The 72089-nt window shown below is 45.1% G+C and overlaps 1 protein-coding gene across 1 annotated transcript; it reads left to right on the forward strand.

Moving 5' to 3' along the window:
* Positions 1 to 10693: 10693 nt before the first annotated feature.
* zbtb37 (zinc finger and BTB domain containing 37) lies at positions 10694 to 49668 on the forward strand. The gene is made up of 6 exons (XM_072439391.1): positions 10694 to 11128; positions 21405 to 21644; positions 39920 to 40121; positions 40367 to 40466; positions 43400 to 43696; positions 49397 to 49668. Exons 1-6 carry the CDS (start codon positions 10696 to 10698, stop codon positions 49610 to 49612), a joined length of 1488 nt encoding a protein of 495 aa, XP_072295492.1. The 5' UTR covers positions 10694 to 10695; the 3' UTR covers positions 49613 to 49668.
* Positions 49669 to 72089: the final 22421 nt, after the last annotated feature.

The raw sequence follows: 72089 nt of genomic DNA on the forward strand, positions 1-72089 counted from the left end.
GCACCGAATCACCAGGACAAGTTCCTATGTCTGTGAATTTTGTCAAATGGCAATAAACCTTATTCTGATTCTAATTCTAATTCTGACGCCAATTTATGGAGCTACATCTAGAACGATTCGCCTATCAGGGGTGTGTAAGCAGTGGCAGGGGCGCGCCTGCAGGCTATACCACCACATATGGATAGTTTGAAACCTGCGGCTCGTTCACATCACCTACACGCACTGATTGGTCTGGACATTTGCCGTTCCGACCAATCAGTGCGTGAGCTGCGCGCTAGAGCGGTGCGCTAGAGCGTAGCCGAAGCTAACAGCTTAAAATGCATTTTAAAGACAAATGAAGAACATTAAACTGAGAAAAATTCAATGACCCAAAAATAGGTAAGAATTGCAGTTACATCTGACATTTCTGAAAGCGCTAGGTCCCTGTCAGCTGTAGGCCCCTGTCAGCTGTAGGCCCCTGTCAGCCGAACACAAGCAGTTTTTACATTGCGCAGTACCAATGGAGTGGCATGTCAGCAACATGCTGCGGCGAGCCACACCCTCTCCGGAAAATAGAAGAGAATCCGGCCGCCCAAATCACATGCAAGCTAATTTTCCTGTCTCGCAGCAGAAATCATTCATTTGTTGGTCCAGCAATTGGAAACACAGCGCGTGGTCCTGGGGGTCCTGGGGGTCCGGGGTTCGACACCCGCCCTGACACAACGTTTACTTTGGGTTTACACTTTTTTAATTTATGTATTGCACAGTCTAGTTTGTTTTGGGACGGGTTAGCTACACTCTCGCTAATGCAGAGCCACGACATAAACTAGTTTTAACCAAAGAAAACCTCATTGTCATTATTCAACTTGTAAAAATAATGTCTGGATCAGATGAACAGGTGACAAACATTCTCATTGATTCCTCGTCTCCTTAACTACAACAAGTGTCTGATCTGGTGCTGACCATCGACCTGCGGTTCTCACGTCCCTGGTCTAAACTCCAAGAGCCAGGATGCACCGCTGCTCCGCATTGCATTGTGGGTAATGCGAGCTTTAACTTGGCCGTGTCTCCTTTTCTTTGCGGCCACTGTAACTCCTCTGAACTACACTTCCCATCATGCCTCTGCGTTTCCTCCCTTCCTCCTCGCTTCCTTCAGTCTGGGCCCTGCCGTGTGAACCGACGGGACACAGACTCCGAACCGAGCCCGCAGCTGCCACCGAGGCCCCCTCACCGGCATGTGGCTCCGCAGCCGCCCCGCGGAAGCCCCCACGGTGTCCTGAAGAGTGCCGAGCCGGAGAGGAGCGCTGTCACACGGACTACACCTCTGGGCCTGTCCCGCCGGCGATGCTCCGACTGTAGAGCCGGGATCCAGAGTCACAGCAGCCGTGTCCCCGCGTCCCCGCGTCCCAGCGCCGTGTCTCCGGACGTGTCCCCGCGCCTTCCGCTGCAGGTGAGAGCCGCTCATGCCGTCACCTGGGCCCCCGGTGCCGCAGTGGGACAGAGCTGGAGCTGGAGCCTGAGCTGCCTCTTTGTTTGGGGGAAACTACTGCCAAAGACCCTGGACATGCGAGCAAAGCCTCCATGGCACAAACATGACACAAACATGACACAAACATGGCACAAACATGACACAAACATGGCACAAACATGGCACAAACATGACACAAACATGACACAAACATGACACAAACATGGCACAAACGTGACACAAACGTGACACAAACGTGACACAAACATGGCACAAACATGGCACAAACATGACACAAACATGGCACAAACATGGCACAAACGTGACACAAACGTGACACAAACGTGACACAAACATGACACAAACGTGACACAAACATGGCACAAACGTGGCACAAACGTGACACAAACGTGACACAAACATGGCACAAACATGGCACAAACATGGCACAAACATGGCACAAACATGGCACAAACATGGCACAAACAGAACGTGTAGAACTTTGTGCGGCTTTTGGGTGTACCTGCTGATAGGGGCCCCTCAGTGTGGCCCTAGTGGCCCTTTGCTCTGCAGGAGAAAGAGTCAGTTGTACTGTAATAACTAATTTTAGGCCATGTCTGTAATAAACATATTTTCAGTGATGGACGAATAAAAGTCATTCTGATTTTGAAATATATTTACTCAAGCATTTCTGCAAGTTTTTCTTTTCTTCTCCTGCATTTGATTAAACTTTGATTTACTTTTATCCGTAGGTTACAGTAGTTTACTAATTCAGTTTTATTTTAAGCTAAACATGCTATAATATTAATGTTAGGGTTGACTAATACATTGCAGAAATATAGTGCAATAATAGATGACGTAAAAACACCGTGTTTGACGTCTGACACAAATGTACAGTTTAAAAAAAATAAAATGTTCATGTTTTTCCTGCGAGTGCTTTTGACAGGTCGGGCTACTAATTCTGTAAAAAACAAACGGTTATGATTAAAAATTGTACATATGTTGTGCTCCTGCAACGTCACGTTCTTTTGAAGTTGAGCTGGTGGTGATTGGATCGTGGGATTGGCTGTTTGAACTGTCGAGTCAGATTGTTGACCTCTATAATTCTATCCACATGAAACAAAAACTGGCACAAACACCTAAACGTGAAATAGAGTATTTAAGCCTCAAACATTGTGGTGTGATTGTAACTCATGAGATGAAATTTGCAGGTTTGTGAAATGTCAATGTTTGTGGATTTCATTTATTTTGAAAACAGTAAATAGGCCCCGCCCACCATCTGAGATTATGATGTATTCAAATTCAATAACATGAACAAAACATTCAGGGTTTCAGCCAAATGATTTCCCCTTTTAAAAATATGTAATAATTTGATTTGAATTGCACTATTGCTGTTGTAAAACCTTTGCCATTTCATATCAGTCCATTTGGAAAGTGTCACATGGAAACCATGTTGTGCACCAGGCCAAAATGATTAAACAAATAAAAATGTATAAAACAACTTTTACTGTGTCGAATTGGGGCTGCAACTAACAACCATTTAGCTAATCTATTAGTTTAGCAATTATTCTTTCCATGAATCAATTATAGAATGCAGAGTTCTTATGATGAAAATATTGTCACTCTGTTTGACGCAGATGAAGCTCAAGTGACGAGTTGGCTACTGTCCAGGGTGTACCCCTCCTAAGGCCCGAAGTCTCCCGCAACCCCGAAAGGGAACAAGCGGGAGAAAATGGATGGATGGATGGATGGAAGCTCAAGTGAAGCTGTTTGAGGACGTTTATGGACAAAAGATCGTTTTCATCAAATACATTAAATGTACATTTTAATGTTTTTCCCCCCCAAAATAAACAAACACAAAAAACGACATGACCCGTGAGCAAAATACATTCAAAAGTCAAACGGACATCAACTACACATTTAAACATGTATAAAAACAGTCCCAGCGAGTCCCAGAGTTGGTCAAATTAACCAAAATAAGATTCCATTAGTCTAGTTCCTGTTTTTATGTCCAGTTCTTGGTCGTCGGGGGTTTTGCGTCATCCTTTTCTTTGTTATGGCCTTTTTCTCTGCCGCCAAAAGCACAATCTAAAGGTATCAGTCACTGTGTCCATGGCAGGAGACTTTAGGCCCCAAGGACTGTATTTTCCGGACTTTAAGTCGCACCCTTTTTCATAGTTTTGCCCGGGGTGTGACTTCACTTAAATAATATCACATATAAGTGATATATATGTTATTTTCACACTTGTAACTACATTTCATACTCCAGTGTGACATATATGTTTTTTTCTTCTCTGTTATGCATTTTTTGGCTGGTGCGACTTATAGTCCGGAAAATATGGTACATAGTTCCAAAATCGAGAAGAATGGCAATGTCAAAAACTGTCATCAGACCACATGACATCGTTTGCCTCCTGCTGCCACAGTTTCTCCAACAGTCTGCATTTCCCTGTGAATACTGAGCACTTTGACATGGGCTTAGACAGAAACGTGACCTCCCAACCTCCTCTGAATGTACATGGTTTCCACTCTTCATCTGTCAAAACATGATGACCTTCTCTTTCTTATTTGTGTTTAATATATTTAGTAGAGTTGCTGTCCAGATTAGAAATGCATTGCTATGATTAAGATATCATTCCCCTTGAAAGTTTGGATTTATAAGCCTTGACACACATCTCAGTCAAAGGTTTGTAATGATGATATCACGCTGTTTAATTTCTTGGTTATAATAACTCTATAAAAGCTATAAAAGTCCTGTTTCTCCAAGTCAAAGGATTCTTTCAACATATCAAAGCTTTTCTGATCAGCTCCTTCCATGTTGTAAGCGCAGATTTGACCCAGGGATTCTTCACTTCCTCCGTCAAACTCAAGCGTCTATCATCTGCAGTGAGATCTGTACAGGAACCTCCGGCACCACATTACTCTCAGTATAAGGCCTGTACAGGAACCCCTGGCACCACATTACTCTCAGTATATGGCCTGTACAGGAACCCCCGGCACCACATTACTCTCAGTATAAGACCTGTACAGGAACCCCCGGCACCACATTACTCTCAGTATAAGACCTGTACAGGAACCCCTGGCACCACATTACTCTCAGTATAAGACCTGTACAGGAACCCCTGGCACCACATTACTCTCAGTATAAGGCCTGTACAGGAACCCCTGGCACCACATTACTCTCAGTATAAGGCCTGTACAGGAACCCCTGGCACCACATTACTCTCAGTATAAGGCCTGTACAGGAACCACCGGCACCAGATTACTCTCAGTATATGGCCTGTACAGGAACCCCCGGCACCACATTACTCTCAGTATAAGACCTGTACAGGAACCTCCGGCACCACATTACTCTCAGTATAAGAACTGTACAGGAACCTACGGCACCAGATTACTACAGAGCGCAAGAGCGCAGCCGCAGGCGGCGCTCAAGCGCAAGAGCACAGCCGCAGGCGGCGCCTCAGGCAGGGCGCCCGAGCGCGCCGCCTCAGGCGGGGCCCGAGCGCGCAGCCCATGAGCGTGGCGCCCCTGACCCCGACACGGAAAATCCGGTCCGAGCGAACGGTGCGCGAGGGGGCGTGTCTCATACCTAGCGGACGCATGAAGCATAAACTTACCTTAGGTGTAGGGATGCATACCTAAACCCACGTTCAGGTTCAAGTCCGGATTCGAATCCAGAGGTTTAGGTTCAGGTCCTGACCTAATGAGTCCGGCCATTTTTGCATAGTGTTATAAGAGCATAACACAAGCTACTTGGCTAAATTAAGTTGAAGACACATGAACAAGGACGACTATCAAACACAAGGCTTAACTGCAGATTGAAATAAACTCAATTTATCTGGTTTATTCACAGTTTATTAACAGAAGTTACAACTTACAAATCACAAGCTACTAGCTAGCTAACACACATTCATGTGTTTTACTAGAGGAACAACTTCTGAACAAGAGCAAGTTGAGTATTGGTATTAGGGCAGCTGTTTCAGCTGATACTATGTTTGTCAAGTGTATTACTGGTTTGACAGGGCTTTTCCCCACACCTGAAGTTTAATGCCTTTAGATACATTTCCACTCTTTAATTTTGCAGATCCATTGGCATCAAAGTCAGGTAAAAACCTTCAAAAACTAGCACAACAGTCAAATAGAACCACTATAAAACAATCAACTTAGCAGTATCACAAATAGAATATGAAAATATTTTACACTACACAAAATACATCATATTAACAGCATTAAACACAAGACCATATTTAACAACTGTAGAATACAAATACTATTACAAAATATAAGCTCCAATTAATGAATCCAGCAATTAAACAATATTACCTTGACTTAGTATTTACTTAGATGTATAAATATGTATATTGCACATTAACCCACCTAAATAAATGCTACATCACACCACAACATAACAGTTATTTTATTCATATTGTAGCGACCCTAGTCTCTAGTGCGCGTGCGTGCGGTCTCTGGAGCGGAGCTAAGAGCGGGCTCAGGAGACGGTGGTTTTTGATGTTCCTGTTCCATCACCATGGTTAGTGACAACAGTGACAACTTGTGAGCACTAAACCAGCATTACTGACCTGAGCGAGAAGCAGGGCCGGCCCAGCCTATAAGCGAACTAAGCAGCCGCGTAAGGCCCCGAGGCGTTAATAGGGCCCCCAATCTGGCAACCCGTCTTATGCGAAGTGCAAGCGCAGCGTGTGCCACTAGTGTAGTAGCGCTGCTGGCGCGGCAGCGCACACAGCGGTAACATATAAAGCACAAACCGCATTTATTTGTAATGACAATCTGGCAACCAATACACCAAACCTGCGCTGATTGTGCAACTTCATTGTGCGCGAGCAGAAGAGCAAAACATAAACACAACACAACGTGGTCCCTGCGTGGTCCTCATGTCCAGAGGAATATATCTCCTGGTGCCGAAAAACGAAAGAAGAAACTTCTTGACGATGTAAAGAAACTGCAACACTCTCCAGGTATTGAATTTATCTTACAAAGAGACGGTTAATGCTGCTGTTTGAAACAACACGATTCTGTCACGTTAGTTCGCTCAGACTGGAAGCGACGAGAGCTCTGCCCCGTGCACAATATGTCTGAATGAAAGATAATGAGCTTAACATTTACACCAGCCCGGTAGTGTCAGCTGCAGGTGAGGCCGGTGAGGGGCGTCTATGCCCCGGGTCACTAAGAGGCGGAGATCCGGTCCGAACGAGCGCCGTCTCGTCCAGAACCTCTGACGTGAAACTTTGGAGTGAACAGTGTGCGGCCCCTGTCCCGGGCCCCTGTCCCGGGCCCCTGTGCAGCCTCAGTTAGAGATGAGCGGTTTGAGTTTGCGTCCCCTCTCTCTCACATCACCATGTGTGAGATCAATCGTGACTCGTGATGTCTGTTTGACTTTGACTTCTTAACGTGCAATAAGAGGAACGTAAAGGTTTATGCATGTAAGGTCCATCAGCCAATCACATCGCAGCATTGTTTCATGCAGGAGTCCAGTGTTTGATGTTCTGATCAGAACAAACATTTATATTGTAATTAACTTTTAATAGAGCAATAAAACATTTCAATTTATTTAAAAAGCATCATTAGACTATTTGTTATAAATTATAATAAATTGATAGTGAAAAATAACGGGACATATTATGATTACGTCTGTTATAGAATAATACTATATATTTTTATATAAGTGGCAAAGTTGCAGAAACGCAGTCTCTTCACTATAGCTAAGCTTGGACCTTCACTTCTAGTTCTGTTCATTCTCTGGGAATAACATGTTTGCACTGTTTTATCAGTGTTAATTGTTAATCAAGCAATGCTTATGCCATTTGTTTAATTTAATATAACTTGTTTTGTCACTTTAGCAAGAAGGAACAGTTGGGAGCTGTAAAGGATAAATTAGTAAGGATAACTATTAATTTTACATTTTCAGTTAAAATGAATCAATTTGATCATAATTTTCATAGCCAATATTGTATTGAGTAATTAAGTACACTAATGTATTAATAACTGGCTTTAATCATTTTCTCCTGGCACAGTTTCATCACATCATTTTATAGCATTACAACCTCAACATTTTACTCTTACTTTAGCCGGCTGGACCACATTAAAATGCAGGAGAAGACCCAAAAAAGGTCTGAAAATCTCTGGGGGAGAGCCCCCAGACCCCCCCTGTTCATTAATTTAAACTAATGTGCTAATGTGGCTGTAGACCCTTAACGCCCACAAATACGCCCAAAAACATATCTGGGACGTGTGTTATTTGTACAGGGAGTAGAGGTGATGTCAGCGGAATACCAAGTTGCATTGTGGGATTTAAGTTACCAATATTTGAGCTTGTGAGGTGTTGAGAATAAACTAACTGGCAAACAGATGCCCTGGAGTTTTGGTGCGCTTTGTTTGCATTGAAGAAAGTTCCCATATGTGAATTGTTTACTGACAATGGCAATAAAACTGATTCTGATGACGTGGTGAGGGGCCCCCAAAAATGTTTTCGCTTAGGGCCCCCTGAAGGCTTGGGCCGGCCCTGGCGAGAAGTTACAATATTTACACCCAAACCAAAGCACAAGCGGCTCCTTTAACAAGCGTCTTAAACTAACTCACGGAGCGGCACAAGCGGCGACGCACGCGGCGGCATAAAACGGTTCAATTAAGCCAGCGATCTTCCCGAATGTTCGGTCTCTCGCATCTTTAAACTCATTGCGCCGGCTTCAACTTCTGCCGCGCGGAAGACGCGTGCGTCGCTGATGGCTCCGGGCGCGCCATTGACAGTGATGTTGTTGTTGTTGTTGTTTTATGGCGGTTGGCATCCAAGTGTTGCATTACCGCCAGACTGTATTCCTCAGACTTTGTCGTAGTCCTCAGACTCTGTCGTAGTCCGTAAAAGTACTCCTTCCATTGCTTTGGTGTTACAAAGCCCATGAGGTCATGATATGTCTTTGTGACTAGAATAGTTGTTGTTGTTGTTGTTTTATGGCGGTTGGCATCCAAGTGTTGCATTACCGCCAGACTTTATTCCTCAGACTTTGTCGTAGTTGTTGTTGTTGTTGTTGTTTTATGGCGGTTGTTGTTTCAGAGACCAACCGGCTTTATTCCAGGGAGACTCTTCTTCATCTTCCTCTCCTTCTTTGACGTTCGGTGCTTCCACCGTACAGCTTTATTCTTTAGGCTTCATTCTATAGGCTTTAATATGTCCACTGATGTCGCTGCTTGGTAGCCGTGCGTCTACGAGACTGGGCGAGGACAGGAGACCACCCCCACCCCCATCTCGTCACTCTGATCACTCTGACTCCCCAAAAGCAGACCCCCATCACTCCGACTCCCATTTAGCGCCTTTAGCCTGTTTTCTATATCTGCCCAATCAAGCTCCTTTGTTCCAAGGAATCTCCCTGCAGCTTTAGCAATGATCCTGATCCTTTCAGTTCTGCTTTGAGTCTGAGCAGCACAGTTTACAACATCCACCATAAAGAGTACAAAATCCTCTCTATCCACAACCAGGGTATTCTCATTAATTCTGGAACCTGCACACTTGGGACCTCCACTCTTGAAACCTTCACACTTCTTGGGAGCCACGCTGGCCTTTCTCATTTCGCCCTGGCTGGGAGCAGCGCTGGCTCCCCTCTCTGTATTTACTCTAAACTCGTTACTTGAAACTTTCTTGACTGCATCTGCATAGGATATACCTTGAGAGACCTTTATTTTCTGCACCTCAGCAGCTCTTTTGCTAAACCTGCATCCCCCGAAGGCAGAGCTATGTTCTTCCCCACAGTTACAGCACTTCAGTTTTGCACCCACGTCACACTTCCCATACTCGTGGTCTCAGTGATGTCAGTGTTTACGTCTTTTCTAGCGCGAATTTCGCGATCTGTGGAAGATTTAAGATGGTTTGGATTCTAGAACGTAAAGGATATAGAATGTGAGTGGTAGATTTTTAATGAGTCCAGAACCGAATCACCGGGATTTCGGTTTTTTTGGACCTGAACCGAGACGTTTTTACAAGTCCAGATCCGGAGCGGTACGCATCCCTACTTAGGTGCAGCACTGCTAGCCTGATTCTCTGTGGAGTTTTTCTTCTTGTTTTTCTTTGATAGTGTTGCAACATTAAGATTATAATGTTAAAACATTATCTTGTTATTGTTATAAATGCAGTGTTATTTTGTGAAGTTCAGGTCATTACAGATTGGTTATAAGTTTTGGGGGGGGGGCCTGTGTTTGAGATGGGAGTAACTTGTTTTGTTTCGGTGTGTGGTCTCTGGGGCGGGGCTAAGAGCGGGCGGTGGGGACCGGGTTTTAACATTTCCTGTTCTATTGGCGTGGTTACGGCCGACAGTAACCAATTCTGTTCTAGAAATAAAGTGACAATTTGTGAGCACTAAACTTTCATTCATTACTAACCTGAGCGAGACTTTACAGTATGTTCACAAAGTGAGTGTCCCGTCTCTTCATCAGTCTCCTCCCACGTATGGGATCTCCCCAGGTGAACTCATAACCTCCGCACTACGGCGCCATCGCCTCGGAAGTCCCCCTGATGTCCCAGTTACAGAATTTTAAAACTGTTATATTGTTCACTGGTGTTCACTGGTTTAAATAGTGATTTAAGATTGGATTTTCAAAATATATGATTAATACACATAAATGCCCCAAATTGTGTTTAGTTCCTAAAGATATTTTTAGTTTGTTTTCCAGTGAAACTCTTGGATGGTCTTGTGGGGCTCTTTGGGTCAGTGGAATCACTCTCAGACTCTTGTGCCAGTTAGTTTGCCAGGTCCAATTAAAGGAAACAATACTTAAAAAGAAGGTTCCACATTATTAAGTTGACCACCATTTTCAAGCAATATGGGAAAGCAAAAGGATCTCTCTTGTGCTGAAAAGCGTATGAAAACCTTAGATATTTCATGAGAACTTTAAGAGATTTGTTGCTGATTCCGAGCACACAAGGATTCCTGCAAATAAAGCCACAATGAGGAAGGTTTCTGCCAGACAAATGCATCGATTAGGTGAGCAGCTGCTAAAATGACATTACAAAGCAGTTACAAAGCAGCATTTGTACAAACGGTATTTGAAGCTGCTGGTGACTTTTAAACGCAGTGTATAGTAATGGGAGGTACTGCAACTCCAGTACCAGATACAAGCTCCGGGGTCACCCTCTTCAGTAAGCCTTCAGGGGTGTTTTGTGCTCTCTTTTATATGTTTATTGGGGGGAAAAAGTCCTGAGAACTTCTGTTTTACTTCCCCTTCCTCTGTTTTCAGGTTAGATGATGGAGCGCTCAGGCAGCATCCAGGTGGACATCCCGGACTTCAGTAACTCAGTCCTGACCCACCTGAACCAGCTCCGGGTGCAGGGGAGGCTCTGTGACATCGTGGTTCATGTGCAGGGCCAGAGCTTCAGGGCGCACAAGGTGGTGTTAGCCGCTAGCTCCCCTTACTTCCGCGACCACATGTCTCTTAGTCAGATGAGCACAGTTTCCCTCACCGTCATCCGGAATCCATGTGTGTTTGAGCAACTGCTGTCCTTCTGCTACACCGGTCGGCTATGTCTACAGCTAGCTGACATTATTAGCTACTTAACCGCGGCTAGCTTCCTCCAAATGCAACACATCATAGACCGGTGCACTCAGATCCTGGAAGGGATCCACCTGAAGATCAGTTTGGCAGATCTGGAGGAGGAGCAGGACGGGCCTCGCACAGGTGAGAGTGCATTTTTTATTATTAATTATGGACACAACAAGAATGGGTCCACAGAGCGAGACGAGACAAGATTTTGACATAATTGATCATTAAATTGGACAATCCAATTAACAATTTTGGCCTCACCATACATAAAATATCCATAAGCTGTATACTTATTCCTGAACAGTCTTGGTTAGCGTTACTTTTAAAAGCCACGCGTTGTTACTGCGCTATTTTGTAATAAAACGCGTTACTCTTGCGTTACCACTAATTAACCTAATTGTATAACTTATATAATTTGCCTATAATCCCTTTGTGTTGCTGAACACAGTAAAATAATCATTAAAATATCAAATAAACAAGTAAAATAAATGCCGTTGTAGCATGTATCAAACAGTGACTGAAGTGACCAGAAGTGAAGAGTTAAAAACACAAACCAGGAGACCATATGGTGCAGGAGGTGTTGTATTGTGAATATGGGGATGACACACAGGGGATATTTACAATATGTACAATATATTTACATTCAAGGAAAAGGTCCATTGAAATTCACTGGCCGAAAGTGGTATAGTCCAAAGTTGTTCTTGTTTGTTTGTTGTCCGAGTGAATGTTCCAGAGTTCTTTTGTCCAGAATGAGGTGTGATGTGTGAGTGGAGCAGGCCACTGCGCATCCTACCGCACTGTAGAAAGGTGTGGACTTATGGTTTTTATTTGAATGTTTTAAAAAATCAGTCAGAGGGTTATAATGGTCCTTACTTTGTTTAATTTCTTGATTATAATAACTCCTGATTGTAATTTGTATTTACCTCGGCACCACATTACTGTCAGTATAAGACCTGTACAGGAACCCCCGACACCACATTACTCTCAGTATAAGACCTGTACAGGAACCACCGGCACCACATTACTCTCAGTATAAGACCTGTACAGGAACCCCCGGCACCACATTACTCTCAGTATAAGACCTGTACAGGAACCCCCGGCACCACATTACTCTCAGTATAAGACCTGTACAGGAACCCCCGGCACCACATTACTCTCAGTATAAGACCTGTACAGGAACCCCCGACACCACATTACTCTCAGTATAAGACCTGTACAGGAACCACCGGCACCACATTACTCTCAGTATAAGACCTGTACAGGAACCCCCGGCACCACATTACTCTCAGTATAAGACCCGTACAGGAACCCCCGACACCACATTACTCTCAGTATAAGACCTGTACAGGAACCACCGGCACCACATTACTCTCAGTATAAGACCTGTACAGGAACCCCCGGCACCACATTACTCTCAGTATAAGACCTGTACAGGAACCCTGGGCACAACATTACTCTCAGTATGTGACCATTAAGCTTCACATTCTGGGTCACACCAGCAAAGCTCTGATCTGATCTGCAATAAAGTCATTTTTTACACAGGGCAAACCCCAGCCTCCCTCCTCCTTAAACAACTGAAGAGTTTTCAATCAGAATTGAGGCCCCCCGCCCCACCACACTAATCTCGAGACCGTTTCACTCCACTCCACAGTGGAGAAAAGAGGAGTACAGCCCTTCTCCAACATCGCTGACAGCTCTCCAGAACCACACACAAACATACAAGGGATTGTGTGTTCAAATGGGCAAGTTCCTCCACAGGACAGAGGGTGTTGTCAGCAAGAGAGAACCCCTGCACACTCAATTTGCATTCAGACACCAGACCAACACCACAAACGAAATGCATCACACCGGGCACTGAAACCTCTGGCCTGGTTAGACACAGAAGGACACCATTTGTGCTGACGGCAATTCCTCGCTCAGACCCGTCAAATGAGATACCACACATTACTTCCGACTGCCCAACACACTGGGCCAAAGGCTCCAAGCACAAAGTATTTTATCTCATGTATTTTCATATTCAGTAGAGTGGCCAGGTTATTATTGTTTAATTTAGGTATTATTCCCCTTAGTAGAAATAATTGGAAAACTAAAATACCTGGTGAAATGTCAAGATGCTGTATATGTTTAAATATGTGAATATAGTATGAGTGTAGGTATATACAGCTGTGATTGTGTATGTATAAATATGTGCATAGGTGTAGGTATGTATGTATACCATCAGGTGGTGGTCAATGGTGGCAGGTGATGGCTCTGGCTGGTCTTGGACATGGGCCGCGGGTGCTGTTGTAGCTGCTGTTGGTGCGGACGGTGTGGTGTGGTGGTGCCAGACGTTATGATGGTTATTACATCATTGGGGTAAATTTGGGACATTTGCAGGAAGGAGAAATCATTGAACAGGGCCCATTGCTGCAATATCAAAAGCAAAAACAAAAGCTGTCTCTTAATCTCTTTAAGTCTACAGTAGGGCAGCAACGATTACTTGAGTTAATCGAATAATTCGATTACAAAAATGCTTTGATTATTATTTTATTGCCTCGATGCTTCGTTTAATTTACATATTTTATTAAAAACACGTGAATCTGTGGCGCGCGGAGCGACTTGTGGCACTTTTGTTTCCCACGGAGCTTCTACCTGAAGCGGCTGAAGCAAAACAGAGAGAGCGGCGTGTTTAAAACTCACGAGTGCGACACATGGATCTATTATAGGTGTGACCGGGAAGAGTTTTGTTGCGTGAAAGAGCACGATGCCGCTCCAACTGCCGCTCTAACTGCCGCTCTAAGCTGCCGCTCTAACCACCACAACTCGTTCTGCGCGCCGCCCGCCCCAGCCTCCGCGTCCTTACCGCGCCACCGCGTACCCCGCGCTCCCAACTCTGCTTCCCTGTCACACTCGTATGTTAAACATGCCACGCGCTCGTCTCCAGCGCCTTGAAACGGCCAATACATCTATGGAAACAGCAGGAGGACCACGACCGTGCTATAATAATCTGATGTGAAACAGAAAGTCCACGATGACACGGAGCCAACTCCGTAAAGTGACAAAATGCAAAATGTAGAGCCACCGCTCCAAACACCAGCATCACTGGACCACACACAATGTTTTACAAACTAATATGCAAATTAATTTCAAACTGTAACAGTCTGGTGACAACTTAATTAGCCCTTTATATATATTCTTTATATATTCTTTATTTACAACAGAACATTTTGGACTGGTGAAGTGAAATGTTGCTGTTTTGGGGACAAACTTATGTGAAATTAAGAATAAAATGTTTTGTTTTTTTTTTTAGGCAGAAACTTATTTATTACAATGAACTGTAACTGTTTATTTAAAAGACGATTTAATATGCTTTTAAATGGTTTATGGAATGTACAAAAAAATTAACCGATAGATTAATTGATTACTAAAAGAATCGATAGCTGCAGCCCTAGTCTACAGGCAGATCAATGACAGTCACAGCAGTGATAATCTGACCAGTCTCTGACCAGGGAGCATTACAACCATTCACCTTGAGACCGAAATGACCAATTACAAGTGGCTCATTACAAAATTATGCCATTATTGAGTTGATTTAACATGTCATGAGGTAAATGCTGGTTGTTGTCTGGTTGTGTGGTGGTCTGGTTGTGTGGTGGTCTGGTTGTCTGGTTGTGTGGTTGTCTGGTTGTGTGGTGGTGGTGGTGTGGTGGTGGTGGTGTGCTTGTGTGGCATGCTGCGTTTGGCACTGGCTGGGGCCAGGGCGCTGTGGCCTGTTGCTGCATGTCAACCATCATAGTACTAGAACTTTTGATAAAATGTACAACCATTAGAGCCTTTTTTCCTGGCAATTTATATAACATTAAGATCACATGTACATCAAATGTAACTTTGTTAAATTATTGCAACAACACAAAGCAAAGTGATGAACAATGGGGTAGGACTTACGATATGTTTTTCTTTCCACTCCATTTCGAGCTGTTATTGTCTATTATTAGTATTTTTCTCATTGACCTGAATCATGGACACATGGTAGACATTCTAATATTTATGTTATTCCATTTGAACGTGTTTGTACACCTGTATGTTGGGACGGGTATGTAATTATTGTAAACCATATGTGTTCTACACAATGCTATAAGCTTGGAATAAATTAATTAATCATCTACCATCATCCACCATCATCTGTCATTCATCCTTATCCATCATCCACCATCAGCAGTCATCATCCGTCATTCATAATTATCCACCATCACCCATCATTCGTCATTATCCATCATCCACCATCACCCGTCATTCATAGTTATCCATAATCCACCATCACCCATCATTCATAATTATCCATCATCCACCATCATTCATAATTATCCATCATCCACCATCATCCGTCATTCATCATTATCCATCATCCACCATCATTCATCATTATCCATCATCCACCATCATTCATCATCATCCATCATCCACCATCATCCGTCATTCATAATTATCCATCATCCACCATCACCCATCATTCATCATTATCCATCATCCACCATCACCCATCATTCATAATTATCCATCATCCACCATCATCCGTCATAATTATCCATCATCCACCATCACCTGTCATTCATCATTATCCATCATCCACCATCATCCGTCATTCATCATTATCCATCTTCCCACATCACCCATCATTCATAATTATCCATCATCCACCATCACCCATCATTCGTAATTATCCATCACCCGTCATTCATCATTATCCATCATCCACCATTCATCATTATCCATCATCCACCATCATCCGTCATTCATAATTATCCATCATCCACCATCATCCGTCATTCACCATTATCCATCATCCACCATCATCCGTCATTCATCATTCATCATTATCCATCATCCACCATCATCCGCCATTCATCATTATCCATCATCCACCATCATCCGTCATTCATCAGTATCCATCATCCACCATCATCCATCATTCATCATTATCCATCATCCACCATCATCCATCATTCATCATTATCCATCATCCGTCATTCATCATTATCCATCATCCACCATCATCCGTCATTCATCATTATCCATCATCCGTCATTCAGAATTATCCATCATCCGTCATTCAGAATTATCCATCATCCACCATCATTCATCATTATCCATCATCCACCATCATCCGTCATTCAGAATTATCCATCATCCGTCATTCATAATTAGCCATCATCCACCATCATCCGTCATTCATCATTATCCATCATCCATCATTCATCATCATCCATCATCCACCATCATTCATAATTATCCATCATCCGTCATTCATCATTATCCATCATCCACCATCATCCGTCATTCATCATTATCCGTCATCCGTCATTCATAATTATCCATCATCCGTCATTCATAATTAGCCATCATCCACCATCATCCGTCATTCATCATTATCCATCATCCATCATTCATCATCATCCATCATCCACCATCATTCATAATTATCCATCATCCGTCATTCATCATTATCCATCATCCACCATCATCCGTCATTCATCATTATCCGTCATCCGTCATTCATAATTATCCATCATCCATAATTATCCATCATCCACCATCATCCGTCATTCATAATTATCCATCATCCACATCATCCATCATTATCCATCATCCACCATCACCCATAATTCATCATTATCCATCATCCACCATCATTCGTCATTCATAATTATCCACCATCATTCATCATTATCCATCACCCATCATTCATAATTATCCATCATCCACCATCATCCGTCATAATTATCCATCATCCACCATCATCCGTCATTCATCATTATCCATCATCCACCATCACCCGTCATTCATCATTATCCATCATCCACCATCACCCGTCATTCATCATTATCCATCATCCACCATCATCCGTCATTCATCATTATCCATCATCCACCATCCACCATCACCCATCATTCATAATTATCCATCATCCACCATTATTCATAATTATCCATCATCCACCATCACCCGTCATTCATCATTATCTATCATCCACCATCATCCGTCATTCATCATTATCCATCAACCACCATCATCCGTCACTCATCATTATCCATCATCCGTCATTAATAATTATCCATCATCCGTCATTCATAATTATCCATCATCCACCATCACCCGTCATTCATCATTATCCATCATCCACCATCATTCGTCATTCATCATTATCCATCATCCACCATCATCCGTCATCCATCATTATCCATCATCCGTCATTCATAACTATCCATCATCCACCATCATCCGTCATTCATCATTATCCATCATCCACCATCATCCGTCATTCATCATTATCCATCATCCACCATCATCCATCATTCATCATTATCCATCATCCACCATCATTGGTTATTCATAATTATCCATCATCCGTCATTCATAATTATCTATCATCCACCATCATCCGTCATTCATCATTATCCATCATCCACCATCATCCGTCATCCATCATTATCCATCATCCGTCATTCATAATTATCCATCATTCATAATTATCCATCATCATTCGTCATCATTCATCATCATCCATCATTCATAATTATCCATCATCATTCGTCATCAGCCTTTTAGATAGGATTTGAAAACACCGGTACGGGGGCCGACTAGGTAAAAAAACGAGTAGCTTCGGCATTTTACGGACCACGCCTCTGCAGCCAATCAGAGCCCTGCACTCAAATTTCGTCGACCAGTTAGCGCTCAGCATGCAAATTTTCACTTGTAAACATTAAACTGTAATGCCGGACTAATGTCAAATGCTTCCCGGCCCAATTTGATGATAATATTCCCTTTTTTTCTAAGATTTATTAATAAAATGGCCGTCCCTGCACTCGAAAATGCCTGTCCACATTTTAAAATACCCCGCCCAAAATATGGGAAGACCGGTCTCTATCTAAAAGCCTGTTCGTCATTCATAATCATCCATCATCCACCATCACCCATCATTCATCTTTATCCATCATTCATCTTTATCCATCATCCACCATCACCCATCATTCATCTTTATCCATCATCTACCATCACCCATCATTCATCATTATCCATCATCCACCATTATTCGTCATTCATAATTATCCATCACCCCTCATTGCCCACATGGGCGTTGAAGTACCCCAGTAGAACAACGGAGTCCCCGGTCGGTGCACTGTCCAGTACCCCTCCCAAGGACTCCAAGAAGACCGGGTACTCTGCACTGCTGTTCGGCCCGTAGGCCGACACAACAGTGAGAGACCTGTCCCCCACCCGAAGGCGGAGGGACGCGACCCTCTCGTCCACCGGGATGAACTCCAACACGTGGCGGCTGAGCTGAGGGGCTATAAGCAAGCCCACACCAGCCCGCCGCCTCGCCCCGCGGGCAACACCAATGAAGTGGAGCATCCAGTCCCTCTCGAGGAGATGGGTTCCAGAGCCCAAACTGTGCGTGGAGGTGAGGCCAACTATATATAGTCGAAACCGCTCAACCTCCCGCACAAGCTCAGGCTCTTCCTCCCTCAGCGAGGTGACATTCCATGTCCCCAGAGTTAGTCTCTGTGTCCGGAGATCTGGTTGCCGAGGCCCCTGCCGTCGACTGCCGCCCAGATCTCTCTGCACCAGCCCCTTATGGATCCTCCTGCGGGTGGTGGGCCCACGGGAGGGCGGCCCCACGTCGCTCTTTCGGGCTGTGCCCGGCAGGGACCTGTGGGGAAAGACCCGGCCACCAGGCGCTCGCCATCGAGCAACCATCCAAGGCCTGGCTCTATGATGGGGCCCCGGTGACGCCGATCCGGGCGACGTTAACGGCCTTGTTCTTAAACTCATTATAATGAGCTTCTGAACCAATCTTTGTCTGACCCGTCATCATTTTTATCCATCATCCACCATCACCCATCATTCATCTATATCCATCATTTATCTTTATCCATCATCCACCATCACCCATCATTCATCTTTATCCATCATCCACCATCATTCATCATTATCCACCATCACCCATCATTCATCTTTATCCATCATCCACCATCATCCATCATTCATCTTTATCCATCATCACCCATAATTCATCTTTATCCATCATCCACCATCACCCATCATTCATCTTTATCCATCATCACCCCATCATTCATCATTATCCACCATCACCCATCATTCATATTTATCCATCATCCACCATCATCCATCATTCATCTTTATCCATCATCCACCATCATCCATCATTCATCTTTATCCTTCATCCACCATCACCCATCATTCATCTTTATCCATCATCCACCATCACCCATCATTCATCTTTATCCATCATCCACCATCACCCATCATCCACCATCATTCATCTTTATCCATCATCCACCATCACCCATCATTCATCTTTATCCACCATCACCCATCATTCATCATTATCCATCACCCATCATTCATCATTGTCCATCATCCACCATCACCCATCATTCATCTTTATCCATCATCACCCATCACCCATCATCCACCATCATTCATCTTTATCCATCATCCACCATCACCCATCATTCATCTTTATCCATCATCCACCATCATCCATAATTCATCTTTATCCATCATCCACCATCACCCATCATTCATCTTTATCCATCATCCACCATCACCCATCATTCATCTTTATCCATCATCACCCATCATTCATCTTTATCCACCATCACCCATCATTCATCATTATCCATCACCCATCATTCATCATTGTCCATCATCCACCATCACCCATCATTCATCTTTATCCATCATCCACCATCACCCATCATTCATCTTTATCCATCATCCACCATCACCCATCATTCATCATTATCCATCACCCATCATTCATCATTATCCATCATCACCCATCATTCATCTTTATCCATCATCCACCATCACCCATCATTCATCATTATCCATCATCCACCATCACCCATCATTCATCTTTATCCATCATCCACCATCATCCATAATTCATCATTATCCATCATCCACCATCACCCATCATTCATCATTATCCATCATCACCCATCATTCATCTTTATCTATCATCCACCATCACTCATCATTATCCATCACCCATCATTCATCTTTATCCATCATCCACCATCACCCATCATTCATCATTATCCATCACCCATCATTCATCATTATCCATCACCCATCATTCATCATCATCCACCATCACCCATCATTCATCTTTATCCATCATCCAGCATCATCCATCATTCATCATTATCCATCACCCATCATTCATCATTATCCATCATCACCCATCATTCATCTTTAGCCACCATCACCCATCATTCATCATTATCCATCATCCACCATCACCCATCATTCATCTTTATCCATCATCACCCATCATTCATCTTTATCCATCATCCACCATCACCCATAATTCATCATTATCCATCATCCACCATCACCCATCATTCATATTTATCCATCATCCACCATCATTCACCATTATCCATCACCCATCATTCATCATTATCCATCATTACCCATCATTCATCATTATCCATCATCACCCATCATTCATCTTTATCCATCATCCACCATCATTCATCATTATCCATCATCACCCATCATTCATCTTTATCCATCATCCACCATCACCCATCATTATCCATCATCACCCGTCATTCATCTTTATCCATCATCCACCATCACCCATCATTCATCATTATCCATCACCCATCATTCATCATCATCCACCATCACCCATCATTCATCTTTATCCATTACCCATCATTCATCATTATCCATCATCACCCATCATTCATCTTTATCCATCACCCATCATTCATCATTATCCATCACCCATCATTCATCATTATCCATCACCCATCATTCATCATTATCCATCATCACCCATCATTCATCTTTATCCATCATCCACCATCACCCATCATTCATCATTATCCATCACCCATCATTCATATTTATCCATCATCCACCATCACCTATCATTCATCATTATCCATCACCCATCATTCATCTTTATCCACCATCACCCATCATTCATTATCCATCATCCACCATCACCCATCATTCATCATTATCCATCATCCACTATCACCCAACATTCATCATTATCCATCAACCACCATCACCCATCATTCGTCTTTGTCCATCATTTATCCGTGTTCCTGTGTATACTATTGCTCTGGGTCTTGAACACAGATAAACTGAATGCTTTTTCCTTTTACCGATTTTTCACCTCATGTGAATTGGAGAATTATTTTCTAAAAACACACTATTGCAACAGGCTTTGTTTTGACCCGTCCATTGAATCACAATTCTGATTCTGTTCAATTCCAACAGAATTAATTGTGCAGCTGTCAATATTAAACAAATCTTACTTTACAGAACATGTATCTATATCTCAATTGTTTGACGTCATCATCGTCATCCTTTGTGCTGTTCTCAGGCTCTTCGCGGGCTCGGTCTCTGGAGTCCGTAGTCCGTTCTGGGCACAGTTTGTGTCTGTTAGGGCCCCGAGCAGAGGAGGCAGAGACCCCACCTGAGGAGACTCCAAGCCCCCCTCCTACAGTGGAGCATAGCGGGGCCAAAGAACCGATCCTCCGCATCAACCGAGTGGGACAGTGGTACATGGAGACCAACAGCGAGCTGGAACGGAGCGCCAGTCTGGACGACTGCAGCCAAGACGGTGAGAAGCTCAACACCAACATCTTTTTATTCACAGGTGTTTTAACTGCATTTGTAGTAGTTTTGTTTTGCTTTTTGTAATGGCATTACAAAGTTAGGGTTAGGGTTACATTACAGTTCATTATTAGCTCAGTAAAATACACAATCCCATTTTTTCAAAATTAACATCATAAATAGAAAAAAAACAGTCTGAAATGCATAATGAAAAGGAGAAAAGTATACCAAAGAAAAAAAAACAAAAGTAAAATGTTATTGGCATATGTGTCCCTACAGTGCATAAGGAAAACATTCCATTTGTCTCCATATATATATTACAACCCAATTCCAAAATGGATTAGATTCATTATTACTTCATTATTACTTCCGGCGCTGGTGAGAGCCGGCTGCTCGTTGCAACGCTCCCTCTACTTTGTGTTGCAACACTGGAATTTCCCCATTGTGGGACAAATAAAGGCTTATCTTATCTTATTATTTGCCTCAAAATTCTACAAACAATATAGGTACAAAGTGAAAGAAGATTTTCTGGATTCTCTGCAAATGTATCAAAAGCATGCACGAGTATTCACATCTTTTGCCCAAAACTGTGTTGAAGCACCTTTGGCACTAATTACAGCCTCAATTCTTTGAGTCTTCATGCTAGAAACCTGCAACAACTATTTTTGGGCTTTATTCCATTCTTCTTTGCAGAACCTCTCAAGGTTGAATGGTGAGCGTCTGTTCACAGCTGACTTCAGGTCTCTCCAGATATGTTCAATTGGGTTCAAGTCTGGGCTTTGGCCAAGACGCTCAAGGACATTCACATAATGGTCCTGTAGCCATTCCTTTATCTTGAATGTGTGCTTAAGTCCACAGCTTAAAGTTTTCCGTTGCTATTACGGATTTTCATCAATTTGAGAAACTGGAAACATTTATCATCAGACCCTAATGTGTTTAAAGACTATATGATTAATGCCCCAACGTTAAATCCACATTCGAGTGTGGATTCTTGGCCCCCACAGTTTGGGTTCAGGGTGCAGGCTCAGCCTGTTTGCGCTCTGTCCCTCCATTGCCAGATTACCCATTTTGCCATTAGGATCACTCTTCCATTGCTTTGTAGATGACGTGCAAATGTACATTCGCTTACAGTCTCGGGAGGCAAGACAACTGCTCTTTGGCCTTTTAAACACGAACTGCTGAGTCATTATTGTTTTGTAACTTCATGTGTATGTTAATTGCTGGCGGTCAGGGACAGTGGCTCTGGCAGACCGGGGTGGTGGTCCCTCTGGTCAAGAAGGGGGACCAAAGGGTGTGTTCCAACCACAGAGGGATCACACAGCCTCCGCGGTAAGGTCTATTCCAGGTACTGGAGAGGAGAATCCACCCGATAGTCAAACCTCTGTTTTAGGAGGAGCAGAGAGCTTGCTACCGCTGCTTTAAATGTTTTATTTTGCTTTTTAATCTGTTTTTGTCTTCCAAACATTTTTGCATATGATTTTTTTCAGGTAAACCAAGGATTTTAAGAACATTTTAACAGTTTTAACAACATGTCTGACGAGCCAGCGGCATGTCCGGGAGAAGAAGGGAAACAGACTGAACACTATTGGAAATATCAACGAGAAATCCTTGATCTAAAAACACAGATATTTGCTTTAGAATCTGAAAAAGGACTCCAAGATACAATTCCAGTGTCATCCTGTGGTAATAGAGAAAAAACAGCTTTCAACCTAATACAGAGTGACTCTGTTTCGTTCCCCAAACTGTCTAAAGACCAGAAAGACCAGCATGTATCTTGGAACAAACTCGGTGTAAAGCCTAAACGATACAAAGATAACGTAAAGTCACCTAAAATACAGCTTACAGATTTTTACCACTTTTGTAACTGAAGTAAATGAACAAAGAAAAAATGTAAGCCATGACGTGGCCAAAAGGGGGCAGACAGAAGATCTGTGTCAAACGTCAAGGTCACTGATACATCTATCTTGATTGGAGATGCTGCAATACGTCATGTGACGCATGGAAAGATCCATACAAATTGTTTTCCCAGCACCACTGTTTCTGAAGTCCTCATTTCTTCATAATGTTTTTGCCAAACATGAGTTAAACCGCTGATTGTGCTTGTGGTGCAGTGGATATACGACGAGAACAGACTGAAGTTTTGAGGTGGAGTGAGGGTGGAGTGAGGGTGCAGTGAGGGTGCAGAGGTGGAGTGAGGGTGCAGAGGTGGAGTGAGGGTGCAGAGGTGGAGTGAGGGTGCAGAGGTGGAGTGAGGGTGCAGAGGTGGAGTGAGGGGTGGAGTGAGGGTGCAGAGGTGAAGTGAGGGGTGGGGTGAGGGTGCAGAGGTGGGGTGAGGGTGCAGAGGTGGGGTGAGAGTGAGGGTGCAGAGGTGGAGTGAGAGTGAGGGTGCAGAGGTGGAGTGAGGGTGTAGAGAGGGCGCAGAGGTAGAGTAGCGCAGAGGGAGGTGGAGCGAGGGCGCAGAGGGAGGTAGTTAGAGAAGAGAGGAATGAGAGAAAAATTCCTGCTCCATCAGCCAGAGACCGAGCCAAAGTTTCAGCATCAACAGCTCCACAATCACCACCTCCAGCGAAGGACTCATCAGCAACAGCACCACAACAATCTTTACCGCGGCCAGCGCAGGAGTCATTCAAATTATTCCCAGAGTCCTCATCAAAGGCCTTGGACCTAGGGATGCACACCTAAACCCACGTTCAGGTTCAACTCCGGATTCGAATCCAAAGGTTTAGGTTCAGGTCCGGACCTAATGAGTCCGGACCTAAACCATGCCATATTTGGATAATGTTATAACAGCATAACACAAGCTACTTGGCTAAATTAAGTTGAAGACACTTGAACAAGGACGACTATCAAACACAAGGCTTAACTGCAGTGAAATAAACTCAACTTGTCTGGTTTATTCACGTTTTTTTAACAGAAGTTACAACTTACAAATCACAAGCTACAAGCTAGCAGCTAAACTATTGCTTAACAGTTAACACACATCACTTGAGGAACAACTCAAGACTCAACTCAACAACAAGAGCATGTTGAGTATTGTTGACAGGGTCAGTCTGGGTCAAGGGTCAAAGCAGCTGTTTCATCTGATACAATGTTTCATCTTTAGACACATTTCCATCTTTAATGTTCAGATCCATTGGCATCAAAAGTCAGGTCAAAACCTTCAAACAGACAATACACCAGTGTAAATAATGATGTCAGTGTAAAATAACAGAGTTACAAAAAATAGCATAAAAGTCAACTTTAATCACTATAAAGCATCAACTTAGCAGTATCAAAAGTAGAATATGAAAATATTTTACACAACACATCAAAATAATACATCATATTAGCAGCATTAAACACCAGACCATTTTAACAACTGTAGAATACAAATACAAAATACTATCACCAAATATAAACTCGTGCAGCAATTAAGCAATATTACTTTGAATTTACTTTGTATTTACTTAATGCCAAATACATCACACCACAACATAACACTTAAGTTATTTCATTCATATTTACACCCAGACCAAAGACCCAGACAAGACCCCACGCTGACCCCGCCCCTTTAACGCGCAGCACTTAAACCATCACAACATCGCACAAGGCGGCCACAAATTAAAAAAGTTCAAAAAAGCCAGCGATCTTACCGGCTTCACTTCAACGTTCACATGTGGATACACGGTTCCGCACAGCTCGACACGTGCGAGGTGCTCCCGTCTCTCGCATCTTTAAACTTATTTCGCCGGCTTCAACTTATGCCCGTCACTAATTAGGGTCCGTGTGCGCTATTGACGGTGGCGCATGACAGTGTTTACGTCTTTTCCAGCACGAATTTCGCGATCAATGGAAGGTTTAAGATGGTCTAGATTCTAGAACAAAAAGGATATAGTATGTCTGTGCTATATTTTATGAGTCCAGAACCGAATCACCGGGGTTTCGGTTTTTTTGGACCTGAACCGAAACGTTTTTACAAGTCCAGACCCGGTTCGTCGTAGCGGTACGCATCCCTACTTGGACCCTTCTGTGACAGGCCCGACAGCATCCCTGCCATCCCTGCCTTCGGAGCAGTCATGGGTTCCCCCTACAACATCTACTCCCACTAAAGATTCCTCACTCTCTTTCTCATCTCCACCCTCACCCAGGGGCCTTCCCAGCCATCTTGAATGTCTGATGGCTCCTCTCACGCCCAATATAGCAAGATCAAGAATTATATAAACACTTATCAACTCTTTCCCGCACAAACTGTCTACACCAACAAAAGCCTCAGCACCCATCCCCCCTCGCCTTTCACCTGGTATCTCCCATAGATGGGATGCACTGGGTCCCAGCGTTGCCGGGACTTATAGTCAACCCCCCCCCCCCCCTCTAGTGCTATTTCTGTAGTCATATCACACAGATGGGAAAACAAAATGCGAGTCAAGCTGCTCAATCTGAGAAATTTGATTCATATTCCCTGTGAAAAGATGAGGCCCAGTCCCACTGAAAGTAGTCAGAAACTTGCTGTGCTAAATATCAGATCCTTATGAAACAAATAACTCTTAATTAAGTTTATTTCTTCTTATAATCTTGATTTTATGTTTTTAACTGAAACATGGCTTGACAGAAACACAGGAAATGTAGTTCTAATAGAATATGTTCCACCAAACTTTAAGTTTGAATCTGGAACACAAGAAAACAAAAAGGGGGGCGGAGTCTCTGCAATCATTAGAGATGAAATAATTACCCGCAGGTTGTCTTTTGGGGTGTATTCATCATTTGAGTATGTATCCTTTAAAATGGAACTAAAACGGCCTCCATCCATTCTATCCATTCTCTTTATTTGTTTTACACAAGCCTCTCCTGCACTGCCAACGTTTTACTGATGATTTTACTGAGATGTTTCAGTCGCACAGACTTTGATGGTTTGGTCATTACAGGTGATTTCAATGTGCATGTGGATAATATTTGTGACAGAAACGTTAAAGAGCTTGATGCTGTCCTTGAAACCTTCAGCCTTACTCAGCATGTGAGAGGCCCCACCCACAGCAGAGTGGCCCCACCCACAGCAGAGGGCACACTCTAGATCTCATAATTACAAAGGGGGTAAATATTTCAAGTGTCAATGTGGTCGATGCTGCTCTGTCTGATCATTTCTGTGTCTTCTTTGACATGTCTGTTTTTCCCAAACCACCGGCTGGTCCTGCAGCAGTTCAGAGGCTGGTTCTGCAGCAGTTCAGAGGCTGGTCCTGCAGCTGTTCAGAGGCTGGTCCTGCAGCTGTTCAAAGGCTGGTCCTGCAGCTGTTCAAAGGCTGGTCCTGCAGCTGTTCAAAGGCTGGTCCTGCAGCTGTTCAGAGGCGGCTCTTGCAGCTGTTCAGAGGCTGCTCCTGCAGTTGTTCAGAGGCTGCTCCTGCAGCTGTTCAGAGGAGATACATAAATGATGGCACAGATGCACTATTTATAGAAATGATAAACTTTGAGAATGTCTCATGTTCTAATGTAAATGATTTGTTAAACTCTGTTACATCTAGTGTTTTGAATGTTCTGGACACCATTGCCCCTATGAAGGCTTAAATGGTTAAAAATAAGCAGAAGTTGCCATGGAGACATGATGATGGGTCAGGGCACAGAAAAGGGAGTGCCACCGGGCCGAACGGAAACGGCGCAAGTCAAAGCTCCAGGTTCAAAAAGAGATTTACAAAGAGAAGCTGAACCTGTACAACCTCATTTTATGTAGAACTAGGGAAAGATATTTTTTCCGAAATAATTTGAAGCTGCAGTAACAACTGGCGTGTCCTGTTGCCACAGTAACAGATGAACAAACCCTCCAGCTCAGCTGCCGTTAGAACTCATTTCCACATCAATTGTCAGGAGTTTGTATTATTCTTTAATGACAAAGTTCAGGGCATTAAAAATTATATAAATCCCACAATGCAAATAACAACCCAAAAACCACCAAGACAGTTAGAGCTGACTCACTTTGCACCTGTAACTGACAAAACTGTCCAGGAGATCAGCACCAGTCTGAGTTCATCTACAGCTGCCTCGATGTGTGACCCACCAGATTTCTAAAGTCTGTGCTGAACAGTTTGTTAGCACCACTCACTCACATAGTTAACATGTCGCTTCAATCTGGAACATTCCCAATGTTGTTGTTGTTGTTGTTGTTGTTTTATGGCGGTTGGCATCCAAGTGTTGCATTACCGCCAGACTTTATTCCTCAGACTTTGTCGTAGTCCTCAGACTCTGTCGTAGTCCGTAAAAGTACTCCTTCCATTGCTTTGGTGTTACAAAGCCCATGAGGTCATGATATGTCTTTGTGACTAGAATAGTTGTTGTTTCAGAGACAACAACCGGCTTTATTCCAGGGAGACTCTTCTTCATCTTCCTCTCCTTCTTTGACGTTCGGTGCTTCCACCGTACAGCTTTATTCTTCAGGCTTCAGTCTATAGGCTTTAATATGTCCACTGCCTTTTCTGCCTGCACGTGCCCGGAAACGTAAAAAGTCCCTTAGCTCGTCCGAGGGTTCTGGGAATGAGCAGCAGGATGAGGCTGAAGCTATTGATGTCCGGGGTGAGAGCAGAGACTGTAAGGTGATCATAAAGCTTGCACAGGATAGTGCATCCTTTAAGGAGTGGAATTCAGTGGCATTGTCAAAGAGCCTAACTGTAGCTGTGGGAGTGATCAAGAGTGCGAGTGTCCTTAGAGATGGCTCGCTGCTGGTCGTGTGCAAGGACGCGGCTCAGCAACGGAAGGCGATTGGAACTAAACGTCTGGGTGGAAAGGACATTCTTGTGTCTAATGCTGAAAGAAACACGGTCAGAGGAGTTATCGTAGGTGTACCTATGGCGACGTCTGTGGATGAAGTTAAGGAGAATTTGACGGGAGTTACGGTGGTGGACGCTAGGCGTTTGAAGGTGACCCGGTTTGGGGTAAGATGTGACAGCTTGTCGGTAATGGTAACACTTGAAGGGAGGTGCCTGCCTAGTAAGGTGTTCATTGGGTACATGTGCTATAGCGTCAGGCCATATGTTCCGCCGCCCCTGCGTTGCTTTAAGTGCCAGCGCTTTGGGCATATTGCAGCGGTCTGTAGAGGGGAGGCAAAGGTGTGGTAAATGTGCAGGAGATCATGAGTATGGGAAGTGTGACGTGGGTGCAAAACTGAAGTGCTGTAACTGTGGGGAAGAACATAGCTCTGCCTACGGGGGATGCAGGTTTAGCAAAAGAGCTGCTGAGGTGCAGAAAATAAAGGTCTCTCAGGGTATATCCTATGCAGATGCAGTCAAGAAAGTTTCAAGTAACGAGTTTAGAGTAAATACAGAGAGAGGAGCCAGCGCTGCTCCCAGCCAGGGCGAAATGAGAGAGGCCAGCGTGGCTCCCAAGAAGTGTGAAGGTTTCAAGAGTGGAGGTCCCAAGTGTGCAGGTTCCAGAATTAATGAGAATACCCTGGTTGTGGATAGAGAGGATTTTGTACTCTTTATGGTGGATGTTGTAAACTGTGCTGCTCAGACTCAAAGCAGAACTGAAAGGATCAGGATCATTGCTAAAGCTGCAGGGAGATTCCTTGGAACAAAGGAGCTTGATTGGGCAGATATAGAAAACAGGCTAAAGGCGCTAAATGGGAGTCGGAGTGATGGGGGTCTGCTTGTGGGGAGTCAGAGTGATCAGAGTGACGAGATGGGGGTGGGGGTGGTCTCCTGTCCTCGCCCAGTCTCGTAGATGCACGGCTACCAAGCGGCGACATCAGTGGACATATTAAAGCCTATAGAATGAAGCCTGAAGAATAAAGCTGTACGGTGGAAGCACCGAACGTCAAAGAAGGAGAGGAAGATGAAGAAGAGTCTCCCTGGAATAAAGCCGGTCACAAAGACATATCATGACCTCATGGGCTTTGTAACACCAAAGCAATGGAAGGAGTACTTTTACGGACTACGACAGAGTCTGAGGACTACGACAAAGTCTGAGGAATAAAGTCTGGCGGTAATGCAACACTTGGATGCCAACCGCCATAAAACAACAACAACAACAACAACAACAACAACAACTATTCTAGTCACAAAAACACATCATGACCTCATGGGCTTTGTAACGCCAAAGCAATGGGAGGAGTACTTTTACGGACTACGACAAAGTCTGAGGACTACGAAACGTCTGAGGAATAAAGTCTGGCGGTAATGCAACACTCGGATGCCAACCGCCATAAAACAACAACAACAACAACCGGCTTTATGGAGCTGCCATAAAAAACAACAACGACAACAGTTTGGATATTACGGCAACATAGAGGAACGCCTCGGTCCGTATGACGGGGAAGAAGAAGAGGAAGCGTGACCTGGTCGGTGACGATATGAACAGCGGGGAGGACTCCCCTGGAGCCACTGATCCTGTGCAGCGTAGGGCGTCTTCTTGCTCGTCTATGGAGGGCTCTCTCAGTGAGGAGCAGGGCGGGGGGGTTGCAGATGTCGGGGATGTGAGTTCAGAGTGTAAGGTGTTCATAAAGCTCGCGCAGGATAATGCGTCCTTTAAGGGGTGGGATCCGATGGCGTTGACAAGGAGCCTGACTAGCTGTGGGAGTGGTCAAGCATGCAAGTGTCCTTAGGGATGGCTCGCTGCTGGTCGTGTGCAAGGACGTGGCTCAGCAAAGGAAGGCGATTGAAGCTAAGTGTCTGGGGGGGAAGGACATTCTTGTGTCTGATGCTGTAAGAGGCACGGTCAGGGGAGTTATAGTAGGCGTCCCTACGACGACATCTGTGGATGACGTAAAGGAGAATTTGACTGGAGCTAAGGTGGTGGATGCTAGGCGGTTGAAGATGACCCGGGATGGGGTAAGGTGTGACAGCCTGTCGATAATGATTAGATTTGAAGGTGGGATCCTGCCTCGTGTGGTGTGCGTTGGGTACATGCGCTATGGCGTACGCCCATATGTTCTGCCGCCCCTGCGTTGCTTCAAGTGCCAGCGCTTTGGGCATATTGCAGCGGTCTGTAGAAGGAAGCAGAAGTGTGGTAAATGTGCAGGAGACCACGAGTATGAGAAGTGTGACGACGGAGCAAAACTCAAGTGCTGTAACTGTGGGGGAGAGCATAGCTCTGCCTACGGGGGATGCGTGTTCAGCAAGAGGGCTGCTGAGGTGCAAAAAGTTAGAGCCTCTCAAGGCATATCCTACGCGGATGCGGTCAAGAAGGTGTCTGGTAGTCAGGTGACGGTGGATGCAGTGGGGGCTGCCAGTGCTGCTGGTGTCCTAGGCGACAGGGGAGGGGGCAGCGTTGCCCGCGGCCAGGGGGAGGTCCCCACTGGGATGCCTGTGAGTGTGGCTTCCACGGGCAGAGGCCCTGTGGGTGCGGAGGATGTACTGGTTGTGAAGAGGAAAGATTTCTTCCTCTTTATAGTGGAAGTGATTAACTGTACTGGGCAAACCAAGAAGAGATCCGAAAAGACTAAGATCATCGCTAAGGCTGCAGGGAAGTACTTTGGAGCTGGGGGCCCCGAGTGGACGGAGATAGAGGATGCGCTGCGGGAGGGCGCCCTGCCCCATTCTGGCAGTGGGAGTGGGGGGGCTCCCGATGCGCCGTCAGGTTCCGGGGGCTCATAATGGCGGTGGTTGTCTTGCAATGGAATGCGCGTAGTCTTCGTGCTAATGGCCAGGAATTTAAGCATTTTGTCTCTACCTTGTTGAACAAGCCTCACGTTATGTGCGTGCAGGAGACTTGGTTACGACCTAGGTGGGGTTTTGGGATACAAGGGTATGTGTGTGTTAGGAATGATAGGGAGCAGGGTAGAGGCGGAGGTGTGGCTGTGTTTGTCCGAGATGACCTAAATTAGGTTGTTGTCAGTGTGTGTAAAGCGCCGGAGGCCCTGGCGGTGAGGGTCTGGCTGGGTGGTGAAGCTGTTACTGTGGTTAACCTTTATAATCCGTGTGGTGAGTTAACGTTAGAGTCCTTACATAGTATCGGTAAGGATGTTCGGGGAAAGGCCGTGTGGTGTGGGGATTTTAATGCGCATAGCGCTTTGTGGGGCGGTAGTGGTACCGATAGGTATGGGCAGGTGGTAGAGGGTTTTATCAATCAAAGGGAATTGGTTTGTCTGAATGATGGGGGTGGGACCCGCTATGATATGGGGACCGGTGCGGAAAGTGCAATAGAGGTGGGGGGTGTTGGAGACTGAGCCGAGGATGAGGAGCAAGAGGATGTTCTAACGCGCTTGGACTTCATGGGCCTAGAAACGCCAAAGTGATGGAAGAAGGACTTCTAAAGGATAAAACGACAAAGACGTCCCATGACCTCATGGGCTTTGTAAAACAACAAAGACGTCCCATGATCTCATGGGCTTTGTACTTCCAAAGCACCGAACGTCAAAGAGGGCGAGGAAGGTGAAGAAGAGTCTCCCTGGAATAAAGCCGGTTGGTCTCTGACACGTTTATAGAGGTGGGGGGTGTTGGAGACTGAGCCGAGGATGAGGAGCAAGAGGATGTTCTAACGCGCTTGGACTTCATGGGCCTAGAAACGCCAAAGTGATGGAAGAAGGACTTCTAAAGGATAAAACGACAAAGACGTCCCATGACCTCATGGGCTTTGTAAAACAACAAAGACGTCCCATGATCTCATGGGCTTTGTACTTCCAAAGCACCGAACGTCAAAGAGGGCGAGGAAGGTGAAGAAGAGTCTCCCTGGAATAAAGCCGGTTGGTCTCTGACACAACAACTATTCTAGTCACAAAAACACATCATGACCTCATGGGCTTTGTAACGCCAAAGCGATGGGAGGAGTACTTTTACGGACTACGACAGAGTCTGAGGACTACGAAACGTCTGAGGAATAAAGTCTGGCGGTAATGCAACACTCGGATGCCAACCGCCATAAAACAACAACAACAACAACAACAACAACAACAACAACAACACAACAACTATTCTAGTCACGGAGACACATCATGACCTCATGGGCTTTGTGGCGCCAAAGCAATGGGAGGAGTACTTTTGCGGACTGCGACGGAGTCTGGGGACTGCGAGGCGTCTGAGGAGTGAAGTCTGGCGGTGGTGCAGCACTCGGATGCCAACCGCCATGGAACAGCAACAACAACAACAACAACAATGAGGTCTGGCGGTGATGCAACACTTGGATGCCAACCGCCATGGAACAACAACAACAACAACAACAACAACAACTATTCTAGTTACAAAGACATATCATGACCTCATGGGCTTTGTAACACCAAAGCAATGGAAGGAGTACTTTTACGGACTACGACAGTCTGAGGACTACGAAAAGTCTGGCGGTAATGCAACAATTGGATGCCAACCGCCATAAAACAACAACAACAACCGGCTTTATTCCAGGGAGACTCTTCTTCATCTTCCTCTCCTTCTTTGACGTTCGGTGCTTCCACCGTACAGCTTTATTCTTCAGGCTTCATTCTATAGGCTTTAATATGTCCACTGATGTCGCCGCTTGGTAGCCGTGCGTCTACGAGACTGGGCGAGGACAGGAGACCACCCCCACCCCCATCTCATCACTCTGATCACTCTGACTCCCCACAAGCAGACCCCCATCACTCCGACTCCCATTTAGCGCCTTTAGCCTGTTTTCTATATCTGCCCAATCAAGCTCCTTTGTTCCAAGGAATCTCCCTGCAGCTTTAGCAATGATCCTGATCCTTTCAGTTCTGCTTTGAGTCTGAGCAGCACAGTTTACAACATCCACCATAAAGAGTACAAAATCCTCTCTATCCACAACCAGGGTATTCTCATTAATTCTGGAACCTGCACACTTGGGACCTCCACTCTTGAAACCTTCACACTTCTTGGGAGCCACGCTGGCCTCTCTCATTTCGCCCTGGCTGGGAGCAGCGCTGGCTCCTCTCTCTGTATTTACTCTAAACTCGTTACTTGAAACTTTCTTGACTGCATCTTGATGCTGCAGTACTGAGTCATTACCGGCCCATCTCTAATCTGACATTTTGGGGCAAGGTCCTTGAAAACATACACAATTTTCTGCAAATGAACAAGCTTGTACTACTGTTCAATAAAATGGTGAAAAAGCATGAGAATCTTTATGCTTCTTATAGGTAAGAAGCTTTTCCCAAAACGTTTTATCGTATACCCTGCCTAAACCCAGGTAGAAGTTATTGAGAATGAGACCAAGTGGTAATGTCAATATAAATTAAAATGTGCATTATTTTGTTTATACCAACAACTTTCCTTACAAAATAAAATGTTATTCTCATTAGAATTAGAAAAGACCAGCTTCATACGTTTTAGATTTTGATTCCCAGAAATATTTAGAAAAAAATCTAAAATAATATTCTTTGTCTGCTTTCAGAACAGATCAGTTGAAACGTGGTCTCTCTGTAGACTATCCACAGATCACCTTCCAACGTCCACAACAGCAGAATATGAGTGACATAGTTTATGTAGAAGCCCTTTCTACACCTGATGTTGTTGAGATGATTCCTGGAGTATCAGAGACCGAGGGATTGACAACATCCACAGATACAGATGTGTCCTCTCCCAGTCCACTCAAAGGCGGTATGGACGATTTTTCGGCGATTTGAGAACGCAGGCGGAAGTGCGCATGCGCACTCCCCCGTGCGGACCGATACAACACACACGTGCGTTTGTTTATTAGCGCAACGGAGCACATCGCATTGCTCGTCTTCTGTAGATTTCTGTCCACTTCTTCGTCAGCTCGAACTGTCTTTCTCCGTCTTCATTTTGCCCCGTACACTGAGGGAACTATATTATGATAGATCAATGCGCTTAGGCACGTGGAAACGTTGGGACGAGCCTGACGCGGCTGTAGGTGAGCGGTAGGTGCGTTTTATGATTGATACGTGGCAGGACTAATGATTTATCCACGCCACGAGGAAATATGATAAAAAAAAATGCTGAAAAAAATCGTCCATACCACCTTTAAGCCAGGCATGTCCAAACTAGGGCCCGGGGGCCAAATGCGGCCCTCAAACCAATTTTTGTTGGCCCTCCAGCTCCCTGCTATGTTGGCCCAAATAACAAAAAGTAGTACTTTTTACTGTGAAATTGGGAAAATTCAGGCATATTGATGTTATACCAACCTAATATTAATATTCTAGGTCAAATTAAAGGTGTGGAGGCTCATCGCAATTACGTCAAATGCAAAATTTCAAATGATTCACTTTGTCATTCAACAAATTCGACATTGTCAAGTTGTTTGTGGCCCTCTGCCCCGATTAAGTTTCAAAATGCAGCCCAGAGCTTTTAACCTTCTTACATTGCTATTTGTGCTTCATATATGTACCCAGAGTGTTTTTTGATTGATTCCCGCAGTGTTTAGCTATATTACAGACTATCTCCTTTCCGCGAATCTCCAAACTGACGGGCGGTGGGAGCAAGACCGCGTCATAACCCCAGGCACGCGTCACCACCAAACACCAGATTTATTTAGTCTCAAAGTAGTGTTGATCTGAAGTTCTATCGTTTCTCACTCACTCGCGCGGAGCGGCGCATCGCGGAGCAGACAGCTGTGGGGCACACACTACGTCATGGGTGGGCGGGGCACACACGCGCTCTGAGACTACGTCACGGGTTGGGCGGGGGAGCCAGATCGCTCTTCGCAAGGATGGGAGCGAATATCAAACCAAGCCGTTAGCATTTCCGGGTTGGTGAGGGGGTGAGGTATGGGTGATATTTCTTAACTATTATGTTACAACCCTTATTATTATCAATTATACACTTAGGATAGACTACGAAACGTGAAAAAAAGCATGTTATGGCACCTTTAACTATATGCCTAATAGGGTAAAATGTCCATTTCCCCGCATTTTGGTCTACTTCAGGATCAATTATCTCATTAACTACAGGGAGTTGGTTTGTGGATTTTTTCTGTGAATACTTATTATTATTATAATTAATTAATTAATTAATTATTATTATGAAAATAGAAAAAGTATCTATTCCCCTGCTCAGTGGAACGAAACTCCTACAGATCTCAGCCATTGGCCTATTCTGAATTGCCTTCTGTATGAATTGTGTGCAAATAAACTTGCCTTGCCTTTATTAAGAATTAAAAAAAATATTTTTGTTATATATATGTCTATTTCTCTTTTCATTTTTGTTAAAAAATGTCTTCGTTTAATTGGGTTCATTATTCACAATGAAGGATACAGGGTTCAGAATAAGCGGCATCGCAAAATGCAACGCAATTTCTCTCAAATGCGATGCATTCCTCAGAAAAAAAGTCTTTTTGTATCGCAGCTTTTGCATGATGGACGCCACAGCAACATCAGAAGCTTAATACATATTTTTTGTGAGTGTAAAGACAATATGTAAACGAGACTCAACAAATAGTCATCTGATGATGATGTGGAAGAAAGTTGTAAATAAGGCCGTCTGACTTGGTGTTAATTCATTTAAAACTAAGTTTTCTGTTTTATTTTGGAAAAAAGTGTAAGCGTTTAACAGTTGAGTTTAATTTTTTTTTTAAATATTTACAAATACATTTGAAATAAATACATCAATGGAAAATATTGATTGTTAGTCATTTTCGTGTTTTGCTATGCAACTTATCAAATTGCTATGCAAATATTGAAAAAAATGTTTACAGATTGTTTATCAGCTGCTGCTATAAAAGAGAAAATCCTTCATCTGAGCCCTGAAGGATGCGACTTGTAACACTTCTGATGCCATTGGGATGATTGTATTGATTGATAACTCCTGAATGTTCTTAATCTCTCTGGTCTAAAACAACAAAAATGACTGAAAAGGTAAAAAAGAAAAAATGGTTCAAGCTGGAATCAGGCATCGAACCCAAAACCTCGTCGTAAAGAGAGGGAAGTCCAGTCCTAATGAAAAAACTCCCCAGTCACTCCTGACTCCAATCCTCAGAAAGAACTGTATATTTGACTCATTAACTCCCCACAACCCGCTGCATTCTGCAAGTATTTCCCCATTTCCCACAAATCTAATCTCCCACATTTGGCACATAGATGAGTAGATGTTTTTAGTCACAGAGTTTATGTACCAAAGCAGACGGCCAACATGGAGCTCAAAGTCTGATGTCAAAAACAAATAAATCATGTCATCAGTCTCTTTAAATGAACAGAAATGTTAATTCACATACCCCATGCAGGCGAGTTTTGCATCTTCCTTAAGAGCACCTCAGCTTCTCCTGGTGTTTTTTACCTTCAAATGTCTCCAGAAGAATCGCCGGGAAAGAAAACCCATGTCTCGGTTTTCGCTTCCTGAGCTCCTCACAGAAGTGGAGGAACCTTTGCCGTTGTTGATGAACCTCGTATGGAATATCCGGAGAAAAGAAAACGCACTTGCCTTCGTTCTGTAGGTCTCCTTTAACCCTGGAGGTCTCCTTTAACCCTGGAGGTCTCCTTTAACCCTGGAGATCTCCTTTAACCCTGGAGGTCTCCTTTAATCCTCGAGGTCTCCTTTAACTCTCGAGGTCTCCTTTAACCCTGGAGGTCTCCTTTAACCCTGGAGGTCTCCTTTAACCCTGGAGGTATCCTTTAACCCTGAAGATCTCCTTTAACCCTGGAGGTCTCCTTTAACTCTTGCAGCCTTCACGTTCCTTCACACGATCATTAAGAAACCTCATCATCAGACCTAGTAGTTCATCAGCTGCTGGTCTTGGTTGCCATGGCGATGTGCTTTTTCGATTGTGATGGGAGGGACTTCAACTCCTGAGCCATCAAGGAGCTCAGAATAATTCTCTCCAAAAAGCTTTCTGTTTCCTTTCCTTCTTCTCCTCCTTCGATTCCCACAAGTCTCAGGTCAGAACAACGTGATCTGACCTCCAAATCCAGCTTCTTATTTTTCAAATTATTGTTCTCCAACTCCAGCGTTGTCACTCTGGCCCTCAGCGCCTCCATCTGGCCCTCAGCGCCTCCATCTGGCCCTCAGCGCCTCCATCTGGCGCTCAGCGCCTCCATCTGGACCCTCAGCGCCTCCATCTGGACCCTCAGCGCCTCAATCTGGCCCTCAGCGCCTCCATCTGGCCCTCAGCGCCTCCATCTGGCCCCTCAGCGCCTCCATCTGGCCCTCAGCGCCTCCATCTGGCCCTCAGCGCCTCCATCTGGCTCTCAGCCCCTCCATCTGGCCCACAGCGCCTCCATCTGGCCCTCAGCGCCTCCATCTGGGCCCTTACTGTCTACAGATCGTTCGTATTATCTGAAACATGCTGCTTGACTTGGTCCCGCCTCCTTCAGCTCAGCGGCTGCAGCAGCAGATACTGCAGTAGATAAGGCCAGTGCAACGGCCGCCACCACCTCCACTCTGAGAAACACCAAGAGAATCTCCACCCGGGCCAGCGGAACCCCGCGTCCCTTGGTCCACTAGCCACGTTAGCCTCGTTAGCTTTGTTAGTTTAGGATGCGGGCTGTTTACCAATGGGACCGTGGGCTTTGTTTGCTTTGGTCCCATAGTGTTACCAGGCTTGTTTCTTCCTTTTTTACTCATCTTTTATGCTTCCTCTTTGGGATTTGGTGGATCAAACGATAATTCTAAAGCTGAGTTTTACAGCAGCGTGAGAGGTGCGTTTACTCAAAGCGCCACCACAACCAGAGGTCGGGAAGTCTATTCTTATTGAAGTGTGTCCGAAAGCTCCTCCCTGCTCTGCTCCAGGACAAGCTCTCCCAGCTCAACGTGTCTGACTCCACCCGCAGGGGGAGCACTGACTCCACTCGCAGGGGGAGAACTGACTCCACTCGCAGGGGGAGCACTGACTCCACTCGCAGGGGGAGCACTGACTCCACCCGCAGGGGGAGCACTGACTTCATCTGCAGGGGGAGCATTGACTCCACCCGCAGGGGGAGCACTGACTCCACCTGACTCCACCTGCAGGGGGAGCACTGACTCCACCTGCAGGGGGAGCGCTGACTCCACATGACTCCACCTGCAGGGGGAGCACTGACTCCACCTTACCTTCAGGGGGAGCACTGACTTCACCCACAGGGGGAGCACTGACTCCACCTTCAGGGGGAGCACTGACTTCCTGACGGATCTGAGGTGTGCGGCTGGGGAAGAATGTCTCAGACACTGGGACTATCAGCACAGGAGCTCCACAGGGCTGTGTACTTTCTCCTCTGCTTTTCTCCCGGTACACAAACTGCTGCACCTCCAGCCACAACGGACGACACCACCCTCATCAGGCTCATCTCTGAGATGATCGTGCGCTTCAGGAAAGTTCTAGCGTCCCAGTCCCCCCTCACCCCAACAGACTCCCTCTTCACCACCATACTGTATATGTGCAAAAACTTTTTATTTTTTAGCCAGCGAACAGTCTCTTTCCTTCCCCTCAGATGAGTAGACAAATGTGGGCTACTCACCATTGGTGCCGCAGCACGCTTCTCTGTTTCAGTCCATCCTCCAGGAAGCACTCTGTACCTGTAACATGCCCCCTCCCCCGCGCTCCAGAGGAACCGTGGCTATTTAGGCTCAGTTGCTTCAAACGCTACTTCTCTTGTTCCGATGCTGCTGCCGCTGTGTCTTGCGCTGACTTACAAAGCCATAAATGACATGGCCCCTCCCACCTCAAAGATGCTACAGAACCATATCATCCAAACACTCTTCACTCTCAAAATACTAGCCTTCTGGTGATCCCAAGAGTCTCTAAAAGCACAGTAGGAGGTAGAGCCTTCTGGTGGTCCCAAGAGTCTCTAAAAGCACAGTAGGAGGTAGAGCCTTCTGGTGGTCCCAAGAGTCTCTAAAAGCACAGTAGGAGGTAGAGCACCTGTCCATGTTAAAGAGGCCGACACAGTCTCTTCATTTAAGTCCAGGCTTAAAACCTCTTTGAAATGACTTATGGTCAGACCAGTTAGGAACAGAAATATAAAGCTACAGTTTCAGCTCTGCTGCCCTAGGAGCAACTCTGGGGGAAGTATGGCAGCTTTTCCTCTCAACAATACTTAATATTTCATTTCACTTGCAATCTATTCATTTCTTCTTTTTCTTTCTTCCTTCTTCTTTCTTCAATTTTCTTTCTTCCTTCTTCCTTCCTTCTTCCTCCTTCTTCTTTCTTCCTTCTTTCTTCCTTCTTCCTTCCTTCTTCTTCTTCCTTCCTTCTTCTGGTTCTTCCTTGCCAAGAAGGAGGGTCTAAGGACGAGGGACATTTGTCTAAGGACACGGGATGCTTGGACATTGCCAAGTTCCTATGAACATATTTAATCTATTTTTTCACTCTAGCCCCTCAAGGCAACTGCTGTTATTTCCAGCGGTACAAAAATAAATTGAATTGAATTCTGATTTTGATTCTAAAACATGTGAATCCTGCTGAGGGTGCATCATTCTAACATTGTGAGCTGCTGAGCATGCATCATTCTAACATCGTGATCTCCCTCTGCAGTGGACCGAGTACATATAAAGACTGAGCGCGTGGAGGAGTGGATGGGGGCGGAGTCTCAGCCGGAAGAAGGCAGGGCTGTGGAGGAAGGCACTGTGATGATTGACAGCTCGGGACGCAGCACGGTCGTCACGGCGACGACTTCGGGGGACATGGCGACGCGCAGCAGCATTCAGCCGTCAAGTAGCTTCAGCGAGACCGAGAGGTGAGAATGAGGGCATCACAACCCTGCAAGCTAACAAGCTAACACTTTCCTGTGCCAAGTGAGTTTAGCAGTTTGTTGTGGTTGTTTAAAGAGTACTTTTCATCTGCCAAAGCACATTTCTAGCTCCTGATTTCACTGTCAATGGCAATGAAGTTTTTCTGATTGTGTTCATATTTTGCATGAAGTGTATTCCTCCTGATGATGTATATGATGTATATGATGTATATAATGTATATGATGTCCAGGTTTAGTCCAACGGGGAGTGTGGTGGTGCTGGCAGAGAGACAGAGAGCCAAGAGTGAGTCTCCCAACCGAGCCGACGAGCTCAGGCAGCCCAGCTCTCAGGTACCACAGACACACCAGCTCTCAGGTACCACAGACACACCAGCTCTCAGGTACCACAGACACACCAGCTCTCAGGTACCACAGACACACCAGCTCTCAGGTACCACAGACACACCAGCTCTCAGGTACCACAGACACACCAGCACAGACACACCAGCTCTCAGGTACCACAGACACACCAGCTCTCAGGTACCACAGACACACCAGCTCTCAGGTACCACAGACACACCAGCTCTCAGGTACCACAGACACACCAGCACAGACACACCAGCTCTCAGGTACCACAGACACACCAGCTCTCAGGTACCACAGACACACCAGCTCTCAGGTACCACAGACACACCAGCTCTCAGGTACCACAGACGCATTTTTTAAATGTTTCAAATTATGTAACGTATAAAAACAAACAGAGAATGAGAAAAGACCAGAGAGAAAAGCATAATCTAAAATAAGTAGATATCCTCTACATGCTGCTGTTAGGTCAGATGATACACAGCAAACATATGTGACCTATCACAAGGATGCAGACGAGTCAGATCTATGTTTCACTGTCGCAGGTTTATCTGGACCAGTGGACTCACTCTCACTGCATCCAACAGATCAGTGTCTGGACCGGCCTCCTGCTGGTGCCAGAGGGCCTCCTGCTGGTGCCAGAGTCAGGACTAAACATGGACCGGCCTCCTGCTGGTGCCAGAGTCAGGACTAAACATGGACCGGCCTCCTGCTGGTGCCAGAGTCAGGACTAAACATGGACCGGCCTCCTGCTGGTGCCAGAGTCAGGACTAAACATGGACCGGCCTCCTGCTGGTGCCAGAGTCAGGACTAAACATGGACCGGCCTCCTGCTGGTGCCAGAGTCAGGACTAAACATGGACCGGCCTCCTGCTGGTGCCAGAGTCAGGACTAAACGTGGACCGGGCTCCTGCTGGTGCCAGAGTCAGGACTAAACATTGACCGGCCTCCTGCTGGTGCCAGAGTCAGGACTAAACATGGACCGGCCTCCTGCTGGTGCCAGAGTCAGGACTTAAACCTGGGCCGGCCTCCTGCATGTGCCAGAGGGCCTCCTGCTGGTGCCAGAGGGCCTCCTGCTGGTGCCAGAGGGCCTCCTGCTGGTGCCAGAGGGCCTCCTGCTGGTGCCAGAGGGCCTCCTGCTGGTGCCAGAGTCAGGACTAAACATGGACCGGCCTCATAGGTCTTTGCCGCTGGTTCGGCGCCTGACAGCGATTCTTCCAATCTATCTTATCTTTCCCAGCTTTTGTTGGAAGTTTTCAATGTTCGGGGATCCAGGTCTCCATTATCTGACCACACCCTTGACCTCAGTTTCCTCTGGGATACCGACAATCCGCATTCTACATCTTCGCTCTCGGTTCTCCAAGTCCAATTTGTCTTTCAAAACACACTCCTGGTTTGCAAAGCACAGACTGTGTCCTTCAGGTGGAGATGTCCTCCTCAGTCACTGTCAGACAGAGGAGCTGCAACCACTCAGGAGGAGAACCAGTTCTTCAGGAGGAGAACAAGTTCTTCAGGAGGAGAACCAGTTCTTCAGGAGGAGAACCAGTTCTTCAGGAGGAGAACCAGTTCTTCAGGAGGAGAACCAGTTCTTCAGGAGGAGAACCAGTTCTTCAGGAGGAGAACCAGTTCTTCAGGAGGAGAATCAGTTCTTCAGGAGGAGAATCAGTTCTTCAGGAGGAGAATCAGTTCTTCAGGAGGAGAACCAGTTCATCAGGAGGAGAACCAGTTCATCAGGAGTTGAACCAGCTCTTCAGGAGGAGAACCAGTTCTTCAGGAGGAGAACCAGCTCTTCAGGAGGAGAACCAGTTCTTCAGGAGGAGAACCAGTTCATCAGGAGGAGAACCAGTTCATCAGGAAGAGAACCAGTTCATCAGGAGGAGAACCAGCTCTTCAGGAGGAGAACCAGCTCTTCAGGAGGAGAACCAGCTCTTCAGGAGGAGAACCAGTTCTTCAGGAGGAGAACCAGTTCTTCAGGAGGAGAACCAGTTCTTCAGGAGGAGAACCGTCTGGGCGCGCAGGGACCGGCGCCACCCCCGTCTGGGCGCGCGGGGACCGGCGCCACCCCCGTCTGGGCGCGCGGGGACCGGCGCCACCCCCGTCTGGGCGCGCGGGGACCGGCGCCACCCCGGTCTGGGCGCGCGGGGATCGGCGCCACCCCGGTCTGGGCGCGCAGGGATCGGCGCCACCCCCGTCTGGGCGCGCAGGGATCGGTGCCACCCCCTTCTGGGCGCGCAGGGGATCGGTGGCGGTGGAGAGCTAACGCTAACTAGCTTGGGTGTAGCATTGCAAGAATTGTTCTTTGTGTTTTTCTTCTTGTTTCGACAAATAGAAATAAGTGTCCAGTTTCTTGGTGCGTCTGCTTCATGTAAGAGTAAGTCTCCCCATGTGAACTCAAAATGAAGACGAAATAAAGATGGAATCCATTGGATTCGACCGTCGCCCTTGACTAAGCTAAGCGGCCCAAAAGTGACCCACAAATGACGTGGTTTGAAACTGCATAATAATTTGAAAAAGTCTATTTGATGTTTTAATTTAAAAAAATATATACTGTTATCATTGGGAGGTTGTTTCAATAACATTCTAATTGTAGAAGTAGAATTGTATCTAATTGTATCATTTAAATGGACTATTTGGCAAAATGCCACAAAAATATAATTTGCGTAATAATTTGAACTGTTTGCATTGCAAAGGCTGTGTGTTTGTTAGTATTGTATTCCTATTACTCATCCACACCTTTTGAACCATGAGCCATGTTTCCATGACCACAAACTCCTCCACTCACAGCACCGGGACCAGAGCACCAGGCGTGTCTCTACCCTCCAGGGTCCTGAGGTGACCAGAGGGTTAAAATGTAATAACAATGTCCAGATGAATGAATTAACATATATGACTGATATTAGCACTTTATGTTGTTTGTTTCAGGCAGAGGAGCATGCAGCGTTTGATATGGGGGGATATGAGGACTACCTGAGGGAGCAGGTGGGCGATCGCTGGTACAGGTATAATCCCAGACTCACCTGTATCTACTGCTGCAAGTCCTTCAACCAGAAGGGCAGCCTGGACCGCCACATGCGGCTGCACATGGGCATCACGCCCTTCGTCTGCCGCATCTGTGGGAAGAAGTACACTCGCAAGGACCAGCTGGAGTACCACATCCGCAAGCACACGGGCAACAAGCCCTTCCACTGCCACGTGTGCGGGAAGAGCTTCCCTTTCCAGGTAACACTGACACTGTTACACCATCACTCCCCTGTTACACGATCACTCTCCTGTTACACGATCACTCTCATATTACACTATCACTCCCCTGTTACACGCCCACTCTCCTGTTACACACGATCACTCTCCTGTTACACACGATCACTCTCCTGTTACACCATCACTCTCCTGTTACACGCCCACTCTCCTGTTACACGATCACTCTCCTGTTACACCATCACTCTCCTGTTACACCATCACTCTCCTGTTACACGCCCACTCTCCTGTTACACGATCACTCTCCTGTTACACGATCACTCTCCTGTTAAACGATCACTCTCCTGTTACACGATCACTCCCCTGTTACACCATCACTCTCCTGTTACACGCCCACTCTCCTGTTACACGATCACTCCCCTGTTACACCATCACTCTCCTGTTACACCATCACTCTCCTGTTACACCATCACTCTCCTGTTACACGCCCACTCTCCTGTTACACGATCACTCCCCTGTTACACCATCACTCTCCTGTTACACAATCACTCTCCTGTTACACCATCACTTTCCTGTTACACCATCACTCTCCTGTTACACCATCACTCTCCTGTTACACGATCACTCCCCTGTTACACGATCACTCCCCTGTTACACCATCACTCTCCTGTTACACGATCACTCTCCTGTTACACGATCACTCTCCTATTACACAATCACTCCCCTGTTACACCATCACTCCCCTGTTACACCATCACTCTCCTGTTACACAATCACTCTCCTGTTACACCATCACTTTCCTGTTACACCATCACTCTCCTGTTACACCATCACTCTCCTGTTACACCATCACTCTCCTGTTACACGATCACTCCCCTGTTACACCATCACTCTCCTGTTACACGATCACTCTCCTGTTACACGATCACTCTCCTATTACACAATCACTCCCCTGTTACACGCCCACTCTCCTGTTACACACGCCCACTCTCCGGTTACACACGCCCACTCTCCTGTTACACGATCACTCTCCCCTGTTACACGATCACTCTCCTGTTACACGCCCACTCTCCTGTTACACGATCACTCCCCTGTTACACGATCACTCTCCTGTTACACACGCCCACCCACCTGTTACACGCCCACTCTCCTGTTACACACGCCCACCCACCTGTTACACGCCCACTCTCCTGTTACACACGCCCACTCTCCTGTTACACGCCCACTCTCCTGTTTCACACGCCCACTCTCCTGTTACACTGCTGACAGGAAGATGATCTGCCTGAGAAATAATGCATTTTAACAAATGTATTCAGAATAAAAAAGATATTTTATTTATTTGGCTTAAGTTATTAGACAATCAAAAACAATTCACCGTGTTACAATCGATGATACAGAACATAAAATGACCCGTTTCCATACTCAATGTGAAGTTGGTCCAATGTCTGAAAACAATATTAATGTTCAACAAACTGAAATCCTCTCTCTCTGGCGCCCCCCTCTGACCTTTAGAAACATTTACCCATTTAAATGGCAAACAGAATCTCTTAATATTTAGGTGTGATAAGTGTCCAGGCTCGTCATATGTCTGCTCACAAATAGATAAATGTCATCTCCAGGTCGACCACAGTCATTCAATTCAATTCAATTTATTTTTGTAACGCCCAAAATCACAACGGCAGTTGCCTCTGAGGGCGGCAGTGAAAAATGGATCAACAATGTCTGTGGTGGCGAGGGACGATGTCCCAGAGTCCTCTGTCCTTAGACCCTCCTTCTGTCCTCAGACCCTCCTTCTGTCCTTAGACTCTCCTTCTCGGCCAGGAAAAACTACAAAAAACGTTCCAGATGAAGGAGAGATCTGACTCTCACAGACGTGAGGGAGACTGGAGCTGGAGCCACTCTTCAGGCAGATGAGGGACCGTCCATACAGGGCAGGGACCACTTCACCAGGAGAGGGACATCTGGATCCACAGGAGTGAGACAAAGAAGGCGATGAACAGTTTGCAAGTGGAATTAAGAAATAAATATAGTTTGATAGAATAAGTCAGAAGAAGAGAATAGAGCTCAAGCTGCCATACTTCCCCCAGCACAGTTGCTCCTAGGGCAGCGGAGCTGAAGCTGTGGGTTTATATTTCTGTTCCTAACTGGCCTGACCATAAGTCATTTCAAAGAGGAACGTAATTTAAGCCTGGACTTAAATGAAGAGACTGTGTCGGCCTCTTTAACATGGACAGGAACTGATTCCATAACACAGGAGCTCAACCTCCTATAGTACTTTTAGAGACTCTTGGGACCACCAGAAGGCCAGCATTCTGAGAGCGAAGAGCTCTGTTTGGATGATATGGTTCTATAGCATCTTTGAGGTGGGAGGGGCCATGTCATTTATGGCTTTGTAGGTCAGGAGTAGAATTTTAAATTTGATTCTAAACTGGACAGGAGCCAGTGAAGAGACTCCAGCACCGGCGTAATGTGCTTTCTTCTTTTTGTTCCTGTTAGTAATCTTGCTGCTGCATTTTGAACCAGTTAAAGCTTTTTATGGAGCTTTTAGGACCTGCTGTGAGCAGGAGTTACAGTCTAATCTAGTCGTTACAAATGCAGGAGACGTTTTTCAGCATAGTTTTTAGGCCGGATTCTTCTGATTTGATCTATATTACGCAGATGAAATAGTCTGTTTTACAAGCTTGATTTATATGAGCTTTAAATGAGAGCAACTGGTCCAATAAGACTCTGAGGTTTCTTACAGTAGAACTGGAGGCTTCACTGACATTGTCCAGTATGACTGCTCAGATAGAGCGTATCGTAGATGCTTAGGACCAGCACAATGACCTCCATCACAATGACCTCCATCACAATGACCTCCAGCACAATGATCTCCAGCACAATGACCTCCATCACAATGACCTCCAGCACAATGACCTCGGTTTGTTCAGGGTTAAGAAACAGATCATTACGTGGCACGGTGGCAAAGGCGGTTAGCGCTCTTGCCTCCCAAGGAGGAGATCATGGGTTCGATTCCAACATCACCTCTCTGGTCTGCATGTCCCCACGGTGGGTTCTCTCCGGGTTCTCCGGCTTCTTCCCACCGTCCGTATGGTCGGTTAGGTAGAATTGGCAACTCTAAATTGGCACTATGGACAGGTGTTTAAAATTAGCATATTCTGCTATATACACTTAAAACATTGCATCTGGTTTGTCCAATGCTATGTCCTTAAATAAATAAATAAATCCAAATTAAGTGTCCTCCAGGTTTTTATCTCCTTCACACGAGTTCTAAGTCTGTCTACTTGATCGCTCTGATCAGGTTCATTGATAAATACAGCTGAGTGTCGTCTGCAGAGCAGTGGAAGTTAATGCCATGTGACCTGATCATGTGACCTAACGGCAGCATGTAAAGGGCTCTGAACCCTGCTGTGGTGGGCTCTGAGCCCTGCTGTGGTGGACTCTGGACCCTGCTGTGGTGGGCTCTGAGCCCTGCTGTGGTGGGCTCTGTCCTGTAGGTGGTGACAAAGCTGTTTTACTACAACTTTTTCAAGGATTTTAGAGACAAAAGGAATATTTGAAATAGGTCTGTAGTTTACCAATAGGTCGGGGTCTAGATTAGGCTTTTTCAGAAGAGGTTTAATGACGTCATGTTTGAAGGATGTGGAACATAAGCACTTTATACTGAAGTATTTATTATATTAAGAATAGGGTCTATAATTAGGGGTAGAATGTCTTTGAGGAGCTTGGAATGGGGTCTAGGACACATGTTGAGCTTTTAAAGGACATAAGGGCTGAAGTTATCTCTGCTTGATCAACAGCTGAACATTTCTAAATTTACAGATGGATTTATATGTGACATTAGATTTACAGCTTGAGCTTGTTCAGGGTGAATAGTGGGGCTAATTTCATCTAATTTATCTCTGATTGTTTTTATTTTATTGTTAAAAAATAGGAGGAAATCATCAGAGCTGAGTGAGGGCTCTACTGCTGTGACGCTACGTTACCATGGCTACAGCGGTGAAAAGAAATTTAGTGTTACTTTTGTTGACTTCTATTAGATGTGAATAATATCTGGTTTGGGCCTCACACAGAGCTGCTGATAAGACAGGAGCAACTTTTCCATGTTTTTAGAGATTCTTCTGTGTGGGAAGAGCCAAATGATCCTTCTAACCTTCTAACTCTGTTTATGTGAACGCAGTTCTTGGTTGTACCAGGAGGAGGCGCTTTGACCTAATGACCTTCTGTTTTAACGGTGCTGCAACATCAAGAGCAGACTTCAGAGAATCCATGGTCAAGTCGACAAATTGATCACTTATACTGGGACTAAAACTGTTCTCAGCAGGATCACATGACGTGATCACATGACGTGATCACATGACGTGATCACATGACATGTCACTGAATATTGGCTCTATTATTTCTTTGAATTTTGAGATAGATTTTTCAGATATTGTCCTTTTCATTATAACTTTATTCTGTGGCTGATGATCTTTAGGAATAAACTGAAATGTAATAATGAAATGATCTGACAATATAGAGTTTTGAGGGAAGACAATGAGGTCACTAATCTCTATTCCATACGTTAGGACAAGATCCAGAGTGTGATTATGACTGTGAGTCGCTTTATTTACATTCTGACTTAAACCAATGCTGTCTAACAAGGCGCTGAAGGCATTACTGAGAGCGTCATCACTCATGATGTTCACGTGGATATTAAAGTCTCCAGCTATAACTATTTTATCCCAGGCTAGCACTAAGTTTGATATAAAGTCAGAAAACTCTGTTAAAAACTCTGAATCGGGACCATGAGGTCGGTAGATAACTATGAACAAAACTCCTTGGTTTTTCATATTTAGACATGTGATTGACGCATGAGGCTTTAACATGGGTGAAATGCATTGTTAGTTTTAGGGGTCATGAGTCGACTTGAGTGTGAGATCACTGCCACACCACCACCTCGGCCTGTGCTCCTGGCGGTCTGAAAGTTAACATGGATGGGTGGGGTTTACAACGACTAAGATCGCTCAAATTCCGAACTAATAGGGATGAACCCTCCGAAGTGGGAGGGGCCATCCCTGCGAATGAGCCCGGGCTTTCCCCAAAACGCACTCCAGTTATCAACAAAGACTACGTTGTTTTGAGGGCACCATCTAGATAACCAGCTGTTGATGCTGAAAGAGGCTGTTCAATTCAGCATTGATCCGATTGGGCAGAAAATATTACAGTGTCTGACATCGACTTCGCCATCATCCCAGATCCAATTGTCTGTGCTGTTTTTATTTGTTAAATGTCCCTTAATTGTGTAAATGTTCTTATGATTTGTGTGCTTTCATATTTTTTGCGTTGCCCCAGGTCATCCTTGAGTCTCGATCTTAATGGGTTCTTACATGGTCACATAAAGGTTCATAAATATGTTCAGTCACCATCAATGAGAATGTGATATGGTCGACCTTTGGCCTGCACCGGGTTTATACTCGTCTGTAGTGAGTTCGAGCTGCGCAATAAATGGATTAGACTCATTTGTGTTTTTCAGATACAGCCACAGGCACATCTTTGGCCAACTTCTTAGCTTTTTTAGCTCTCTATTTTCAGAAAAAGACAAACCAAAGACCGACTTTCTCTTTGGCAAACCTTTGTATTGAATTCTTGATCTTGAACTGTGTTTCTTTGTAAATCCTGACAATTCAAGCTGTACGTTCTTCTCTTGTGCCAATTGAAATGATTTTCTTGTCCTTCACCCAGGCCATCCTGAACCAGCACTTCCGGAAAAACCACCCGGGCTGTGCCCCGCAGGAGGCCCAGAGCGCGTCTCCAGAAACCACCATGGTGACCTCCAGAGGGGGCCCCAGTGACGAGGCCTCACCCAGCCAGGAGGAGCCCGAAGGGGGCAATGGCAGTGGAGGAGGAGGCTATGGAGAGGGCCCCCAGGCCTCCGTGTCCACTACAGGGCCTGACTGAGCATACAGGGGCAGGGCAGGGGCGGGGCAGGGATGAGACAGGGACTTTAAAATATAAGAGATGTGTTTCAAAAACTGGAGAACTCCAAATACCACAGACTTTAATTTTCAGAAGCCTTTTCACCTCCTGACACCTCTTCAAAATATATATTTATTGTAAACGTCATTATAAAACGTAACTCACCAAGGATTCTTTAAAAAGTCATCAGTTTGCTTCATATTTTAGGATTTACTCATTTATTCCCAGTAGTGGAAATTCACACATCTTGAAGTATTTACTTGAAAAAAATCTGATCTGCTTCTGTGATTTAGAATTCTATTCTGGAAACGAGAGTTAGACAAAAGGAACACGTCAGGTTCAAGTGTCCAACATAACTTCAAAGTATAATTACACATTGATGAACGACGTTCCTGTGGTCCAAAGGGGGACGTACGGGACGTTCTGGCATCAAAACAGTTTGGTCATAACATCGTTGTTACTACGACATTCAACACGTGAAAGACGATGACATGTTTCATCGAGCTTCATGTGATGACATGTTTCATCGAGCTTCATGTGATGACATGTTTCATCGAGCTTCATGTGATGACATGTTTCATCGAGCTTCATATTGGAACTCTTCCTCCGGTTCTTGTAACACATCTGGATTTAAACCGCATCTACCTTCACAGACAAATGCTACAGTTTTAGAAGCTACAGACATGAAGAGTCCACACACTCCAACCTCGTTCAAAACTTTTATAGAAGAAGAAATACATATATATGTATATATTATATGTATATATTCTTTCACACAGGTTCACAGCGTTGCAACAGTCTGTCCGGTGGAGAAACAAATTGCCAAATTTTTCAGTGCCACATTTCAAACATTTCTTTTTTTTGCCTTGACAATCTACAGCTCGTGGGCTTCTGGTCGTGGCCCACAGAGAGTTGATCTACAGCTCGTGGGCTTCTGGTCGTGGCCCACAGAGAGTTGATCTACAGCTCGTGGGCCTCTGGTCGTGGCCCACAGAGAGTTGATCTACAGCTCGTGGGCCTCTGGTCGTGGCCCACAGAGAGTTGATCTACAGCTCGTGGGCCTCTGGTCGTGGCCCACAGAGAGTTGATCTACAGCTCGTGGGCCTCTGGTCGTGGCCCACAGAGAGTTGAACTTGCCATTGCGGCTTTTGGAGGTTGTTACGTTGCACAAATTCCAGTTTTGCCCTGGTGTGACTGGGGTTTCTGTTTGTAGAATAGAATCTAACTTAAGAACTAAAATGATATCAAACTGCACTTGCTAAATTCACTTTAGTTGCCAAGAAATAGGGGAAGGTTACTATGGCTACTTACCTCCTTGAGTGTTGTTACTTCGTCACCCCAATAAGTACCAGTCTAATCAAATATTACAAGTAATGACAAGTTTATTTAAAGTCTGGTATTCTTAGTGTTGATGTGATGAGCCAAAATGAAACTATTTGTGTTTAGGCTGAGTCTGTTTGCTGTAACCCGACTGACCCGGTATAAAACTAGCCGACGAAAAAAAAAAATCATTTCGTCAAAATGACACCAAATTATTATATTTTTCTTATATTTCGCCGACTCACCGACCGTTTTTTCAAAAGCGCTGTGTTGAATAATTTTATAGCACAGGTCACTTTATTTATCATCCCACGGGGTGAATAACGCACTGCACGACCCACACGGGTCTGCACGACCCACATGGGTCTACACTGTCAGTCCTCCACATGCTTCTGTAGAGAACAGACTCTGCAGGATTGAACCTGTATTTCCTTTGTTTTGTTGCTTTGCCCCTGTCAGCGCCACCGCTCACGTCGTTCTTCATCATGGTGTCGATTTCATATTAAATTTGGCCTGCGCTTTGCATTCTGGGAGGGAAACACGCCCGGCAGCGTCATCACAACAAACATGGTGGCGCCCGTGTCCCCAGCTTGTTCAGCATGTCCCCCCCCGCTCGCCTTCGCTACCAAAACAAAGGAGAACGTTGTACAAAAGGTCGATTGAAATATCTTAAAATCGGGAGATTTAGTCTCACAATCGGGTTGATCGAGACGTTTTCCGTCATTGACTGTTGAAGCCTGACTCCTAGACAGTTGAAGCCCGACCCCTGGACTGTTGAAGCCCGATCCCTGGACTGTTGATGCCTGACCCCTGGACTGTTGAAGCCGACCCCTGGACTGTTGAAGCTTGACCCCTGGACTGTCGAAGCCTAACCCCTGGACTGTTGAAGCTTGACCCCTGGACTGTTGAAGCCTGACCCCTGGACTGTTGAAGTCTGACCCCTGGACTGTTGAAGCTTGACCCCTAGCGGTCACTCCAAGTCAAAAAATGGCGCCGATTTTGATCTTTTTTTTTTGCCTTCAAAGTAAAAAAAAATAAGAATTACCGACCGACCCACTTGAAAAATGTTGGGTCGGGTTACAGCAAACAGACAATTTATTTGGGTTCAGCCTAATCAAAGTGTGACAAATAGATTTTTTTCAATTCTAGTGCGATGTAATAATGTTCTTAAGTGTCTGAAGTCTGAACGTCAACGTCAGATCTTTGTGAACCTTTGTACATAGTTGTAACATACAATACTTTTATTATAGAAGTGACAGACTGTTAAACTGCATGCCAGATCCATCTGCACTTTAGTCAAATAATACAATGTCGTGACAAATAAGACACGGTAGAAATCTTTTCTATTGCATTCTGATGTAATGTAAATAGTGTGCGCTTTAAGATAAGTTTGACATAAACCAATGGTAGATGATAAAATGTCATTAACAGAATTAAGTTAGAAGTAGTAAAGCCACGCCTCTTTGGTCGTTTTAGGGCTGTGCCAAAGAATGATCTTCAGTTGGATTTGTAAAAGGAACTGGTTTCACAGTAACTATTCTAGTCAGCAGTTGTGTCGTGGCCCCTTTCAAAATAGTTGTAAATTAGTTTCGGATTTTTAAAAATATTGATTGTAGTGTTTTAGTTTTTGGGGGCAGAGAATTAATTCACACAAATCCTAAAAGCAGACTTAATGCTAGGTCGTTTTGTGGCTTTTTTATTGCTTTGCATTCACTATCTAAGATAAGATAAGATAATCCTTTATTGTCCCACATGGGGAAATTTCATTGGTGCAACGCAGGTAGATACAGAGGTAGATACAGAAGAACAGATCACTTATAGGAAGTCTGAAAAACACTTTCAGTAGAAGATCTCCTATAAATAAAAACTCCCGTAGACAAATAAATAAATACATAAATACCATTGCGTGTGAGCACGACAGTAATTGCACATGAATATGTGTCAAGACGGCACATGGATTGCACATGAAATCTACAATTTAATGTCAGCATTTCAGACGCAGAGCAGGGGCAATAGTTCAAACTTAGTGCATGGATTATAAGACATGTGGATTATAAGATATTACATATACAAGACCAAAACATTTGAATACTTGCAGCAGATTCCACCGCCATTTCAATTGTAAACCATCATTTATAATATAATATGAATGCAACTGTGAAGACTTCAAATGACACATTTGAGTCAAGGTCTTACCAAACCCCAGTCACACCAAATGGATCAGAGCTGGTTGAAAAATGTCTGAATCTGGTTGTTTTCCAAAGCGTTCCCCGTGGGCAGCCTGTTGACCACAGCAGTGTTCCCCGTGGGCGGCCTGTTGACCACAGCAGTGTTCCTCGTGGGCGGCCTGTTGACCACAGCAGTGTTCCCCGTGGGCGGCCTGTTGACCACAGCAGTGTTCCTCGTGGGCGGCCTGTTGACCACAGCAGTGTTCCCCGTGGGCGGCCTGTTGACCACAGCAGCGTTCCCCGTGGGCGGCCTGTTGACCACAGCAGCGTTCCCCGTGGGCGGCCTGTTGACCACAGCAGCGTTCCCCGTGGGCGGCCTGTTGACCACAGCAGTGTTCCCCGTGGGCGGCCTGTTGACCACAGCAGCGTTCCCCGTGGGCGGCCTGTTGACCACAGCAGCGTTCCCCGTGGGCGGCCTGTTGACCACAGCAGTGTTCCCCGTGGGCGGCCTGTTGACCACAGCAGCGTTCCCCGTGGGCGGCCTGTTGACCACAGCAGCGTTCCCCGTGGGCGGCCTGTTGACCACAGCAGCGTTCCCCGTGGGCGGCCTGTTGACCACAGCAGTGTTCCCCGTGGGCGGCCTGTTGACCACAGAAGGATAAGCTACAGCTCAGTTACCTCTCATCACTACGCAATACCGCTGCGTCACCAACAGGGGGCGCCACACAGTCTTCTCAGAAACTTTTTATACAATAAGCATGTCTCTTTATTCTTATTCTTTGTATTTGGGACACTTTTTTTTTGCTCTGACAATGATTGAGAGACATTTGAAGTGACAGAACTGACCAGACTGAATCGGACTCTGAAACGAGGTTACAACGCTTTTATTTTACAATATTCAGATTTGTATTACTCAAAATTACCTAAAAATGTACAACATAACATTTACAAGCTCCTAATTATGCCTATTTTGGATTTAATAAGGCTCAAACAAGTTAGCTGGCTAACAAGCTAGTCATTGCCTTGCTACTAGCATTCCAGTTGTACAGTATTTTCACACAAAACCATAAACCTCACGCTTTAAATATAATATTTATCTAAAAAAAATTGTGCTTTTATTGGCAGGTTTTATTATCCATTTAGATATGTCAATACCTCAATGCTAACGCCACTTTAGCATTGGCATAGTGTTAAAAAATGCAAGTAGTATTAGCTTCTCTCTCACCCTGATAAGAAGAGTTAGTCACATTCAAAGTTATTTGGTAAATGAAAAGACAAATACTTTATTACATTATTTTAAATATACCTCATTGACTGAATTCAGCTGATGTTTTATAAGCTTCATTTCGCTAAAGAATAAATATGTAACTGGTTTATTCACAATAGACTTTGGATTGAAATCAGGATGAGTTTGTCTGGCTGCTCCGGCTCCTTTGGGTCATTGTGAACATGCAATCGAACTCTGGTCCGGACCAAAGAAGAGAACTCTGGTCCGGACCAAAGAAGAGAACTCTGGTCCGGACCAAAGAAGGGAACTAAAGCTAAATGGAACCAAACAGCTGCTTTAACGAGGGAAAAGGGCCGTTATTCATCCAATACGAGCTCTCACCCGGTGAGGGACTTTCTCAGGGTTGATGGGGGGCAGAGTGAGGCTGGCGGTATGATTTTCAGCCAGGTAGGAAATGCGAAGGCGCGGCTTGCGGGGGTTGGTGATCTGCGTGTGAGCCCGTCGGTGGCTTTGTCTGCTATAGCTCCGTGGAAGTTTGTCCCGGCTCCTGTTGATGTTAGCTTGCATGGCAAGCTTAGAGGAGTCGCTGGGAGGGCACCGCAGTTTGCCGTTCAAGCGCTCATCGATAAGCACTGATGTGTTTATTTATACCGATGGGTCTAGGGATCCTGAGAGTGGGCGTACTGGCGCCGCTTATTTTGTGCCTGACCTGGGGCTAGCGGTCAAGAAGAGGTTGACAGATCGCCTTTCTGTTTTCACGTCGGAACTTATAGCGATACGGTTGGCGTTGGAATGGGCGGAATCTGCTTTGCAGTGTTGCGGCATTGTGGTGGCCTCTGACAGCCTTTCTGCATTGCAAAGCATTAAATCTGGGAAATCGGATTGCAGACAGGATGTGTTGAATGGCATCTTCTGTCTGATGCTCTCCCTGTCCAGGAAGGATGTGAGGGTTTCCTTCATTTGGGTCCCTGCGCATGTGGGGGTGGATGGTAACGAAATGGCTGATGCACTGGCTAAACGTTCCCTTCGGCGGCCATCAATTGATGTGGCGGTTGAGTTAAGCAAATCTGAAATCAAGCCTGTTATCAAGAGTCATGTGGTCGGCCTTTGGCAGGAATTTTGGAGCCACTGTGTTACTGGACGGCATCTCTATCACATACAGGGTAGTGTGGGTCCTTGCGGGTCTATGGGCAGGAACGCGTGGGAGGAAAGGGCCTTCGCCCGCATGAGGATTGGCCATACTGGACTCAATTGGTCACTGAGTAGGATAGGCAAACATCCGACCGGTCTGTGTGGTCACTGTCGGGTGCCAGAGACTGTCGAGCATGTGCTGATTTGCTGTGAGGCTTATGATAGGGAAAGGGCTGGGTTGGCCTTGTGGTTTCGGAATAATGGGCGGGAGTTCAATCTGCGGAACGTTCTGGCGATCCAGTCACAGGGTTTGTGTCAGGCTGTGGTTGCTTACTTATGTAGCACAGGGCTGGGTAAACGTTTATAGAGGTGGGGGGTGTTGGAGACTGAGCCGAGGATGAGGAGCAAGAGGATGTTCTAACGCGCTTGGACTTCATGGGCCTAGAAACGCCAAAGTGATGGAAGAAGGACTTCTAGGACCTCATGGGCTTTGTAAAACAACAAAGACGTCCCATGATCTCATGGGCTTTGTACTTCCAAAGCACCGAGCGTCAAGGAGGGCGAGGAAGGTGAAGAAGAGTCTCCCTGGAATGGGGCCGGTTGGTCTCTGACACGACAACTATTCTGGTCACAAAGACGCGTCGTGACCTCATGGGCTTTGTGGCGCCAAAGCAATGGGAGGAGTACTTTTGCGGACTACGACAGAGTCTGGGGACTGCGAGACGTCTGGGGAGTGGAGTCTGGCGGTGGTGCAACACTCGGATGCCAACCGCCATAAAACAACAACAACAACAACGAAACGTCTGAGGAATAAAGTCTGGCGGTAATGCAACACTCGGATGCCAACCGCCATAAAACAACAACAACAACAACAACAACTATTCTAGTCACAAAGACATATGACCTCATGGGCTTTGTAACACCAAAGCAATGGAAGGAGTACTTTTACGGACTACGACAGAGTCTGAGGACTACGAAAAGTCTGAGGAATAAAGTCTGGCGGTAATGCAACACTTGGATGCCAACCGCCATAAAACAACAACAACAACAACAACTAAGCTGTTCAGGGAAATGCGATGGTGTCATACCTCGTCTATAAAACGCTGAGATTTGTGTCACTTCTTTGCCCTCAGCATCGGTTCATATTCATCAATAATAATAATAGAATTCAATTGCGGCTTGTCAAAGACCTATTTTTTTCAATGGGAAGTGACGAGTGCTTTTTGTACTTTGCCTTTTTATACATGTATCAATGATTCTTACATGTGAAAGGTCAATATTTGCAGTCAGCGCAAAGATCGGGACTTTTGAATGAGTTTTCAATGAGATGCTCTCAAAGCACTGAAAGCTCAAAATCGTTTTTTTTTTACATTACTCACCACTAGAAAAGCTGTTGTAGAATTGTCAGCAGCACAACTCTAACTCCAACTCTAACTCTAACTCTCAGTAAAGATGAGGAGTGTTCCAAGATTTGAGCACTTCATGCAGATTACACTTGTTCCCATTAGGACTAGAACTAAACTGCCCGTGCGTTGGGCCCGTCCGTTGGGCCCGTCCGTTGGGCCCGAGCGTTGGGCCCGTGCGTTGGGCCCGTGCGTTGGGCCCGTCCGTTGGGCCTGTCCGTTGGGCCCGTCCGTTGGGCCCGTCCGTTGGGCCCGTGCGTTGGGCCCGAGCGTTGGGCCCCGAGCGTTGGGCCCGTCCGTTGGGCCCGTGGGTTGGGCCCGTGTGTTGGGCCCGAGCGTTGGGCCCGTCCGTTGGGCCCGAGCGTTGGGCCCGTGCGTTGGGCCCGAGCGTTGGCCCAATGAGGTTGGGTCATAGGGGGAGGTTGTAGCGTGGGCGGGTTGTAGGGAAGGTTGTAGGGGGGATTTTAGGGGGGGAGGTTGTAGGGTCGGCGAGTTGTAGGGGGGGGGTTGTAGGGTGGGCGAGTTGTAGGGGGGGAGGTTGTAGGGTGGGCGAGTTGTAGGGGGGGAGGTTGTAGGGTGGGCGAGTTGTAGGGGGGGTTGTAGGGTGGGCGAGTTGTAGGGGGGGTTGTAGGGTGGGCAAGTTGTAGGGGGGGAGGTTGTAGGGGGGAGGTTGTCCAAGTTTGTTTATTTAATGCAGATCAGGCATTTATTTGGCTGATTCAGTTTGTATTGTGAATCTGACCTTTGACATTCAAGTGCAAGACGATGGTAGTAATTATAAGCTTATATCTAAAACAGAAGTCTTAGTTTTTGCATTGTCAGATGTGTCCAATAGTAGCCTACTTGTACTTTTAGAGTTAGGTTTACTGAATGTATTGTTTCTAAAGGGTATGAAGGGAAACCAAAGCCTACCTCCTCCTGAAGGGCATCAGGTGTTATTCATGTCATGAGAGAGTACAAGATACATGAACCTTAAAGAGTACAAGATACATGAACCTTAAAGAGTACAAGATACATGAACCTTAAAGAGCTTGTACTCCAGATGTTTGCATGTAATTAAGTGAAAAGTGTTTGGCCCCAGTTTAGTGAATATGAGCGTTTTATGTTTTATACTCCGAGAAGCAGGAAGTGCGCTGTTAGCATGCTAATGTTGGTTAGCTTTACTCGGGATGGTTAAACTCACTCTGAGCTCAGAGCAATGGCAGCTACAGATAATGATCATTGGGTTCATTCTCTCATTCAACACAGAACAAAGACACAGCAACTAAACATCCAAAGAAACAAAATCATGGCACATTTCAAACATTTCAATGAAAATATCCAATTTGCTCCAAAGTCTTTCAGAGTTGTCCATTTCCATATTAAGTCTGAATGTCTTTTTTCCATTTGTCTGATCGTTCATAGTCCTTGATCGTGATGTTTGTGTCAGTCCATTTCTTTGTGATGGTCTTTTCTCCTGCCGCCAAAAGTACATTCCAAGAGTATTTGAGGCCCAAGTTCATAGTTCTGAAGTTCAGAAGGATGGAAATGTCAAAAACAGTCTCCAGAGTGTCGTGAATATTTGTGAGCAACAGGACAGTCCCAGAACATGTGACAGTGGTTTGCCTCCTGGTGGCGCTGTTTCTCCAACAGTTGCATTTCCTTGTGAAGAATGAGACCTTTGACTTGGTGTTATGAAGAAATGTGACACATTTTTTTCCATTTGATTTTGTGGTCCTCCACTGGGCTGTACAAATATTTTCTGCCAGGCCTAACTCTACCCTAACCCACATAATATTACTGAACCTAGAACTGACCAACTGCAGCAACCCTTCGATCATAGCACTGCCCCGTAGGCTTGCACAGGAGGCACGATGGGTACAGATCATGGCTCTGCCCCGTAGGCTTGTACAGGAGGCACGATGGGTACAGATCATGGCTCTGCCCCGTAGGCTTGTACATGAGGCACGATGGGTACAGATCATGGCTCTGCCCCGTAGGCTTGTACAGGAGGCACGATGGGTACAGATCATGGCTCTGCCCCGTAGGCTTGTACAGGAGGCACGATGGGTACAGATCATGGCTCTGCCCCGTAGGCTTGTACAGGAGGCACGATGGGTACAGATCATGGCTCTGCCCCGTAGGCTTGTACATGAGGCACGATGGGTACAGATCATGGCTCTGCCCCGTAGGCTTGTACAGGAGGCACGATGGGTACAGATCATGGCTCTGCCCCGTAGGCTTGTACAGGAGGCACGATGGGTCCAGATCATGGCTCTGCCCCGTAGGCTTGTACAGGAGGCACGATGGGTACAGATCATGGCTCTGCCCTGTAGGCTTGTACAGGAGGCACGATGGGTACAGATCATGGCTCTGCCCTGTAGGCTTGTACAGGAGGCACGATGCACCCGTCCCTCTGGAACAGATGCACCTTTTTCATTCTTCCAGAGTCCAATCTTTATGCTCTGTTCCAAACTGAAGCCGTTTGGTTTTATCTTACAGCTGTTCAGTCCAAATCCCTTCAGGTCCTTTACCTTGTGCTGGTGGAAACTGGCACTATTAAACATACGCCTCAGTTCCATTGTTGTTTTTACTAAATTTGATTTGACGCACGTTTATTCTGGATTGTTTTCTGACCACATTTGTTCCTAGAAGACGATGGTTCCCCTCTATCGAACCCTTTGATCATGTGTTGTTTCTGAAATCACCTTAGTTGTTTACTTTGCCTGATTCATACCAATCATTTCTTAAACAGACAAACATATTTTCCATGACCACAGAATTTGTCTTTCGGCATGTTTGGTTTACAAATGTGAAATGACTATCTGCATCAGCTGAGGTCAGAGAAGACTTGTTTCATCAAGATTGCAGAACTCTGTAATTGTCTTAATTGTTTCCTGTGAGGTTAGGATTCCTTTCTCCTCTGGTTTTTTTAATGTCTTGTAGAATTTTAGGATTCCCCTTCTTGGCATTATTTAAAGGTTGAATGGACGATTTTTTGGCCCAAATCTGAGTTTCATTTCCTCGTGGCGTGGACTGCGATTAGTCCTGCCACGTATCAATCATAAAACGCACCTACCGCTCACCTGCAGATCCTCGTTCACCTGCAGAGCCTCGTTCACTTGCAGAGCCTCGTTCACCTGCAGAGCCTCGTTCACCTGCAGCCTTGTGCGGCTCGTCCCTATGAGCAGCACATTTCCCTGTGTCTAAGCGCATTGATCCATCATAATATAGTTCCCTCAGTGACGGGACAAAATGAAGACGGAGAAAGACAGTTCGAGCTCAGAAGAGACTGAAATCTACAGAGACGAGAGATGATGTGATCAGAGCTAATAAACAAACGCACGCTTTAGAATTCCAATGCCACAGATTTGATCTGGAGGCACGATGGGTACAGATCATGGCTCTGCCCCGTAGGCTTGTACTTGTATTGTGGTTCACAATCAGGTCATCATGTCTGTATAGAAGCTGACGTCGCCCCCTGGTGGAGCAGACACGTTCAGCAGAGTAAAACCTTTCCATTATAATAGTTCATTTACCCAGTACATCTGCTTTGTCTTTACGTTCAAAACTTAATTCGATAGCGATTCGGTTTGATGACAACTTCTCTGAAAGATGAATAGTATCATTTTCTAGAACAATATTCTTTTTTTTAATGTGAAGTGAAAGTAAAACCCTAAACCTGATCATATCAAAGATTGTAAAATGGAGAAAAGTCCATTCTTATTTCATTCCTCTCCCATCCTAGTCCCGGGTCCAAACCTCTTCATCCCCAGCCCAGCTTCTCACAGACTTCCATATATATTTGGGCTATTTCCAATCAAAATAATCGCCCACATTTAGCACTGGTTTGAGGTCATGTGCCTGGACACAGATCATGGAGCTCCAACTCATGCATATGTTTTCTACTAGTTTTAAGCATGTCAATATTTATCTTCCATTTGTTGTAGAAAAAGATTCAGTTGTAGTCATCTGTTAGCTACTCATCACTGATGAGTACCTGATGAATACCTGAATGGCTTCAACATGCTGTATATGACCAGATTGAATCTTACACCTCCTGTTTAAGGAGGATTCTCTCTTTTAACAAAGATCCTCTTTAAATCCTCTTTTGCGCTGGTCCTGAATTCGTGTCTGACGTGCAGTTCATGTGGCTCTCTTTAGTCTCACTATGTGGCTCTTTAGTTTCACTATGTGGCTCTTTAGTCTCACTATGTGGCTCTTTAGTCTCACTATGTGGCTCTTTAGTCTCACTATGTGGCTCTTTAGTCTCACTATGTGGCTCTTTAGTCTCACTATGTGGCTCTTTAGTCTCACTATGTGGCTCTCTTTAGTCTCACTATGTGGCTCTTTAGTCTCACTATGTGGCTCTTTAGTCTCACTATGTGGCTCTTTAGTCTCACTATGTGGCTCTTTAGTCTCACTATGTGGCTCTCTTTAGTCTCACTATGTGGCTCTCTTTAGTCTCACTATGTGGCTCTCTTTAGTCTCACTATGTGGCTCTCTTTAGTCTCACTATGTGGCTCTCTTTAGTCTCACTATGTGGCTCTCTTTAGTCTCACTATGTGGCTCTTTAGTCTCACTATGTGGCTCTCTTTAGTCTCACTATGTGGCTCTTTAGTCTCACTATGTGGCTCTTTAGTCTCACTATGTGGCTCTCTTTAGTCTCACTATGTGGCTCTCTTTAGTCTCACTATGTGGCTCTCTTTAGTCTCACTATGTGGCTCTCTTTAGTCTCACTATGTGGCTCTTTAGTCTCACTATGTGGCTCTTTAGTCTCACTATGTGGCTCTCTTTAGTCTCACTATGTGGGCTCCTCTTGTCCTCTGAGCTGGTGGGCTCCTCTTGTACTGGTCCGTGTGTGTGTTTCCATTATACTTCTATCTGGAGCTTCTTCTCCTCTGATCGTGGAACAATCTAGAAAGACCAAGTGGTTCTCCTTAGGGTTCAGCTCTTGTTTCTTGATTGTCACAAATGTGTCGTCCACGTAGTGACCAAAGACCAGGGGCGGAGCATGAAAAGGAGGTCAGTGTCTTCTTTTCAAAATGCTCCATGTACAGGCTGGTCACTATGGAGACGGGAGAGTCCAGGGCACAATCTGTCTGTGGTGTTCAGGCAGATGTCCAGTAGTTTGTGTTCAGCTTTCCTAACTTTCCCCTGACAGAGGGTGAAAACAGCATGGAAACGCAGAGGTGTGAGAACAGAAGTTACTTTGTCCTTCTGACTCCCAACTGACTCGCCTTAGGTTTGGGATGTCGGTGTAATCCCTCATTCGTCCAGGCGTGTTCCATAGTAGAAAAAGCTTCAGTTGTAGTCATCTGGACTCAGTTTGAAAAAATAGACGTTTCGACTCTCATCCAAGAGTCATTGTCAATAAAAGAATTTAGATTGAGAACTCCGATATTAATACTGTTCTGTGGTAAGACCCACCCATTGGGAGGAGCCTTCCTGAAGTAGAAAGAGTTGTTTGTTTCAACAGAAACTCCCCCCTTGTATCTACCGAGCTAGCCTATTCAGAATCTTAATGGGCTATTAGAATCCTCTTTGTCTTTGTGAGACCCTGGCTCAACCACCCTGAGTACCTGATTAGCATCTAAATGTCCTTGTCCTGGTCCTCTACCTTTCCAGGGGTTCAGTAACCCATTATAAATAACAGGAAGATTAAACCTAAGCCCTCCATTTCTGTTTAAAGAAGGTCTTTCTTTTTTAACAAAAATAGCTTCCTTGACTCCTCTTTCAAACCATCTTTTCTCCCTGCTTAAAACCTTCACCTCACCGTCTTCAAACGAGTGATTAGAGGCTTCAAGATGGAGATGCACGGCGCTCTGTGGTCCTGAACTTGTATTTCTTCTGTGCTGATAGAGCCTCTTGTGTAGAGGCTGTTTAGTCTCACCTATGTACCGTTCTTTACAGCTTTCTTCACTGCATTGGATCGAATAAACTACATTGCTCTGTTTTTGAGTCGGCAACTTGTCCTTAGGGTGAACCAGTTTTTGTCTTAAAGTGTTTCCTGGTTTAAAATAAACAGGGACTTCGTGTTGTCTAAAAATTCTCTGCAGTTTTTCCGACAGGCCAGACACATAAGGGATAGAAACTGGTTCACCCTAAGGACAAGTTGCAGACTCAAAAACAGAGCAATGTAGTTTATTCGATCCAATGCAGTGAAGAAAGCTGTAAAGAACGGTACATAGGTGAGACAAAACAGCCTCTACACAAGAGGCTTTATCAGCACAGAAGAAATACAAGTTCAGGACCTCAGAGTGCCGTGCATCTCCATCTTGAAGCCTCTAATCACTCGTTTGAAGACGGTGAGGTGAAGGTTTTAAGCAGGGAGAAAAGATGGTTTGAAAGAGGAGTCAAGGAAGCTATTTTTGTTAAAAAAGAAAGACCTTCTTTAAACAGAAATGGAGGGCTAAGGTTTAATCTTCCTGTTATTTATAATGGGTTACTGAACCCCTGGAAAGGTAGAGGACCAGGACAAGGACATTTAGATGCTAATCAGGTACTCAGGGTGGTTGAGCCAGGGTCTCACAAAGACAAAGAGGATTCTAATAGCCCATTAAGATTCTGAATAGGCTAGCTCGGTAGATACAAGGGGGGAGTTTCTGTTGAAACAAACAACTCTTTCTACTTCAGGAAGGCTCCTCCCAATGGGTGGGTCTTACCACAGAACAGTATTAATATCGGAGTTCTCGATCTAAATTCTTTTATTGACAATGACTCTTGGATGAGAGTCGAAAAGTCTATTTTTTCAAACTGAGTCCAGATGACTACAACTGAAGCTTTAGGTTTGGGATGTGGGGTCAAGTGGGGGTCAGAGCCTAGGAGGGTCTAGGGACCCCTCTTGAACCCCCCTGGTGCTTTCCATGGCTCAGAGACTCAAACATACTTGTGCGATGCATGTGGATCGTTGAAAGAGTTTAAAATAAATCATTTCCTTTGTTCATGTTGTTTACAGGTCAAAATCGGCTGAAGCCCCTTTAACACGAAATATGCACTGTACCAGTTTGTACCACTAGGGGCTAGATCCAGACACCCCTGGACACTACAATGACCCGTCCATCATAAAAAAAAAAAACAATCTAACATTATTCACAATTCTCTCAGCAGCATAAAATCATCTTTCACATTAGTCACACTCTTTTCCAGAACATGACTTTTCTGTTTTGAGGCGGGGCCTTTACTCTAAAGCTCCATGTGGGACTAACAAGGACACGAGATCGCCGCAGTAGCTCAGTGGTAGAGTGCTCGTCTTCTGAGCCGAAGGCAGCTGTGATCGTGAATACTGCCGTTGTGTCTTTGGGCAAGACACATTGGTGTGTGAATGGTGGTTCCTTGACCTAAAGCACTGAGTGTCTTGAAGGCAGAGGTTGAAATAAGAGTACAGAAAACTAAGAGTAAATGAGATAACTCACTCCTTTTTGCTATTGAATATAAATGCAATATAAATACTTCTATGTCGGTCGATCAAGACGCCATTGAACGCCTAAAGGTCACAGTTGTGTTTTAACCTTTAAATATGACAATTAAAATGATAAGCTCTGACAATAAAATATGTAATTTCTACTGTAAATCTGACTTTGCAGAAACGTGGCCTAAGCCTCATTCGGAGGCGTTTTTAATGCAGTATTTATCATGTAAATGAGGCTTTTTGGCGTCATTGTTCACTCTTGGAAGGAAACAAACCATTTTTTGTAACTCCAAAGAAGTTGACTAAAATGTGGACAATACATTATTAATATGTCTTAAGTTTTACTGTGGTAACTTCAGTTAAGTACATGGCACCCTCAAGATTCTATGCTTTTCAAACAAACTCCTTCCAATATGTAACTGTTATGCAACACTAGCTTCTGTTAGCCAGCGCGCTAATGGCAGAGGTACAACTGGAATGCTAATTATGACGAGGAAACAATGACCTGCAGCAGAATCATGCGTTGTCACTTTGGACTTTCTAGTTGGTCGATTCAGGTTAAATGACGGGGGAAGGAGCCAATCCCTGTCTGGACTAGATGGATGTAATGCGAGGCCATCCAATCAGAACACAGGAGTGGGAAGAACCAAAGGAATGTGGGCGTGGCCTCAGAATGAAGCGCCAAAATAACTCTAGCACTTATAAGAGAAAGAAAAACGGCGAGAGAAAGACTTTTTTATAGAACTGAACTATGAAAATGACATGTATCACTTAAGCATATTTAAACTACTTGTAAAACTTTTTTGCATAAAAGATTTGCGAGATTCTGACATAAGCGCTGGCAGTAGCATGCGGGCGGCTGTTACTGTTTCTCTGGAGCTGTGAATCCTTTCTCAGTGGAAACGGTTTTGCGTTTTTTATGCAAAGTCCTCACTCAGTCGGACTCTACGACGTCAACTCTTCAGGAGAAATAAACCAGGAACTATCAGGTATAGACTAACATGTGCTGGCCAAAGGACCTTTACCTTTTTCTCACGTAGCACGATGCTAACGGCTAACCTCAGAACTATTTCAACGGAAGTCAACACAGCGGGTAAGACGGCGCTGGGCAACACGGGTAAATGAACAGCCTTTTAAGTCAAGTTTCAACATGACAAGTTCCACGTTTCAAATGGATTAAATTCTGTCATTTAAAGACTTGCTTTGCTTCTTTAAACTTCTATTACAACAAATCCGACTAGTTTACAGAACCCAGCTAAATGTTGCTGTTTATTCTAAACGTGGTCACTCTAAATGCTTCAAATACATGAATCCACATAAATGGGACCTGAACATTGTCATAATTCATTTAAATGATATTGTGATATTGTGTTTTGCTCGTGTTGCTCGGCTCCAGCACAAAACCTGTTCCTCAATTTAAATATCTCCAGGAAAAGGAACCCAGGACGGAACTCAGCGAAACACCACAACGTCATATCTGTGTTTCTGCTCATTTAGCCCCACGCTGACGGCGGAGGAGGAGCTTAACCTCAAAACCACTGACCTCTGACCCATACAGTTTAGAACACAACCAGTTTGTACTGGCAGTCATCGTTAGGAACAATGTGCCAATAACGTAATAAGAGGCTCATAATGAAGCTTGTGATCACTCAAATGAGTTCTGCAATTTTGAAGATATAGATATAGATATATATATATATTATATATAGATATATTATATATATATATATATATATATATATTATATATAGATATAGATATATAATATATATAGATATATAGATATATAATATATATATATATATAGTTTAAATGATTGGTCTAATAGAAGAAAGACACTTTGACTTGTTACGTTATTGGCTGGTTCAAAATGGCCTCTTACTGTGTTTGTCGTTCTGTTGCTCGTGGTTCGTTTTGTTCATTTCCTCCAGTGTTTGAAAAAGTGGATGTATTTTTTATATATATTTTCTTTGCTGCAGTTCACGCCAGAGCATCAAGAACAAACACAAGAAAGTCAGATCTGTGTCAATCTGGATCTAGTGTTCTATTATCTTGACTTTTCCTCTGAACACTTTCACTTTCCTTCCAAACTGTGAAAACAGCCAAACCTCATCACAAACACTTCATTTTGCTTTAATTCAAAAAAGAAAGTTTGTTTTTCATTTGTTTTTTGTACCACGTTTCTAAAGCTGTTTTCTAGTCTTCATGTGAATCAATGGTATATCCATAGATCTGATTCAGATATATGCTAATATATTGGGCTGGTGGAGGATTCTGTTGCATGATAAACGGTGGGAGGCTTTAGTTATAGAAAAATGTGAATAAAATGTCTTCACTAAAACCACTATCACTCACAGGCCGAGAATAAAGCACTTTAAGTGTCATTTCACTGCAGTGTCTTTTGTCTTCAGGTCTTGTACTGGACTCATGTCCAGGGACGTCATGGACACACTTCAAATCATGACTTCTTACAAATGTTATTCCATTCTTAGCACCCTAATGGGCCCCGGGGCCTTGTTCATGTTAACATCAGTTGGCATGGTTTGTCTAAATTAAATATAATCGCTTCAGCTTTCTAATTAGTTGTTGCTTTATACCAGTCCAAACTGTGGCTCGGGGGCCAAATGCGGCCTTCAGACCCATTTTTGTTGGTCCCGGGCTTCTTGCTAAATAAACAAAACATGGTACTTTTTACTATAAAATGGGACACATTCAAACATTTTGATCTTATACAACCTAATGTTAATGTTCCAAATCTTATTAAAGGTGGAGGCATCGAAACTGTGTCAAATGCAACATTTCAAATGGTTTACCTCATGAATGAGTTGTTTGTGGTCCTCTGTAAATGTGTGTAAAACTATTTTTATCCCATAGCAGATTTAAATTGTTTCTCTTTTTGACTTATTCGTTGTTTTATGTTTCACCGAATCACCAATAATAGTTCCTCTGTCTGTTGGAAATGAACAGAATTCACACCTGCTTTGGTGATTCAGTGCAACATAAAAAAAGGAAAATGATAAAACAACCTATATAAGTTAAAAAGAAAAATAATTTTGATCTGCTTTGAGATCAAAAATAAACTTAGACTTAAAGTCTCTGTTTGTCCCTGGCTGTGGCACCAGCGTACCACACGGTGATGGAGGAGGTGATGGACTCAATGATGGCCGTGTAGGGAAAAAAAAAAAAAAAAAAGGTCACATTTATATAGCGCTTTTCTACCGTCAAGGTACTCAAAGCACTTTACATCAAGTCACCCATTCACTCACAGATATACGCACTGGGGGTCTTAAGTGTCTTGCCCAAGAACACAAGGGCAGTATTCACATGAGTAGCTAACCTGTGGGCCAGTGGATCTGACCGCTTGGGGAATCGAACTGCCGACCTGTGGATCAGAAGACGAGCGCTCTATCACTGAGCTACTGCCGCCCATAAGAACAGCTCCATCATCAGCTTGTATTTCCACAGATAATGCAGGAAGTACATCCTCTGCTGGTCCTTGATGAGGAGCTGATGGTGGCTCCCACTTGAGATCCTGGTGATGGTGGCTCCCACTTGAGGTCCTGGTGATGGTGGTGCAGAGGAGGTGGAGGGAGTCCACAGTGGTGATGGGGGAGCCTGAGATGGTGAGGGGGGGGCTGTGTCTTCTGGGCGTTGAACTCCAGGTTGTTACCGCTGCACCAGCCGCTCCACCTCCTGTAGACAGACTCATCCCCGTCCCAGATGAGCCTAATGAGGGTGGTGTCGTCCAAAAACTTGATCAGTTTTACTGAGTCGTGGCTGGAGGTGCAGCAGTTTGTCACAGGGAGAAGAGCAGAGGAGAAAGTACACAGCCCTGTGGAGCAGCTGTGCTGATAGTCCCAGTGTCAGAGAGTCTTCTCCAGCCGCACACACTGACTCTGATCCCTCAGGAAGTCAGTGCTCCCCCTGCAGGTGGAGTCAGCGCACCACCTGCAGGTGGAGTCAGCGCTCCCCCTGCAGATGGAGTCAGCGCACCACCTGCAGGTGGAGTCAGCGCTCCCCCTGCAGATGGAGTCAGCGCTCCCCCTGCAGGTGGAGTCAGGCACGTTGAGCTGGGAGAGCTTGTCCTGGTCTATGTAAAAATCAAATCTAAAATAGAAGGTGTAAACAGAATTGGATCGAGTACTGACCCCTGTGGCACTCCGTAAGTTACTTTAGAACAAGGGGAGCTGAGAGTATCTGGGAGTGAGGGCTCTACTGCTGTGACAGTTTGTTTCCATGGCTACAGCTCTGGAAATAAATCTAGTGTTACAGTGATCCCTCGCTATATCGCGGTTCACTTTTCGCGGACTCGCTGCTTCGCGGATTTGCATCATGCATTGTGTTCTGTATTCTGATTGGCTAAACAGTCTCTCCGCGTCTTCTTTACCTGTGTGTCAATAACGTTATGGATTAATATGTACACGTTCGTAAAACCGCTTGCCAAATTGAAGTTTGCGAGGCCGGTGAGAGCGCGCGTGTGAGCGGCGGGACACGCCGGTGAGAGCTTCAATGTTTTATGAAGTATTTCATTGTATAATAACTGTAAAAAATAAAGGTTTCTACTTCGCGGATTTCGCCTATTGCGGGTTCGTTTTGGAAAGTAACCCCCGCGATAAACGAGGGATCACTGTACTTTTGTTGACTTCTATTAGATGTGAACAGTCTCTGGTTTGATTCTCACACAGAGCTGCTGATAGGATAGCAGCAACTTTTCCATGTTTTTAGAGATTCTTCCATGTGGGAGGGGCCAAAGGGTCTTTATCATGTTCTAACTCTTTGTTTATGTGAACGTGTGGCAGTAGGCCCTCATAACCCCTGACAGCCTATGGCCTGTGACCTGGGTCTTTAAAAGGAGGCTTCCTCACCTGCGCTGGCCCTTCTCGCCTCTGACGTCACCCTCCACCTGGGAGCAATGCAAGCGGCACGAGGACCAGAGCATTCGTTCTGATCGCCCCAAAAACACCCCAAAGTTTAGGCTTAAAGCCAGCGATCAAACCAGCGTGTTAACCAGGTTGGTTTGCGCATCGTGCGCTCACCAAACCCTGCTCAAACCTTGCTGTATGACTCGTGCCGCACGCTCCCCAGGTTTAACGCCCCGTGCGTGACGTTACGTGCAGGCTTTGTGCGCCGGGATTCCTCCCAGCCACGGCGCGCATACTGCACAGATTCGAGCACCGGATTGGTAACCCCGCGGGTCTCTCCTCCGACCCCAAACCCAGAACTTCCCTCCAAGTGCCCTTGGTGGGTTTGGGCACGTTCGCACCGGCCCCATTCTACATTGACAGACTGTAACATCAACGTTTGGAATTGTTGAGTGTCGGCTCTGGCCCCCAGCTGGACTGTGGGACTGTACCGGGTCCCAGGCCTGCTGCTAAGAACCAGCGCCACCTCCTGGTAGGGTAATTGGCCCTGCAGGGACAATCAGGCCTGCTGTTTTATTTTACTTGTTATTTCGGTGAATTGTTTAAATGTGTCTACTGTTTTAGAGGTGTGAATGTGTGAATGAGAGTAGTAGTAGTTTTATTATTAAAAATACAAATGTTTTATTTATTCTGTCTTTAGATTTAATAAATTGTGAACTGTTTTCCTATATCGGAGTCTCCTGGTCCACTCAAAGAATTTGCGCTTGCCTTACTTGTGTATGTGTCCCTGGCACCAATCCAGGGTGGCGTTGTTGGAAACTAATACAGTCAATAATTATTCATTTAACCCATAAATTGGAATTCGTGTGGAAGACATCCACCTAAACATCATATCCCTATCGTAGCCACGACAAACGCAGTTCTTCATTGGTTGATTTCCCTGGTCCTTTTGGCCCTTTTAGGTGCAGCTGGAACCAAGATTTCACCCAGAAAGATTCTGTCTAAAATATTAAGAAAGAAATCACAGGACGTATCATCACAACCGTCACAAGTCGCACCAAACTCTGGGGCCCCTGCAGCACAGACAGGCCAGGGCGTGTCAGATGAGTGGGATGTGTGTCTTGACCTCTGCAGACCCCTGGGGTCCCATCGGACCAGGTTCAGAACCACAGCTCTATTATTGTTTATGTTCTCACTGTCGCCCCTTTTATTTTGGGCATTACAAAAATAAATTGAATTGAATTGTGCAATATTTACCAAATTAAATATATTCTCACCTTCAGGTCGTACAGTGGAAAGTATTCAGAAAGTATTTAGAGCCGTTCACATTTTCACAGCTAAAATCCAACTTGTGTTTCTCTTGAATACGGAACAGAAGAAACGGACAAATGTATTTTAAACAAGCTGAAATATCACATGGTCATAAGTATATTTCACTCACATGTAGGGTCAGGGTTAGGGTTAGGGGTTAGGGTCAGAGGTCAGAATGCTGGTCATTTCTCCTGATCGTCCTTGAGATGTTTTACACCTTTGTTGGAGTCCAGCTGTAAGACCTGCAGCTACAAGACCTGCAGCTACAAGACCTGCAGCTACAAGACCTGCAGCTCACCGTGCACGTCTTTATATCCCCGAATTACAATAATATTTAGTCCGCCTGTTCAATATATTTCATTTAAAAATCCGTCAACCAAGTAATAAAATAACTGCGGCCTAAACACCGGCCAAAGCACCAGAAAACTCATGAGGTCGAAGGAACTGCCCAAAGAGCTCAGAGATGTGCCTGTGACGAGGCACAGATCTGGCCATGGTTCTGCAGCACTCAAGGTTCCTAAGTGGCCTCCATAATCCTTAAATGGAAGAAGTTTGGGACGACCAGAACTCTTCCTAGACCCAGCCAAACTGAGCAGATGGAAGCCAAAAAACACATGAAGGACTCCCAGACTTTGAGAAATAAGATTCTCTCGTCTGATGAAACCAAGATTGAACTTTTTGGTATTAATTCTAAGCGGTTTGTGTGAAGAAAATCAGGTAATGCTAAATACAATCCCCACAGTGAGACATGGAGGTGCAGCATCGTGCAGCTGCAGGGACAGGACCACAAAGACAGGACCACAGGGACAGGACCACAGGGACAGGACCACAGGGACGGAACCTACGCAGGGATGGCCCCTCCCACTTCGGAGGGTACATCCCTATTAGTTCAGAATTTGACCAATAGTCTTAGTCGTGTTAAGTGACCATCTAGGGATGAGCCCTGGGCGCAGAGCAGCAGTGTAAGACGCTCCTGTCGCTGAACTCTCGCCGGCTCTGTCACATGTGAAGTGTTCAGATTCAAGGCAGATAGACTGTGTGTGGCCCTCGCGTCTCTCGTGTCCCTCGTGTTCCTCGTACAAATAATGCCAAAAAGTCACATCTCAGAAAAACTGTTTCAGGCTCAGACCAAATAACTTAAGGAAAATAAGAATCACAAATGACACAAATATACAAATGAATAAACACGTAAAATGTGGACTGATCAACATAAGAGCAATTTCCTCCAAATCGCTTTTAGTTAATGAATTAATTAGTGACTATAACATAGATCTTCAGCTCGAACTGAAACGTGGCGTCAACAAGACGATTATGTCAGACTAAATGAGTCCACCCCACCCACCATGTTAACCCCACCCACCCTTGTTACCTGTCACACCTCCAGGAGCACAGAGGTGGTGGTGTGGCAGTGATCTCACACTCAAGCGACTCATGAGTCCTAAAATGAACAATGCATTTCACTCATTTAAAGCCTCATGTGTCAATCACATGTCCAAATATGAAAAAACAAAAAGGAGTTTTGTTCATAGTTATCTACCGACCTCATGGTCCCTATTCAGAGTTTTTAACAGAGTTTTCTGACTTTATGTCAAACTTAGAGTTAGTCTGGGATAAAATAGTTAAGATATTCCTTTATTGTCCCAGAT

Source organism: Eucyclogobius newberryi, unplaced genomic scaffold (assembly GCF_026437365.1).
Source record: "Eucyclogobius newberryi isolate DKJ021-1_F unplaced genomic scaffold, fEucNew1.0.hap1 SCAF_9, whole genome shotgun sequence".
Taxonomy (NCBI): Eukaryota; Metazoa; Chordata; class Actinopteri; order Gobiiformes; family Gobiidae; genus Eucyclogobius; species Eucyclogobius newberryi.

Coding starts and splice junctions, on each gene's coding strand:
- zbtb37 (XM_072439391.1), top strand. CDS start 10,696: ATGATGGAGCGCTCAGGCAGCATCCAGGTGGACATCCCGGACTTCAGT. Junction 21,645..39,919: donor GGACGACTGCAGCCAAGACG/GTGAGAAGCTCA, acceptor CTCCCTCTGCAG/TGGACCGAGTACATATAAAG. Junction 43,697..49,396: donor GGAAGAGCTTCCCTTTCCAG/GTAACACTGACA, acceptor TCCTTCACCCAG/GCCATCCTGAACCAGCACTT.